The sequence below is a fragment of the Silene latifolia genome, chromosome Y (genome assembly GCF_048544455.1).
Source record: "Silene latifolia isolate original U9 population chromosome Y, ASM4854445v1, whole genome shotgun sequence".
Lineage (NCBI taxonomy): Eukaryota > Viridiplantae > Streptophyta > Magnoliopsida > Caryophyllales > Caryophyllaceae > Silene > Silene latifolia.
The window spans coordinates 259,926,987-259,999,075 of NC_133538.1; the positions used below are offsets into that span (position 1 = coordinate 259,926,987).

A 72,089-nucleotide genomic window follows, 5' to 3' on the forward strand; every position below is an offset into this window, starting at 1 on the left:
TCTTCTCTAATTTCTAGTATCAGGGTTTATGATTTATCTCTTTATTAATATGTTCAAATTATTTGTTTCATTTGTTATCATTAATTTCTCAATTGTCATCATGCACAGCTAATCTCCTTATGCTAGGACATAGGGGAGCCATGGTAATTAGGGAGGTTAAGATTAGGTGATTAGACTTGGCTAGAATTAGGTTTGTGTTGTTAATAACTGTAATTAATAGTAATTAGCTGCTTGAGTCGACGCATTTAGCTAGTTGATTTGATACACCTTGACCTAGATCAGAAGATTGGGAGGGGTAAGACTCGCATTGAACATTAGGGCATTCTAATGAGGGCGGAAGCTAAGTTAGTAATATTTTAGGGCAAAAAGCGGACCGGAAGGATCTTTTCAATACCCTGCTGACCGAGTTTATGCCGACCTTTGACCCTAGATTGGATCCCTAAAAAACCATGGTGAACCGACTGTCCTAGCTGTTTCTCTCTTTCTGGTAATTTCATTAGAACTTATTGCTCGTTTCGTTACTGTTCCTTTTCTTTATATTTCCGTAGTTTAGAATCAAACAATCAACCCCCAAGAAACGGTTACCTAGGCAGACTTAGTTTAGCATACAGAATTCCCATCTCCCTGTGGATACGATACCCGACTGCCTTTACTACATTTTATAGAGACCGGTTGGTATTATTTTTGATAGGGTTGGGACAGCCGTGTCAAATTTTGGCGCCGTTGCCGGGGAGACGATGTTATTTTATTGCTTTTATTAAGTTTTTCTCTAGTCTCAAGGAATTTATTCCTTGAGACATTGATCCGTCCTAGAAGAGGGCACTGAAATATCTGTTGTTCTTACAATTTCATTTGCTAAAATGCCTAACATCGCTAGTCACTCAAAACCTACTGTAGATTCCTTACCCAAGGGTTTCCTACTTCCTACTACAAATGTTGGTAGCTTTGGAATTCATCCATCTTACATTCAGTTGGTTAAGAAGAATCTTTTCAAGGGAGTAGTTGGTGAGGATCCGGGCAAGCATATGGAGTTTTTCACTGATTACTGCTCCGCCATTCCTTTAGTTGCTGGGGTGACACAAGACAGGGTCAAAGAAATTCTTTTTCCTTTTTCTTTGACTGATGACGCCCGGGAGTGGTTGAGAGATTTGGATAGGGAAGCTGCTGGTGTGATTGATTGGAATTCTCTAGCATTAGCCTTTTACAGAAGGTACTTTCCTCCACAGCGCACCAACGCATTAAGAGGCAAAATCACTAATTTCACTCAATTGGCCACTGAAGATTTGAGTGAAGCATGGACTAGGTTCAAGAAGCTAGTTCACTCTGTACCTCATCATGGTTTCCAACAATGGTTCCTTTGCAACCAATTTTACAATGGGTTATATGACGATCAAAGAGCCTAATACGTGCATTTCATATAGTCTTTTAGAGCCTTTATTGCACATATTTCTATGTAATTTACGTTGTGTTATGCTACAAATGTGTCCCGAATCGTATACTTTGGGTTGCTTTGTCTTATTGGCAGGATTGGAGCCGAAAGTAGCAGAATCATGCCTTTTTCAGTCCCCTTCGCATGCATTTATGGAGATGTAAGAATTATACCGGAATTACTATGCCTCGGGAAGCGTGAAGTGGTCTCGGAAGCTAACCAACGAAGAAAGGAAGCTGGTTCAGTGGCCAAGTACTCGATCGAAGCCCTTTCTGTTCGATCGAGTGAAATTTGGTGGTCAACAATGCTCGATCGAGTCCCTGGTGTACTCGATCGAAAGATGGTATTTCGAAGGTTCTCGATCGAGAGGTTTGGATGGAGGAAGTGTTCGATTGAGTAGTTCTATTGTACTCGATTGAGAGCTTTAGTTTTTAGACGTAAGATTTAGTATCTTAATTATGTTTTAGGTTAATAAAATATCTTCTCTATATAAAGAGAAGACGTCATTAGCTTTAGAGAGACTCCTTAATCTGATACTTTTGCTCCTAATTACTCAGTAGATAATTTTCCTCTCTTTTGGTTGTTGCTTTGTTCTTCCATTGCCGGGTCTCGAAACTTTGTAATCTCTCTTTACTCTTTGATTTAATTTAATTCTCTCTTTGCATCCCTTTAATTCTTGTTCTTAATTTCTGTCTTAACTAGCATTATTATTAGTTTATGTTATTTCTTATTAATCATCTACTCTATATCATGTCTTCCTTTAATTCATTAATCATTGTTATTGTGTTAATCATCGCCATGAGTAGCTAATTTCTATGTTGTTAGGATTAGGGGAGCCATGGTAATAAAACAATAATGTTGTAAACGGATTAGGAGGTTTACATGTGAGAACTGATTCATAACAATTTAATTATAATCATTTAGTTGAGTGCACGCTTCTAAACTAATTAATCCGGTTAATTTCAGACCTAGGTCGAGAGATTGGAATGAATAGACCTGTTATGAATAATAGACTACACTAATGAGGGCGAGAGCTAAGTTAGTAGTATTTTAGGGCAGATAGCGGACCGAGAGGACCTTTCCTTTACCCTTCTCACATTAGACCGACTGATCTCTTTATGACTGAATTGATTAATTATCATGGTGAACTGACATCCTAGCATTCTTCTCTTTATTTGATCATAACCTATTTCATTTTACTACTTTTATTGCTCTCTTTCTCTCTGCCTTAATCTCATTTAGTAGTTTAGACCACAAATTCAAACACCCCAATTGTTACCGTGATAGACTAGAATAACAAGTAGATTTAATAGCCTCCCTGTGGAGTACAATACTCTACTTACCTCTACTATATTAGTTGAGCCGGTTGGTTTATTTCTGATAGGGTTGCAATAGCCGTGTCAAATTTTGGCGCCGTTGCCAGAGAGGCAATTAGCCTATTTACTTGTCTATTTTCGTTTGTCTTAGTCTTAAGGGATTTCTAATTCCTTGAGACAGTTCTTATTATTTTTCTTTCTTAGTTGTGTATGCCCAGGTCCAACAGGCCAGAATTAGTACCAGCTGATCCTGAACCGAAGCGGACTTTTCGCCATAGACAGAGCTTGTTGAGAAAGAATCGTCAAAAGGAAGTCTTGAGTACTTTTGACCCTGATCTTGAACACTTTACATTTGCAGAAGATCAGTCTTTAGAGGAAGTGTGAACCCCCGCGATAAAGCGGAAAATATAAGTTATAAATTCAAGCGGAAATTAGGAAATTTTCAAAACTTTTAAAATTTAGAGCGCGGGTTCATTAAAACATAAAACACAAATAAAGAATGCGGAAATAAAGATTAAATTATACAAACGTGATAGTCAAGGAGAGGGAAAATATATCCCTTGAATGACAATACAATAAAAGGTGAGTCTAACCAATCCTAATAAACCAACTACTAGTCCAAGGTGCTCGCTAGCTCACACGTCTAAACCCCAGAAATGTATCTTCACAAACCTGTCATTCATGTAAACATGAAAGCCACAGTCAGTGGGGAGTAACTCAAGGTTCTCCCAGCCATAAAATGTCAAAACGAACATAACAAAGAACATGAACAAATAATCATATTAGATAAGTTATGAGTAAATCGACTTATAACTAAACATGGATCATACGTGTTTAAACCAACACGGATAAAAGAAATGATGGGATAAACAAGTAAGTAAGGCATAAGCAACAATAAAATAAATGGAGAAGAAAGACAAGGAAACAGCACGACTACTTTTTTAACGAGCACGTATTTCAAGGAAATACGACCAAAGCAACCATCCAAATAATGCAAGACATTTATAACTCTTAGACTATAATTTCCCCGGGTAGGACTACGATAATAATACGGTCCTAGTCTAAATCTGCAGATTCTCGGGTGTACATCCCGATTCGACGTGCGCGCCAAAGACAAAGACGCACCCAAGACTCGACTACTAAGAAGACCGAGTACCCCAATCGCGAAACAAAGACGAAAGTGGCGGAAAGACTAAGATAAGACTCACTTGCCGTAACAAAGACAAGTGGCCAAAAGCCGTACTTGCTTAACAAAGACAAGTAGGCCAATACCGTACTTGCCAGAACAACACAAGTAGGTCAAACCCATGCTTGCCAGAACAGCACAAGCATGGCAAAAATGTATGTCAAGCATATATGATGGTAATATGACATTTCTACAAGAATACGACTCATTTCAATTAATCATGTGGAATAAATTACTCGTATTTGAAATACGATAAATAAATGAGAAAAAATGAATTAAAGCTCATATAATAGGTAAATGAAGATTTTCATATAGTTATGACATGAATAAACAATAAGTTCAACTTTTATGATTCATGTGAGAAATATATAAATAAACGGCAATTAATGAATTTAAGATACATAAAACATGTGACGGAAATTCAAATTTATTAAACCCAAACAAAAATATTTCACGGACAAAAATTAACCCAACCGGGGCTACGGCCTAGCCATGACCAGCCCCACCCGGCCACGGCCTGGCCGCACACCCGACATGGCTCAGCTACGGCCTGGCCCCTGTACAGACCAGTGCACGACAGCAACAGTGCTGACCAAACAGAAGAAATACGATACACACCACTGAACAAACCTAGCAATTCTCCCTCTGTCCAGCCGCCTTAAGACGATTTTCTAGGTCAAACAAAGACGGATTTCACACGTACAAAAGACCCAATCCAAACATGTAAATATACTTGAGACATAAGCAATAAAGTTGGTTCAATTTAGCATAAAGAAGCCCGTCAAAACAGCCCGCGAAAACTGCCCGACAAAACCCATTTTCACCGTTAAAGAAGCTCATTTGTGACCGTCTTAAGACGAAATTTAAAGCATGAAAAGAATGGAATTTCTTGCATACAACCAACCCATTACATACATGGATATTCACATGAGACGGGGATTAAATAATTGGCTCAAATCATCCATGAAATCGACTCAAAAACAGTCTAAGAAAATCACCCATACACAACCTATATACATGGTTTCTAAACAATTTGTGAAGCCGTCTTAAGACAAAATTTTAAGCATGAATTGGACAGAATTTCATACAAACAATCGACCCAATTCACTCCTGTATATGTATACATGACATGAGCTATCAAATTGATTCGAACCAACAACAAAATCAACCTCAAAGTCGAGTCCAAAACTGTCCCGGTCAGCAGCCCCTTTTTTCTTGTTTCCACAACCATTTTTGAGACCGTTAAAACAGCCGAAATACAGCGTAACAGGCCACCAAAAACAGTCCCTAAAGCAGGCCAAAACCGAATACTAAAACAGGCCGTGACCGACTCAAAAACTGACCACACAACACGCCAAACCAGACCACAAAGCAGGCCCAAAACAAGCTGCAAACGACCACCCAAAATAGGCTGCAAACCCCACAAGGACAGGTTGCTAAAATAGACCATAACATCCCCAATGCAGGCTGTGAGCAGCCTCCATATGACCACTATTCGACTGCCCACAACCCTCATTCACACCACCCCAATGTCATCTGTTTCCCATTTGCCCTTTTGATGCAGAAAACTCAATTGGTAACGTCTCTTTCATTCTTCAACTTGTAACAAGTTTGGTTGAGTTCATTTCAACAATTCATTTTGGATGTTTGTTTGAGAAAAATGAAATGGAATGATATTGATAAATGTGTTTTCAAATGCAAAGAAAAGGTGTCAAAGATGTATAAAGGAAAAATGAATCAATCACAGATGGTTGAGGAAACATAAATGGGTGTTAGTAAAGAATAGAGAAATAAAAAGCAAACACTTTGCTTTACGACAAACTAATTCCCAAAACAGTACAAATGCAGGCCTGAAACAGACCATGAACACACGCAGAGAACAGCCGAATCTGAGACCAATTTAAGACGGATATACACGTGTGTAACACAACCTCAAATCAGTCCAATTCAAACACCAATATGAGAGGAAATTTACCATACAAATGAGAAAAATGTAAAGAACCAAACTTTCTCAAACAAGAGCATATAAAACGACACATTAGATGGAATTTCGACGTTTTTGTCGAGTAACCTATCACCGTTACCTTTTTGTCCTTCAAAACTCCGAGGAAAACGCCTAAAGAGTACAAGCCTCCCAACGGGTCTTCAGTTTCTTGAACTAGAGGAAAGAAAACGAGATAAAGGAGCTAAAAATCAGAACTTTCATGAGACGGGTCAAACTGAAATCAGAACAAAAACAAGACTTTCTTACCTTGAAAGGAGGAGGAAAGAAAGGGGAAGATAAATGTACAAAAATTATCGAATTTGGTTCGGAAATGGGCGGGAAATCTGGGTTTTAAGCTCGTGGGAATGGCGTAGTAAGCTCTGCTGGTGTATCCTATTGTTGCTCACTGCCAAACGAAAATAAAGAAGATAAAAAGGAGGAAGGCGAGTTGGGGTTGGTCAAAATGAAAGGTGTATTGTATATTTTAGTTGGGTACTAATTTGAGAAGTGAGTTGTCGACACGGGATAGGTCGAGGATACATTAGTCTAGTCTCACATGTGAATATGTGACGGTCTTGCTAGACGGAAATTTGTCTAAGACGAAACTTTATTATCATTAATATTATTATAATTATTGTTACTCTATCCGACTAAAATACGTATTTTTATATAAATTAAGCTTTAAAATATTACTTTTATAAAATCATGTTTAAAATGAAATTAATGAAATTAAATAATTCAAAAATATAAAATAATGTAATTGGACAGTTAAATAAATTACAAATGTCAAAATGAGAAATTCGCGGGTGTTACAGGAAGACACTTCTATTTCTGCAACAGTTATTGAATCAGTGAAGATGCCTAATATTGCAAGTCATTCTGAGCCAACAGCTGCTTCCATTCCCAAAGGTTTCAATCTTGTAACAGAAGATGGGAACACCTTTGACATTCGGCCCTCTTACATTAATCTGGTTGAGAGGAATCTATACAGGGGAGTAGCTGGCGAAGACCTGAGAAAGCATATGGAGGTCTTTATAGATTACTGTTCTACCATTCCCGCTACTAAGGGAGTGACTCAAGATAAGATCAAGGAAGTCCTTTTTCCTTTTTCTCTGATTGATGGAGCCCGAGAGTGGCTAACTGATTTAGATAGAGTTACAGCTAGAATTACCAATTGGGAGACCTTGACTCTCGCCTTTTACAAAAGATATTTTCCTCCACAAAGAACCAATGCATCAAGAGGAAAGATTATGAGTTTTAAACAAACTCCAGACAAAAATTTGTATGAAGCGTGGCGTCGGTTTAAGAAACTGGTCCGGTCCATCCCTCATCACGGGTTTAACCAGGGGTTTTTGTGCAACCAATTCTACAATGTGTTGTATGATGACCACCGCGCTATTTTGGATGCTACAGCCAACGGTCGGTTTCAAAAGAACATTGATGATGACAATGGCTGGGGAATTATTGAAGAGATGGCCACCCATTGTGCTGAATATGGGAATCCTAGAGGTGGTATTAGAACGGTTTCTACTATTGATAGTGCACTTGTGGCTCAGGTGGAAGCCATGAATGCCAGATTTGATAAGTTCGAGTTGCAGGCCGCAGAGAATCAAGAGACGGTTCATTTGTTGTCTAGACAAGAAACCGTCTCATGTGAGAGATGTGGTAGTAATGATGGCCATACTGTCGTGGATTGTTTAGCTAAGAAGGAGCAAGTGTATGCCTTTCAACAATATAGGCAAGGAGGCTCCTATTATAACAATCAAGGTGGAGTTCATCCCAATTTGAGATGGACTAGTCAAAATGTTTTGAATCCTACACCTTCACCGCAGCAACAAGCTTATGTGCCACCTCATAAAGCTCAACAAGGCTTTCAAAAGCCTCCATCTTTCCCACCGCCGCAACAAGGTGCCTTTTCTAGTGGTATAAGTGAGATAACTGAGTTGAAGTCAATGGTGCAATCATTGACCATCCAATTGCAGAAAAGTGACCAAGCGAAAGATGCCTCCATTAAGTCACTTGAATCTCAAATGGCTCAACTAGCTACCAATCAAGCTTCAAGACAACCGGGTCATTTACCGTCACAACCAGACAAGAAACATCATGAGACGGTAAATCTAATAAATCTGAGGAGTTGTCTATCTTATGAGGGACCCAAAATGCCAAGTACAGATGCTGAACTTTCTGACCCGGAAGCAAAATTTCTGAACATGAACAGTTATCTTCTGAGGAAACAGTGCTGATACCACGAAAGGTCCTCGATCGATTAATTTCTGGTGGTCGATCGAGGAATATTGCTGAAGAAGTTCTCGATCGAGAGGACAGAAGTGCTCGATCGAGCACTGTTGAAAAGGGAGATCTCGATCGAGTAATTCAAAGTGCTCGATCGAGCAATGTTGCTAAGAAAAGTACTCGATCGAGAGGTCCTATTACTCGATCGAGTAATTCTGATGATGAACGTGATAATTCTTTGGCAAAGAAGAATGAAGGACTAGCTATCCCGATTAAGATCCCATTTCCGAGGCGATTGCAGAGCAAGAAGATTAAACAACATTTCGGTGAATTTGCTGAAATTTTGAAGAGTCTTCATGTTAATGTATCTTTCACTGAGTTACTAACCCATGTACCCTCCTATATGAAATTCATGAAAGATATTTTAGCTCGTAGGAGACATATTAATGACCATGAGATGGTGGCTTTGACTGAAGCGGGCATTGTCCTAATTCAAAATAAGACCCCACCTAAATTGTCTGACCCGGGTAGTTTCTCTATACCATATTATATTGGGACCCATTTAATTGACAATGCATTATGCGATTTGGGAGCTAATGTGAGTGTCTTACCATTGTCTCTCACTAAGAGGCTCGGTTTGACCAAGTTTCATTGTACTAACATGACCGTACAGATGGCCGACCGTACTTTATCACGGCCCTTAGGTGTCTTAGAAGACATACCTGTTAAGATTGGAAAATTCTTTATTCCCGTTGACTTTGTAGTCTTGGACATTCCCGAAGATTCTTATACTCCTATCATTTTAGGACGACCATTTCTATTTACCGCTCGCGCAATAATAGATGTCGGGGGAAAGACTTTAACTTTTCAGGTAGGCGATGAGGAGTTGACTTTTTATCAGTCTAGCGTTCTCAGGGCTCCTATGCAAGTCCAGCCCTGCAATGCACTACCCTCTACAGACCCTAACACGGAACTCCAATGGATAATGTTGAATCATGTGCTGCGATATTAACACCTCCGCCCCAGATTGGGAGCAATATGGAGGACCATTCTATCATTTCTGTTGTTACAGGTCTAGGCGTATTGGACATTGGAGATCCCGGTGATAAAAGTACAATGGAATTTGATCTCACTGCCAAAGAATATGCCAAAGACAGAGGCCGGAACAAAGAAAAGAAGAAGGTGAAAGCGTATGTGGATGCGGATTATTCTTCTTCGATCAGTTCAATCTCATGGAAGTCAAAAAGTAAGTTCCGCGATGTTGAAGGGACCTCCTCCAGTCAGAAGCCCTCTTTTGGGTTGTTCAAGTGTTTTGGAAGATAAGCTGTAGTGCTATTCGGCTTGTATAAACAATTGTAATTTGAATTTGTTAGACATTTTAATTGCTTTTAGACAATAGCTTAGTTTAGTTAGTTTAATTAGCGTAAGACCGAATATAGACTGCTGCTGTGAATTTGGTATTTTTGCGGAAAGTATTTCTATGTTTTATGCAGGTTTGGGAAGATACTTGACCATTGGGAAGCGTGCCAAAGAAAAGCCCTCGATCGATCGAGCAAATTGCCCAGATAAAGCTCTCGATCGAGTGATTCTAACAACTCAATCGAATGGTCATTTTTCAGGGGTTCTTGATCGAGTTGTCATGTAATCGATGGAGCAAAAGTGAAGAGGAAAAGTCCTCGATCGAACAACCTAGAGTTCTCGATCGAGTGGAATTCAATGCACGAAGGGAAGATTTCGATCGAGCTCTTTCAAAGCTCTCGATCGAGCAACATGAGGAGGAAAGCTCTCGATTGAGTGGATTCAAATCACTCGATCGAGCACATTGCACTGATAATAACATGAGGGAGTTTCCTTTCCCTTATTCTATTCTCATTTGTTTAAAGTTGTTCTTCCCCAATTTTTTGCGATAAACCCCAATCTCAAACCCAAATCCCTCATTTCTTCCCATTATTTACCTAATTAATTACCCACATTCCTTCCTTATCATCAATTAAACCTATCCCACTTATTTGCCCCATCAAATTTCGTCTGGTTTGAAGGTTTTTTGCGGGTTTAGGGTTCAAAAAATCGGGATTTATTTCGATCAATTTGAGGTTTTTGTTGATTTTAATTGTGTCTATTATTGGGTAATCAAGTCAAGTAAGTTCCTTCCTCTTTTATTTCATGTTTTATTGCATTTTTATGCTTAAAATTCGAAATTAGGGTTTCAAAAATTTGAATTGGGGGAAAAATTCGAGTATGATTGATTGTATTTTAATTTAGGAACTTGTTTTTATTATTAGGATGGATAGTAGTGCTACTGGGTTTCATAGATCCTGAAAATCCTAAGAAAGTGTGCAAGCTTAAGCGTTCCATTTATGGACTTAAGCAAGCTTCTCGGAGTTGGAATCATCGTTTCGACCAGGTGATAAAAGAGTATGGTTTCACTCGATCGGTCGAGGAGCCATGCTTATATGTCAAGTCGAGTGGGAGCAAGATTGTCTTCTTGATATTGTATGTCGATGACATACTCTTGATTGGGAATGACATTCCTCTCTTATCTTCGGTAAAAGGATGGTTGAAGAACCATTTCCAGATGAAAGATCTGGGTGAGGTACAACGCATATTGGGAATCCGTATCTATTGAGATAGATCAAGACGGATGTTATCACTAAGTCAGGAGTCTTATTTAGATAATATTCTTGAAAGGTTCAGCATGACCAACTCCAAGAAGGGGAACCTTCCAATGACATCTAGGATGCATTTGAGCAAGTCTCAGTCACCCACGACACCTGAAGAGGTTGAACGCATGAATCGTGTTCCTTATGCATCAGCAATAGGATCAATCATGTATGCCATGATATGCACACGTCCGGACGTGGCATATGCATTGAGTATGACGAGTCGGTACCAAGGCAATCCAGGTGAAACACACTGGATGGTTGTTAAAAACATCCTTAAGTACATACGGAAGACTAAGGATTGGGTATTGACTTATGGAGGAGATACTAAGCTATGTGCAATCGGTTACGCAGATGCTAGCTTCCAAACAGATCGAGATGATTCGAAATCTCAGTCTGGATTCGTCTTTACTCTTAATGGTGCTGCGGTCAGCTGGAAGAGTTCCAAACAGGAAGTTGTAGCAGATTCTACTACTGAATCCGAGTACTATGCCGCTTCAGAAGCAGCAAAGGAAGCTATATGGATGCGTCAATTCTGACAAGAGCTAACCATAGTTCCTAGTTCGAATGACCCAATCACTATCTATTGTGACAATAGAGGTGCCATCTTCCAGGCCAAGGAGCCTAAGTCTAGCAACAAGTCTAGACAAGTACATCGGAAAGCTCACCTGATCCGTGATTACGTAGAGCAAGAGGAGATAGTGATTGACAAGATTGCTTCGGATGACAACATCGCGGGCCCTCTCACTAAACCATTGAAATATGATAAGCATGAAGGGCACGTTATTTCCATGAGAATTAAACGTGTTCCTGAGTTGTACTAGTTAATTATGGATTCGATACATTTTCTTTTCATATGCTATTTATAACTTCATCGTATTATATCATATTTTGTTTTTCATGTGGATTGCACGACAACATTGAACGCCACAAAGTGAACTGAATTACATTATATTTGTTTTGGTCCGTAATCGCCTACATGAGCTGATAACTCTGGCTATTATATTGTGAACTTGATTGATGGTGGGTTCAATGAGCCATAAGTCAAACGGTTGGCTGATCGATCACAGATGCGAGTTATAACGATACCTCGTAGGACAATTGTGACAACGTAATGGAGTCCTAAATGTTTAAAAACATTCGGTGCCAGGTCGTGGATTGGACGTCCATTGTGTTCCTAGAGTCGATTCTTTTGACTATCGACTGTCTCTTGAGATTAAGGCATTTTTTGGGTGACTTTGGTTTCTTTCTCATGGTCGACCATAACAGGAGGCTAAGCAGATTTTCACTCGGTCATTTCATACTGTGCTTATATCTGCAGGATTCGAGTTGAAGAAAATATCCAACCTTTATCAGGTTTAGTCATTTCTCAGGGCCACTCGAGGAGTTGTAACTGAAATGCATGGCCATGCGCGGATGATGATTCGTTTATCAGTTAAGTTACTCTCTAGTCGGGAAAACCACTCTTGATATTGATCACTTGTAAAATACGACCTTTGTGAATACGGATTTTGCAAATTGTTTCACATTGAGTGGGAGAAATTTTAGGATATGAGAATCGGTTATCGCACATACACTTGTGAGGACAAGTGGGAGTTTGTTGGAGCTTGTGTCCTCCACGGTTGGTGTGATAACATATATAAAATTCTTATAGGTTCACAAGGGTATACTTAGTATTTTATCAGTTGATTAACGTTTACTTAATAACGGTTGGCTTGCTAGAAGTTTGACGTTATTATCATACTGATGGCGGTGATCAACTGGTCCCTAAAAGTTACACCTAAAGGATGTGTTTGAGAGATGTGATTATATGAAAAATAATCACATTGGTGCCTAATATGACTAAACGGTTAGTCCATGTATTTGACTAACAGTTAGTCAATGTGATGATGAGACGATTATTTAATACAATTAAATAATATTAGCTGAGATGAATTAACTGTTAATTCGTAAATTGAATATAAACTGTTATATTTAATTAATGTATATAATGTTAGCTTAAACGAATTAAGATATTAATTCGTAATTAAACGTAAACGGTTATATTTAATAAGCAAATTATAAATATGCGATATTTATGGTTAATGTATATATTATACGAAATTGTCATAATAAATGTTGACAGACCGGTATTAATAAATGGACTACAAACTGTTGTGGATAGACTTATTAATACATGACAACATTAATGACAATTGATAAATAATACACATTTTATACATTTAGAGAACAACCAAAAATAAGAAGATTTTCTCCTTATTTTTGGTGGTTGGTGAAGCCGAAAAAAAGGAGAAAAAGAGGAAGAAAAATATCTTCGCCTTATTCACTCGATTTGGACGGTTTTTAAGAGAGAAAAAGGGAGATCATTTTTTTTATTCTTTTTTACCTAATTCTCTCATTACAAAACAAAAACCCTAAAAATAATTATCAATTTTTAGGGATCTCTTTCTAGCAAGAACAAGGGCATTTCTCAAAGCATTTTTGGTGCAACAATTAGGAGAATATCGATCTCGATATTGTTCTTAGGCCAAATTGCTAGGACCAAAGGTTGATTCTAATCTCTACTTTTATTTATGTAATTTCATTTATGACTCGTATATTCATAATTATAATTTCGTTATAATCCGAATTCTTGATGAAGTATACCGATATTTCCTACAGACCCAGTTCTAGTAACGGGTTTGTTGGGTGATGGGTTCTTGGGACTTAGTTTAGGTGCCATGTGTCACGTCCGGGACTTTGAGCCGGAACGTGGTGTGCACCCTTGTCTATCACACGACAAGAATATAAGCGAGAGCGTCAAGCGCTAGTGAAAGATCACTAGTGCATTCGTAATCGGTCTTGGTTGGCATGTGTCGGGAATCCTAGTCACGATTATCAAGTCCGACACACGAAAGCAATAAAAGTAAGTAATACGATTATTGAAAGCAAGAACACAAGCAATATCAAGCTTTTTGATGAGAAGCGGTTTAATTGACTAGCACCTCTCATAGAGGCAAATTTGATAGTTTGATCCTGGTAGCAGGATACATTGATTGTGTAGAATAGCGATATGTTTTCTAAATGCCTAAAAACATATCTTAAAGTGAAAACGAGGCTCCAAGATTCGACACGCATGAAGTAGTCTTGGAGTAATAAGGGGTTGTTTGGTTGATCAAGGAACTTCATTTTCCTAGGAAAATACAATTCATGGGAATTAAGTTCCCTCATCCAATTCGGGTGAATTTCTAGAAAAGTGTTTGGTTACATATGTAGGAATTAAATTCCACAAGAACTTCCAATGACCAAGGAGAGAGTAGGTAAGCAACTTCCCACATCATGTAGGCATTGGAAGTTCCTGGGAAGTGCTAATTCCTATATTTTCCAAAATTTATGGCAAGCAGCAAACAACCCACGTTTTTCAAAATCATGGGATTTTCCAATGCCTATGTTTTCTAAGTGGCAACCAAATGACCCCTAAATGAAACTAAAAATAGAAAAGAAAATACATGAGTACAAATGAGAAATCTAAGGGTTCGAAGTGGAAACACCGCGCGCAATTTTTAGGGATTGTGCGCTACAACTGCGGCTCATTACACTCTCCCCCACCTAATTTGTTGCCATCCTCGGCAATGCTTGAAACTCTACATGGCTGGTTCAGTCGGCTGATGTCGCTGGAAGTTGATTGGAACGGATGTTGGCACGCTTGCTCTTGTTACGGGTGGGATCTTCAGGATCTGGATGGTAATGCTTCAGACAGCTTACATGAAAGACAGGGTGACACTTCATCCAGGCAAGGCGGTCAAGCTTGTATGCTACTTCCCGAATCCGCTTGATCACTTGGATGGGGCCTTCATACTTTCGCACTAGTCGCTTGTCCCGTCCTCGGAGAAATCTCATCTGCCTTTTGTTCAGCTTCACCATCACCATGTCGCCTACTTTGAACTCCCTTGGTCTCCGATTCTGATCTGCCCGCTTCTTCATGCGGCGAGATGCTTTCTCCAAGTAAGCTCAAGCAATCTCGACATTCACGTTCCATTCTTTAACATACTCGCGAGCTTTCTTTGTCCGGCCTTTATAGGTATCTGCAACTGTGGAAGGCAATAACGGCTGTTGACCTGTAACAAACTCAAACGGGCTCTTGTTGGAAGAAGAGCTCGTCTGAACATTAAAACAGAACTGGGCAACATCAAGGAGTCTCATCCACTCCATTTGAGTTGCCCCCACAAAGTGTCTTTAGTACTCTTCCAACATGCTATTAAATCATTCAGTCTGGCTATCCATTTTGGGATGGTAACTTGAGGACATCCACAGCTTGGAACCCAGGAGATTGAACAACTCTCCCCAAAATAGTCACGTGAAGCGAGAATCGCGGTCACTGACTATACTTTGAGGCAATCCCCAGTATTTTAGAACATGCCTGAAGAACATTGTGGCAGTTTCTTCAGCGCTACACGCCTTAGGAAGGGGAATGAAAGTTGCATATTTCGAGAATCGATCCACAATGACAAGGATCACACTTAACGCCCCTACCTTCGGTAACCTAGAGATAAAGTCCATTGAGATACTCTCCCATGGCCGTGTTGGCACGGGCAACGGATTTAGCGGATGTCTTTGTATACTCCATCACATCATCCTTCATCTGCGGCCAATAGTAACTTCTCTTCAATATACATAAAGTTCTCTGCCATCCCGGGTGACCCGCCCACAAGGTATCATGGCAATCCTGTAGAAAAATTTTCCTCAATCCAGCCGCCTTTGGAACAAAGATACAATGTCCCTTCGTGAATAGAAGCCTATCTTCCACCCAAAACTTGCGAGTCTTCCCTTCTAAGGCCAAATGTTTCAGAGTCCTCGCCATTGGATCTTGGTCGAGGTGTTCCTTCGCCTTAGCTCGAATATCTATGACCACAGTAGTAGTGGACAAGTGAGCGATCGTGTGCAGTGCGGTCAAGTTGCACCTACGGCTTATGGCATTAGAGATCCTATTCGCTGCTCCTGGTCAATAAGTGAACTCCACATCAAACTCGGCCAAAAACTCTTGCCATCTAGCTTGTCAGCTGTTGAGCTTGGGTTGAGTTAGGAAGTGGTATGCCGCGGTGTTATCCGTCTTGACGAAAAACTTCGATCCCAAGAGATAGTGTCTCCATCCCCGCAGGCAATGAATAATAGAAAGAAGTTCTTTCTCTTGGGCAGCATACCGATTCTCGGCCCCATTTAACTTTCTACTCTCAAAGGCCACTGGCTGACCCTCTTGGAGAAGTACTCCCCCAAGGGCATAATCAGACGCATCCGTCTAGTAAGGGTTTGGTGATATCCGGCAGCGCCAAGATGGGCTCTTGCATCACCGCTTCCTTGAGCCTCTCAAAGGCCCTTCTTCTGTCGATAGACCACTCCCACTTGATATCCTTTTTCAGCAAATCTTTTAGTGGGGCGTCAATTTTTGAGTACTCCCGGATGAATCTCCGATGGTAGTTTGCTAGCCCCAAGAAAGAGCAAAGCTCCGACACGTTTCTTGGGGTACCCCAGTCCTTGATTGCAGTAATCTTCTTCGGATCCATTCTAAGTCTCCCTTTCCCCACGTTGTGACCGAGAAAATTGACTTTAGGTTGGGCAAACTCACACTTCTCCTTTTTGACAAATAAATGATAGTCTCGCAGTTTCGCAAACATAAGTTTCAAGTGTTCGACGTGTTCAGCCAAAGAGCGACTATACACAATGATATCATCCAGGTACACCACCACGAATTTGTCCAAGTACTCATGGAATACATGGTTCATCAACGTGCAAAACGTGGCAGGTGCGTTCGTCAACCCGAAGGGCATGACCAACCATTCGAAAGACACATACCTCGTCACGCAAGCTGTCTTTAGGTCATCTCCTTCGGCAATTCGAACTTGATGATAAACCTATCTCAGATCTAACTTGGTGAAGTACACAGCGCCCTGTAACTGATCGAACAGGTCCGCTACCAGAGAAATAGGGTAGCGATTTCTCACTGTCAACTTGTTTATGTAGGGTAATATCCGTATAAAACCCCTTAAAATTAAGGACTATAACGTAATTTATCATGTGATTAATGGTCATAAACGAAAAACAAGAGAAACGATAAAAAAATAAGAATCAACCTCGGGTCCTGTGCAAAACGGCCTAAGAACAGAAATCAACGCAGATTTCCTCCTAATCGTTGCACCCAAGATCGTCTGAGACTATGCCCCTTGTGCTAGAAATTGCTCTCTGATTGCCTTGCAATATTGAGAGAGCTTTTGTGAGGTTTTTGATGTGAGATCTAGAATTTCAGAGAAAAAGACTCCAAAACCCTAATTTTTCTTCAAATGAGAAGGATTAGGTCAAAAGGAGAGAAGGACTCTCCTTTTGTTCTATTCGGTCGACCGAATGCTAAGGGAGGGAGTGGGCTTTCCACTTTCTCCTTATTTAACTCGTGGTCCGACTCGTTTTGCTAAATGTATATGACGGGTTTTAATCATAAATCATTATCCGTTATCGGATATTAAAATATCGACTAATAACATGAATCAGTCGACATGTTAATACTTGTCCGACAATGACAATATTGTATAATTAATCAATTCAATATACATTAATTAAATATAACCGTTTATATTCAATTTACGAATTAACCGCTTAATTCACCTTAGCCAGTATTATTTAATCCGTATTAAATAAATATCTCAACATCGCGTTTGACTAATTATTAGTCAATAACTCCGACTAACCGTTTAGTCATATTACGCATCAACATGACTGTATTTTCATACCGTCACATCTCTCAAACGTATCCTATTGGTGTGACTTTTAGGGACCAGTTGATCACCGCCATCTGTATGACAATAACGTCAAACTTATCTAGCAAGCCAACCGTTATTGATAAACGTGGACCAACTGATAATATTACAAAAGTATACCCTTTGATCCTTTTAGAGATTTATATGTCATTGCACTAACTGTGGAGGACACCAGCCCCAACAAGCTCCCACTTGTCCGTACAAGTGTACGTGCAATAACGTTATCCGCACTGACTGGAGAACACCGGCTCCAACAAACTCCCACTTGTCCGTACAAGCGTATGCGCGATAACCGATTCTCATATCCATTTAAAATTTCTCCCACTCAATGTAAAACAATTTGCAGATCCGTATCCGCAAGGTCGTATTTTACAATCGATCTGTATCAAGAGTGGTTTCCCCGACTAGAGAGTAACTTAATTGATAAAACGAATCCGTATTCGAGCATGGCCATGCATTTCAGTTACAGCTCCTCGAGTGGCCCTGCGAAATATCGAATACCTGATAAAGGCTGAATATTTCCTTCAACTCGACTCCTGCCGATCTAAGCACAGTATGAAATGACCCAGAAAAAATCTACTTGGCCCCCTGTTACGGATGACCGTGAGAAAGAAAGCAAAGTCACCCAAAATATGCCTTAATCTCAAGAGATAGTCGATAGTCAAAAAAATCGATTCTTAGGATCACCATGGAGGTCCTATCCACGACCTGGCACCGAATATTATAAAACATTTAGGACTCCACGTCGTTGTCACAATTGTGTCCTACGATATATCCGTATAACTCGCCTCTGTGATTGGTCAGTCAACCGTTTGACTTATGGCTCGTTGAACCCACCATCAACCAACGTCACAAAATAATTGCCAGAGTTATCAGCTCACTTAGGCAATTAAGGACCAAAAATATAATCTTTGTTCAGTTCACTTTGTGGTGTTCAAGATTGTCGTACAACTCCACATGAAAAACAAAATATATAAATATCAAAACGATGATGTCGTATAGAGTACACGAGAAAATGAATCTAATCCATAAAAGAGTACTACAACTCAGGAACACGTTTAATTCCCATGGAAATAACATGCCCTTCATGCTTATCTTGTCGTAATGGTTTAGTGAGAGGATCAGCTATATTATCATCTGTAGCAATCTTTTCTATCACTACCTCCTTTTGCTCCACGTAATCTCGGATTAGATGAGCTTTCCGTTGTACATGTCTAGACTTGTTGCTAGACTTAGGCTCCTTAGCCTGGAAGATGGCACCTCTATTGTCGCAATAGATGGTGATCGGGTCATTCGAACTAGGCAATACAGATAGTCCTTGTAAGAATTGACGCATCCATATCGCTTCCTTTGCAGCTTTAGACGCGGCATAGTACTCGGACTCAGTCGTAGAATCTACTGTAACACTTTTTTTGGAACTCTTCCGGTGATCGTTATTAGCCATTAAGAGTAAAAACGAATCCAGACTGAGATTTCGAGTCATCTCGATCCGTTTGGAAGCTAGCATCTGCGTAGCCGGTTGCGCATAGCTTTTGATCGCCTCCATAAGTCAATGCCCAATCTTTAGTCCTCCGTAGGTACTTAAGAATGTTCTTGACAGCCATCCAATGTGATTCACCTGGATGCTGTTGGAATCGACTTGTCATACTCAATGCATATGCCACGTCCGGACGTGTGCATATCATGGCATACATGATTGATCCTATAGCCGAAGCATAAGGAATCCGGGTCATGCGCTCTTTCTCTTCCGGTGTCTCTGGTGCCTGAGACTTGCTCAAATGCACCCCTGGAGCCATAGGAAGAAACCCCTTTTTGGAGTTAGTCATGCTGAATCTCTCTAGAATCTTGTCTATATAAGACTCCTGACTGAGAGATAACCTCCGACATGATCTATCTCGATAGATACGGTTGCCCAAAATTCTTTGTGCCTCACCCAAATCTTTCATCTGGAAATGGTTCTTCACCCATACTTTTTCGGAAGTTAAGAGAGGTATGTCATTCCCAATCAGGAGTATATCATCAACATACAATATTAGGAAGACAATCTTGCTCCCACTCGACTTGATATATAGACATGGTTCCTCGACCGATCGAGTAAATCCATTTTCTTTTATCACTTGGTCGAAACGATGATTCCAACTCCGAGAAGCTTGCTTAAGTCCATAAATGGAACGCTTAAGCTTGCACACTTTCTTAGGATGTTCAGGATCGATGAAACCTTCGGGTTGTACCATGTACAACTCTTCCTCCAAATAACCGTTTAAGAAGGCGGTTTTCACATCCATCTGCCAAATTTCATAGTCATGAAAAGCGGCAATCGCTAAGATAATCCGAATGGAACGCATCATGACTATGGGTGCAAAAATTTTATCGTAGTGTAAACCTGGCACTTGGGTGAAACCTTTAGCAACTAGTCGTGCTTTATAGATATCTTGTTGACCTTCCACATAATGCTTTATCTTGTAAAGCCATTTGCATTGAAGGGGACGAACCTTAGCAGGCAAGTCAACAAGATCCCATACGTTGTTCTCATACATGGAGTCCATCTCGGATTGCATGGCCTTAAGCCATAGCTTTGAGTCGGAACTAGTCATGGCACCTTTATAGGTTGCGGGTTCACTACTCGTTAAGAGCAGAATGTCATCTATGTCATGTTCCTCGACCATACCAATGTATCTGTCCGGAGGAATAGAGACTCTACCCGACCTCCTAGGTTCCTCAAGAATACTAACCGCAGCCGGGATTGAAGGAATTGGTTCCTCCAATGGTTGCTCGGCATTTGGTTCTGGAATCTCCGACAGTTCGAAGGTTCTATTACTACTCGCGTTCTCGAGAAACTCCTTCTCTAAGAATGTCGCACTAGCCGCAACAAATACACGTTGTTCGGTTGGCGAATAGAAGTAATGACCAAATGTTCCTTTAGGATAACCTATAAAGTACGTCTTGACCGATCGTGGGCCGAGCTTATCCTCGTGTCTCCACTTGACATATGCCTCGCAGCCCCAAACCCATATAAAGGACAAGTTAGGGACCGTTCCCTTCCATAGTTCATATGGAGTCTTGTCAACAGCTTTAGACGGACTTGATTTAAGTACTAGAGCAGGTGACGAGTAAGAGCATAACCCCACAATGAACAGGCAATACGGTGTGACTCATCATGGATCGAACCATATCAAGTAGTGTTCGATTTCTCCGTTCGGACACACCATTCAACCGAGGTGTTCCAGGTGGAGTTAAGCGTAAGACAATCCCACAAAGTCCTTAAGGTGTTGATCAAACTCGTGTGAAAGATACTCGCCACCACGATCTGATCGTAGTGTTTTAATCTTTCTACCCATTGGTTCTGCCCGATTCTCGGTATTCTTTGAATTTCTCAAAGGACTCACTTTTATGCTCCATTAAGTAGACATAGCCATATCTACTTAAATCGTCCGTGAAAGTGATGAAATACCTATAGCCTTCTCGTGCGGTGATTGACATAGGTCCACACACATCCGTATGTATGAGTCCTAATAGGTCAGCAGTGCGCATTCCAACACCTTTGAAGGAAATTCGAGTCATCTTACCAATGAGACATGATTCACACGTGCCAAATGATTCAAAATCAAAGGCCGAGATAGCTCCATTCTGTATGAGCTGTTTAACGCGTTTCTCATTAATGTGTCCCATATACAGCGATTGCCATAGATAAGTTTGATCTTTGTCACCAACCTTTAACTTCTTATTCATTACGTGTAATATTTCGGTGGTCTGATCTAAAACATAAATTCCATTCATGGAGACTGCCTTGCCATAAATCATATCGTGTAATGAGAAAATGCAGCTATTATTCTCTATTACAAATGAAAAACCAAGTTTGTCAAGTGCAGAAACTGAAATAATGTTTTTAGATAAACTGGGTACATAATAGCAGTTATATAAAAATAACTCAAATCCGCTAGGAAGCTGGATCACATATGTTCCCCTCGAGACGGCAGCCACTCGTGCTCCATTCCCGACACGCAGGTCCACCTCACCCTTTACGAGGGGTTCGATGTTTCGGAGGCCCTACACATGATTGCACAGATGAGAACCACAACCAGTATCTAGTACCCAAGTTCCGTAACTTGCGTGGTTAATCTCAATCATATGAATAAAAGAAGAAGAAGTAGACATACCAACAGGAGTAACGCGACCTGCTTTTATGTCCTCACGGTATACAGGATATGTACGCCTCCAATGCCCAGTCTTGTGGCAGTGATGGCATTCCATGTTACCGTCCTTGCTCTTTGTCGCGCCTAGTGAGGTGCTCGATTCACCAGGCCCACTCTTACCTGATCCCGACTTCTTAAACTCCGGCTTACCTACTGCTAGGTCTGCCTGAGCTTTGCACTTACCCTTGCCCTTGTTTGACGCAACGAGAACATCCTGTTTCAGGCTCCCACTAAACTTCATGTCCTTCTCGGTATGTACGAGAAGGGAGTGTAGTGCATGAGGACTTTTCTTCAAATCATTCATATAGTAATTGGCTCTAAAGAGCGCAAAACCATCGTGGAGTGAATGAAGCATGCGGTCGATCACGATGTTCTCGCTGATCTTACAATCAAGTGCCTCCAGTTTCTCGACATTCTCAATCATGCTGAGAATGTGTGGGCTAACCGGTTGGCCCTTCTGGAGTTTCGCCTCAAAGAAGCGACATGTATGCTCATAGGTCACGATTCTCGGTGCTTTCGAGAATTCCTTAGTGAGCGTGGTGAAAATCTTGTTTGCACCTTGGGCTATGAAGCGTTTCTGCAAATTGGATTCCATTGCAAAAATGAGTACGTTCTTTATCGCACCCGCTTCCATGACGAAATCGCTATACGTGGCGATCTCGTTAGCTCAGCCGTGGGGCCGGGTTTGGCGGGATGGGCTCTATCGGATATTTGAGCTTCCCGTCAAGCAATGGCAGCATTCCGTAATGCCGCCTCCCGATCTGCGAAGTTTGATCCATCATTCTTGATCGAGTAGATCGATTCATCCGATTCATGAAGATCCGAAGCCAGGACTCACGGTCCAATGTGGCACTTGGCATTGGGTCGTCAGTACGGCCAGCCATTTTTTTATTAGCAGTTTAAATGATCGTGTTCTACACTGAAAAAGAAAGAAAAACAAAATGAAATAAGCAACTCATCGAGGTGATATAAGTCTATTTAAAATTCATTTTAACGTGTAGACTCATTGCACTTGTATAATCGATCTACCTCAAGAATTATACAAATGATCCCAAGACTCAATTTCCGTAAATTGATAAGCCAACTGTTTGGCTAGTTCTACCGTTAGAACTCTTGGTCGATAGATTTTCGTAAATCCTATCTTTAGTCCACCATAATCACAGGATCGTACGAGTGACCATAGTGTTGAGATAAAATAGGTCAATCAGTTCCAACTTACCCGACGTAGAAGGGGTCATATTATGCCTACCGACGAAGAAGGGATTCATTGGAGTTTGACCTATAAAGACTATTCTCAATTTTTTGTTATACGAGGAAGATCCCATCAACTTAGTTTTAATTCATTTAAAGTGAACGAAAATCTAGCATTACGTGAATGAATTAACTTAGGTGATGGCTTATTAAGTCCGTGTGACATCTGTATGTCATAGAAAACTAACGCGCAACCTCTATATGAGTCAGTTTTCATGCAAATATTAGGTGGTTTGGTTTTAGGCGGAATATGATGCAAACTATCGTTACGATGAAAAACATAAAAAAAACAAAACGTAAATAAAAGTCTTAGTGTGGCCTATCCTAGCAAGATAAACATAATACAACTTTGGAATCCACCGTTGGACCCGAGAAGCTTGTCTTGATGTTCCACCTTGATCCATGCAATGGGAGTGAGCATCTGATCTCCATCTTTGGTCTTCTCAAAATTACAATTTAAAATTTACAAAATATAAACCTATTTACATTCTAAATTAAAACTGTAATTACAAGGAAAAATCCAAAACGGAGATGCGAGATCTCAAAATACAAACAAGACCGTGTTCCATCATTACGGTAACACGATCTACTAAGGCCACACTAAGTTACAACCGTTTGTAAAATTAAATACGTAATAAAAACATTCATGGCATTCAAAAGTAACGATAAATAAAAGTTGCATCAACTAAAACAAAAATTATTCGTGACATAATTCCGTAATTATGTTAAATTTATCCAAACCACCTTTTAACGCTTAAAATTATATGACAAAACCGCTTTTATCAACTTAATTTTAATCCATTACAATCCGTTAATTTAAACCGCTTTAAAATAACTAAATGGTACGTGTGTGAACCGTTTCACAATCAAGCGAGTGTACATAATCCGTATAATGTACATTTTATGGCCAAAAAGGAAAAATTAAAACTCGGAAAAATAATTTTTCTGCGCTGCCAAAACACTTTTCACCCGATCGAACAGTTAGGGTTTTTTTTTTTTTTTTTTTTTAAAAAAAAACGATCAAGTACTGCGAGTACTCAATCGGGTAAAAAAAACCCTCGTGAAATCGATTTGACAAAACAAAACCAATTGCAATTTTTGACCTAATTCGTATAAAATTAAATCTACAATTGACAAAACCTTAACATATTGCTATAAAGACCGTTTATGATAACAATATGCAAAAAACAAATCGAAAACAAAACCAATCGATCGAGACACTACAGTCCTCGATCGACTGATCAAACGTGACCCACATGTCACGGTTTTCAAGGCAAAAAAATATCGATTCAAATCGTTTTATGAAAATCACGATGAAAAATTTACGTGGCCTCGCTCTGATACCACTTGTAGGGTAATATCCGTATAAAACCCCTTAAAATTAAGGACTATAACGTAATTTATCATGTGATTAATGGTCATAAACGAAAAACAAGAGAAACGATAAAAAAATAAGAATCAACCTCGGGTCCTGTGCAAAACGGCCTAAGAACAGAAATCAACGCAGATTTCCTCCTAATCGTTGCACCCAAGATCGTCTGAGACTATGCCCCTTGTGCTAGAAATTGTTCTCTAATTGCCTTGCAATATTGAGAGAGCTTTTGTGAGGTTTTTGATGTGAGATCTAGAATTTCAGAGAAAAAGACTCCAAAACCCTAATTTTTCTTCAAATGAGAAGGATTAGGTCAAAAGGAGAGAAGGACTCTTCTTTTGTTCTATTCGGTCGACCGAATGCTAAGGGAGGGAGTGGGCTTTCCACTTTCTCCTTATTTAACTCGTGGTCCGACTCCTTTTGCTAAATGTATATGACGGGTTTTAATCATAAATCGTTATCCGTTATCGGATATTAAAATATCGACTAATAACATGAATCAGTCGACATGTTAATACTTGTCCGACAATGACAATATTGTATAATTAATCAATTCAATATACATTAATTAAATATAACCGTTTATATTCAATTTACGAATTAACCGCTTAATTCACCTTAGCCAGTATTATTTAATCCGTATTAAATAAATATCTCAATATCGCGTTTGACTAATTATTAGTCAATAACTCCGACTAACCGTTTAGTCATATTAGGCATCAACATGACTGTATTTTCATACCGTCACATCTCTCAAACGTATCCTATGGGTGTGACTTTTACGGACCAGTTGATCACCGCCATCTGTATGACAATAACGTCAAACTTATCTAGCAAGCCAACCGTTATTGATAAACGTGGACCAACTGATAATATTACAAAAGTATACCCTATGATCCTTTTAGAGATTTATATGTCATTGCACTAACTGGGGAGGACACCAGCCCCAACAAGCTCCCACTTGTCCGTACAAGTGTATGTGCCATAACGTTATCCGCACTGACTGGAGGACACCGGATCCAACAGTTTAAGGCCCGATAGTCGATACACAATCTCAAAGTATCGTCCTGTTTCTTCTGAAAGAGCATGGGGGCTCCATAAAGAGCTTTAGAAGGTCGAATCGACCCCGAGCGAATCAGGTCATCTAGCTGCTTTCGAAGTTCAGCTAATTCTGGAGGCGCCATGCGGTATGGTCCTCGAGCAGGAGGTCTTGTCTCTTGAAGTAACTCAATTTGATAGTCTACCGAGCGTCGTGGCGGAAGACTCATAGGTAAACAATCTGGCATCAGGTCTTTGTTGTCATCCAACACCCGTATTATCGAGGGTTCCTCTGATTCAGCAAAAGTGTCCTCTTTCATGGACACGGTACACAAATAAGTCGGCTCGCCCTTTTGAAGTCCTCTATTCAATTGCATCGCCGAAAGGAGGGGTCCCTTCATCTTACGATCTCCTCCCGTCTTCGCCAAGCAAGATTTTGACCCGACCATCATAAGGGAACCATTATGGGGTGCCAAGAAGGTTGGTGTTCGCTTTGGAAAACCCATTCCGAGGACGATCTTGAAGTCATCCATCGGGACACTGGTGAAGTCGAGCTTCTGCTCCATTCACCCATCTTGATCACTAAGTCTTTGGCCATGCCCTGAATTGGCTTAGCGCTGGAGTTGACAGCTTTCATCTTTCCTCCTTCTCAGTTTATCTCCATCCCGAGCCGCTTCGCCTCATTAGGGGTAACAAAATTGTGGGAGGCTCACGTGTCTATCATGGCACAAGTGCAAATTCCATTAATTTTTACTTCTACGTACATGAGCTCAGTGGATTTGGCCTCAGAGAGGTTGATGCCTTTCCCCATCGAACACATCATGTGCACCGCGCCCATCCGTGCCACTTCCCCCTGTTCGTTGAACTCGCCATCATCCCCCAGGCCGACTTCTTGGTCCGTCCTTTTGAAGTTTGGTTCAACAGACATCTTCGACAAATTCTTCTTGAGGGCGTTGAATTCCCTCTGGTGCGGACACTCGGACATTCAGTGTGGTCCTTTGCATAAGAAACAGGCAAATGGTATTCTAACGGTAGACGCTTCCGACGTGCTCCCCTTTGAGGAAGTTGGAGTGGGATTAGCTTGCCCCCACCTTCTATAATCTCCCCCTAGGCGAAATCGGCTGTTTCCCGTAGAAGGAGCTTTGTTTTGCGACGTGTTTCCTCCAAATCTGGGGTTACTCCCACTCGCTGCAGGGAATACCTTCTTCTGCGCAGCTTTGCGCTCAGTATAATAATCGACTAGTCTCTCGACTGCGGTCATTGAAGCGGAGAGGGAGTCGGATCTTTGTCGCATGATCTCTCGTTGAGCCCACTCTTTCAAACTATCAACAAACTGGAACACACGATCCTTCTCGGTTATATCAGTTATCTCCAGCATACACGTCGAGTAGGCTTTTACGTACTCCCGGATAGAACCCGTATGCTTCAAGCTCTTGAGTTTTCTTCGAGCTAGGAATTCAGTATTCTCCGGATAGAATTTTTCCTTGAAGAGTCTTTTGAAGTCGTCCCATGACTCCAACACTATGCTCCCTGCCTCGATCTCGGCGTATTTGGAGCGCCACCATTGTTTGGCATCATCTATTAGATACATGCTCGTGGTAGTGACTTTAAGTGTCTCGTCGAGCGTACTCGCTTAGAAGAATTGCTCCATGTCGAAGAGGAAGTTATCGACTTATTTCGAGTCTCTCGCCCCACTATACTTGTGAGGTGCAGGCGGCTTCACCTTGGGAATCCCACCGAAATTCCCATCTGCGGCCATATTCATCAATGTATTACACATGTTCTCGAGCTGTCCGAGTCTCTCGTGGACATAGCCCATCTCTTCCGCGAACTCCCGCGGGATCGATGCCTCTATAGCATCAAAGCGGGACTCATGCCCCTTTATCGTCTCGATTACGGCTCCAAGGCAGTCTTCTTTCCTCTTTACCGTCTCATCTACGATGTGGTGAGTGCCCCCGAGACTCACCACGAGTCCTTCCAGATACGGAAGTTTCTCCTCAAGTAATTTCTCTAAGGCCGACACTCGGGCTCTAGTTTCTCCTTTGTTCCCACTCGGTTTTGCGGCCTTTTCTGTCACCGTATGCAGCAGATCGTCGTGAAGACCGAGCTCTGATACCAAATGTCACGGTCTGGGACTTTGAGCCAGAACGTGGCGCGCACCCTTGTCTATCACACGACAAGAATGCAAGCGAGAGTGTCAAGCCCTAGTGAAGGATCACTAGTCGTAATCGGTCTCGGTTGGTTTGTGTCGGGAATCCTAGTCACGACTATCAAGTCCGGCACACGAAAGCAATAAAAGTAAGTAATACGATTATTGAAAGCAAGAACACAAGTAATATCAAGCTTTTGGATGAGAAGCGGTTTAATTGACTAGCATCTCTCATAGAGGCAAATTTGATAGTTTGGTCCTGGTAGCAGGATACATTGATTGTGTAGAATAGCGATATGTTTTCTAAACGCCTTAAAACATATCTTAAACTAAAAACGAGACTCCAAGATTCGACACGTAGGAGTAGTCTTAGAGTACTAAATGAAACTAAAAACAGAAATGAAAATACATGAGTACAAATAAGAAATCTAAGGGTTCGAAGAGGAAGGACCGCGCGCACAATTTTTAGGAATTGTGCACTACAACTGCGGCTCATTACACCATGATGTGATGGGGCGATTGAGTAAGGAGAGAGAGAGAGAGACGGGGGGTGTAATTATTTGATTTACGGTAGATGGGGAGATGAGAGAAACGACCGGTGGAGTATATGGAGGGTAAGATTTTGGGAGAATCTAGGGTAAATAATTGGAGAATAAATATGGTAAAGAGATTGGGTTTGGGTTAAGGTAAAATATCATATTTTCTTAAATAAATCTTTTAGATTTAGTTTTGATATGGATGGAGATTTGGATTAAACATAAAAGAAATATTGTAGATAAGTATATGGAATATTCTTGTAAAAATAATAAATACTAAACAAAAATATACTTAGCAACAGAAAATATAGATACAGGCATACAATCTCGTCTAAACTAGTCAATCATAACAATAAGAAATATTTTTGATGGTTTAGGTGCGCTACCGATTAAACCAATATCTAATCGTAATGTCTCAAAACGTTCTCTAGTTAATGGCTTTGTCAAAATAAGTAATAACGCGAATATTTGTCCTGTAAATATTATATTTAATGAACTTTAATCTTTTCCGAATTGTTTTTGGAAACAAATTTTAATATTTAATGTTTAAGGAAAAGGAATGAAATATTTTTATTTGCAAATTTTAGTATGGCTGCGCATTACTACTTGTTGAACCTTACTCCGCTTTTTTTTTTGACTAGTTGTCTCTCCGCGCGCGTTGCGCGCGGAGATCCAAGACGTGTTTCTATTTGTTATTGCAGCGAATCTGTTTATGTCTCAGTTTAGGCGAGAATTACCGAATGTATGTAGATGTAGTTGCGTTTTGTTCTAGTGTAGAAACCTTTTTTTTTACGTGTAATGTTCAATGTAGTTGCCTTAATTTGACGTTTTAGTTTCTTAATCTAATGCACTGTCTTCAAATATTTAATGATAGAATTGTCATTTGTGCTCTCTATCAAATTATTCGGTGCACCAAGAAACAATTGATGATAATCGCTACATCTTTATTTAGTAAAAACATTACTTCGTATTAGATTATGACTATAGTCGGTCATATTCTCTTAAATAGTAGTACACATTCAACCTTGCCCAGAGTTGTGGTAGTTCCATTGCTGAATAATACAAAATATGAACATGCATCAATTTCACGAATGGTGAACATCCAACTCTTTTGATGTCCAGACAATCCAAACCTGGGAACACTCTTTAAAAAAATTTATTAATAACCACTTTGACTCAGCCGCCTCCTACCTCAGAAAGCTACTTCTAAGGGGGCTTGTTGAGTGCAAAATATAATAACTCGCATATTCAACCTAAATTGAACTTGTTTTTCACAAGAAGTCAAAACTATGACTAATGCAATATCTAGCAGACACTCCCAAAACAAACACATAAGTCAACCCGAAAAGTTGTAGCATTTGATGATATGTAAAAATCTGAATATCTTATAGTATAATCGAAGAACTTCCGAATGTGGGATTCCAGGCTTCCAGTAAGCTCATCAAAATCTGAATGCCTTATATTAATAGCTTGTTAGTTTTACAATATCAAAGTAGATTAACTAATATACAGAACACATACTTTGAAATGCTCTGATGCTGAATGCACTCCCTCATCAAATTGCCGTAATGTAAGGCCAATCTATGAGTATCATACTTCGAAATCTGGAATGGATTCAACAGGCTTCAGATATTTTAATTACACGAAAATTATTGAAAACGTCACGCCAACACACATAACAACATTAGATGAGAATGAAGATAGTTGTACACTTTGTATGCCAAGGAGCTACTCTTCAAATTAGTTGTCATCTTGAATGACGGGTATATCACACATGTGAGCGAAACTAATTTGGAACGAAACAAATGCTCTCGATACCTTCCTCACATCTCCCACCCCTCCCTTTCCCTGATATGGGCTCATCACTAAACCTAATGCAAACCACACTTGACAAAATCAACGAAGATTAGCATTATCTTTAAAGTTGATGCACCTTGATAAATAACTGAGAGAGGTGTCGAAGATCAGCAAACACGGCTTCTATCCCTGCATTGAAAAGTATGAATAAATTTTAGAAATAAGAGATAATTAAAGGGAACAAATATATCAATTTTAATAAAATGGAAGGAATGTACCCAAACAAACAGTTTATTACTTGTATGATATGATTTAAGAAAGACACAGATTCCAATATTGTCCAACGGGATGAAATATATCCACAAACAGCTAATTACTTGAATGAATACGACCTTTCAGTTAGGGTCACTGTTTTCTCTAACATAGTTCTTTAGAAAAAAAAATATCATTCTACTACTAATTTTGCCTTAATCCATAAACCGTCAGTCCGACTGTCACTCCCCTACTCTAACAACCTTTCAAATACGGATTACAAAAATGTCATTTTATCGTTCTGAATTTTTTTTCAAACAGAATATAGCACTCGTTATGGTAGGTGTTAGGTCTTTATTTCACCTATCAAGATCATTTAAACTCAGTTATCCTACCCATCACTCAACTTTAGAACATTGTTAAACCAAAAACATTACTCCTAATCTATCCCTCAATTACCCATATATATTGAACATATTAGAGTTGCTCTTAAGTCTTAATTACCAATTAGCAATCAATTCACACAAACTCAAGAACAAGACCGTCTGAACTCTGAACAACCAATGAAAATGTACGAATGCTATGCCCAAAATTGTTTGATTCTTGAATCCTAAAGACTTATCCAGCATATAAAAAGAGAGTTTCAGGTTAGATAAACTATGTTGTACTTTCTTTTATGACAAAAACAAGACTACATGACATATGTGGAAAAAAAAGGGAATTACCAACTCTTTTTTACATTTACTTCTATCAATATTTTTTATTTTGGATTTCATGATCAAGTCACCTCTCTTCTATTCAGTCTGCTTCCTATTACCGCTCCCTTCTTGTCTTCACTCCCTCAATCCCTTTGTGTCTTCCCCGCCCCCGCCCCTGACCATCTATCCCTCCTTCCTCTCAATACGGGGAAAAAAAAGCATAAACGCCCCCCCTCCGTTCTTGTCACCCTCCGCCCCTCTGCCTCCACACCAAAGTTATTGACTGTTAATACGCTGTCTTCATTAAGATAATTAATGCCTTTTAATTACTCTATACCCTCCCTCCCCCTCCCCCGAGTGCAATTTTCCACGACATGCCTTCTATTCTACATTGAAATTTAATGTTTATCAGTTAGTTCGCTTCCTCATTGTTTTATTTCATTTTCAAGAACGAATACTAAGAGAAGTACAAAATATAATATCAAATTGATGTTATTTCTCCTAAAGACAGTAAACTATTGATAATACACCCCTCCTGCCTTTCCTTCTAATTACACCTCAACACTAAAAAACAACCTCCTCTTCTACCTTCCAATCCCTCCTCCGGCCATCTCTTACAGCCTGAATAATAATAAATCTGGACAACCCATCCCTCCCTCCGTCTATCCCCCTTCCCCTGTCTGCTCTAAATCTGAACAAAACCAAACTAACATTGCCGCTCCCTGCCTTCCTATCCCTCAATCTCAACAAAACAGAATATAGACCATCTCTCCGTCACTGCATTCCTTATCCCTTCCTCTTTCCGCCAACCTCCCTCCTACTTTCTCTATCCTCTAACTCCGCCCAATTATCCATCACTTTCCTTTTTCTCACTCTTAACAAAACCAAGCACATACGCTCTCACTCTCACTGTTTGCCCATCTCCTTCTATCGCCACCCCTCCCTAAATATGAACATAATCAAGCAAAGACTGTAATACTCCGTATTTATAAGTCTTGGGGTACTCTATCGAGTAGGCCTTACTTTGTCGAGTAAGGGTAAGTTGCGTTTTAGAAAAGTTTCTGACCTGTAGGGTACTCTATCAAGTAGCCTTAGGTACTCGATAGAGTAAGGGGGTACTCTATCAAGTAGCCTTAGGTACTCGATAGAGTAAGGGGGTACTCTATCAAGTAGCCTTAGGCACTCGATCGAGTAAGGGGGTACTCGATCGAGTACCTTGGGTACTCGATCGAGTGTCCGGTTTTACGGGGAGTTTTCTCGGGTTTTGTTAATTATGCGATTAAGGTATTTAAACATAATCGTCATTGTTTTAAATCACTTTTGCAAAACCTAAAACCCTGTTTAAGAGAGAAAGCAACCAGTTCATCTTCCTAATCGCATTCTTAGCAATTCCCGGAGTTCAGACGGTCAGTTCTTGTCGTTATTCGTATCGTTGAGTTCCTTGCGTCGAGGGTAAGCTTTTAATATAATTTTTATAGTGTTTTGTTAAGTTTGGTTAAACCCTAATTTAGAGATTGGGGGTTTTGTGTGTAGTATGTGATGTGTAGTCTCTATGTGTTATATGATAGGAGGAGGGTTCGTAGAAGAGGCTTTTTGATACAGCTGTAGATACCGTCTGCTTGTTGTGCTTTCCAGGTAGGATTTCCTACTCAGTATTAGTCCCATAATGGGATATTGGTGATGTGCTGTATTTGGTTGTTTGATATAATGATTGTCTTTGTGTTTGTGGTTGTGATTCTTTGTTGATGGTTCTCGAGATGCGTTCTCGGTGAGTGGGGTCACTTGGGAGTGACTTCACACCCTAGTTTCGCCCTTCGTGGAACCCGCCACGGAAGGGGATGTGCACATTAATGGGACGGGGTTATCGCTCGGTATGATGAGCGGGGCTTAGGTGGGAACGGCTGCGGTCCCCCTGGCAGTGGCTGGTCCAGGTGGACGTCGAGTATTGAGATGATGGGGATTGGTTGGTGGTGTGTGTGTGTGTGTGTGATTCAAATTGTCTGTTTGTCTTATTATTGATATATATATATATAAGTTGTGTGATTAGTCGACCCCGTTTAAATTTTTTAAAAATCGTGGTGATCCATTCGGGGTGGTGAGCGGTTGCTTAAGCGGTATATCTTGGATACGCGTGGGATCTAGTGGGGATGGAGTCATCACATATCGAGTCTTTAGTCTTCCATTGTGTTTATTAGAACAGTTCCTTTCAGTTGGTTTATAGTTTGAGGACAGTTGTATTTTGCTTACAGTTGGTTTCGTAATGTAATCACTTAAACTTATTTAATAAAGTATGTTTCTTCATTGTCTTATGATTATCATGCCTCGGGTAACCGAGATGGTGACATCCTCATACCTGAGTGGTCCTGGTAAGGCACTTGGAGTATGGGGGTGTTACAAATGGTATCAGAGCGACGATCCTAAAACCTGTAACCAATGAATCTAATGAATCTAGGGAGTCAATTAAAATGAACCCGGGGTAAAGGTTGTAGGAGCTAATGCAAAGACTTGGGAGACGTCCTAAAGTCGCGAACTCGCCCTACAATTTTGAACCGGTCACCATGGGATATGTGTCGGGATCGTTATGTGCTTATTGTGTGCTGTGTGTATTTATGTAGTAGTATGTTGTATGAATTGATGGATGAAAGATGATAATGACGTGAATTGTATGTTGGTTGATTGTAAAGCATGAAAGTATAATTATTGATACATGTAATTTGACATGTTATAATTACGCAAGGAAAAGTGTTTTGTCTATATATATATATATATATATATATATATATATATATATATAAAGCGATGTGTAAGTTCGGAGTAAAAGTACAGAAGGTTAGGAGTATGAATTGAACATGTGCTGGGTGAATATGTTGAACGTATATGGTGGATAAATATGTGGTATGATGGATGAATTAGTGGAAAAGATGAATCATCGTGGTGGTAACATTTGAATAGGGGACTTGATGTCATGTATTTGTGATTTTGTTTACGAAAAGTGATAGAATAAAAACATGTGGGTAAGTCATAATTGGCAAGTTAGATAAGCTAAGTGCATGATGAATGTTGTTGTTTGGCTTTTGAAAATAGTAACATATGATTATGAATACTGGTTTTATGAGTTTTGGGTTGTTTTCGTTTAACTTGGTTGTTGTTTAAGTTGTTTGGAAGTAAAAATCAAATAATTATGTCGTCTGATTACAGCAAAGTTGTCTTTAAACTGTTATAACTTGAGATGCGTAAATGATTTTAATGTGATTCCAATTGGAGGTGATAGCTTGTTCTTTTACGATTCTAACGATAGGTCACACACCCAAAACGACCAAGAAATGAGTGAGTTATGACTGTTTTACGAAAACTGGACAGTGCTGAGAATTGGGGTACTCGATCGAGTATCCTTGGTACTCGATCAAGTAAGGGGGCACTCGATCGAGTAACTAAGCTACTCGATCGAGTAGCCCTGGTAATTTGTTTTACGTGCTTTTGATCTTCACCTACTCGATCGAGTAAGTCCCTTACTCGATCGAGTGGCCTGTACTCGATCTAGTGACCCTATTTTGGGTCATATGTTTATCTTTTGACTTCGTTGCATATTATGTTTAATTCAAAGATGTTATTTTGCTTCTTTATGCATTGTTTTACATGTATGTTGGTCTTGACGCGTAAGTTACCCAATTTTGTGGTGTAAAGAGTGGCACCTATGATGAGTATGAGTTCGGTGGGGAGGACATGATTTATATGTGTTGGGATTAGTAAGACTTAATTGAGGCATAGAGCATGTTGTGTGAGACGAGATGAGTGACATGATTGTATGTTGAGTAATGAAAATGTAAGTGAATATGGGCAAGGCATGATGTAAGTTTAAGGAACGTGAGAATGAAAAGATTGAAAGAAAGGATGTGGATAGTAGCAACCTGAGATGTATAATAAATTATGGAGGGAGATGGCTAGAAATAGTGTTGAGTAAGAACATATGTAATGAAAGGTCGTTTGGAAATAGTGGTATATAGCGAACTTAATGGGACATGTCGCGACGTGGATTTGCAGGTAGTGACTGAGTTTGGAAATTTGTGTTATCGGGAGACGAAACTACTGTGTGATTTCCTTGGGTAATTAAAGGTATTAAATGAATTATGATTTCTAGAGATGTAAAAAAAGGAGATGCAATTGTTTGAACATTAAACGTTGATTCTATGGATAGATTAGTGGCAAGTGTGAGTGATAGCATAATAAGAGAAGATCCATGGTAAGAAAGAGTGGGATGATGTCGGTAGAAAATAATGGAATTTGAGTTTTGGAGCAACGAAAGGGTAACTGGATTTCTAAAGAGTTAGCTAGAAGGAATAAGGAGTTGAACTATTAATTGGTATTATTGAGTGTAAAGAGAAAAGAAGGATAAAAGTAAAGTCGAGGAAAATATTCACCGGAGTTATGTGATATAAAGGTAAGGAATCATCGAAATGTGTGATATTATCATGAGGATGTTAGTTAATGGTTATATGGGAGCTTCAGGACAACATGTTTAATAATGAGTTTCGAGAAATTAAGGAAAGTAAGAAGTTAGTAGAATATCTGCATGATATGAGATTTTGGTGGAGAAATGGATGATGATTCAATTAAGGAAAATATTGGGAAGAATGTTGAGGTAATTTTGTTCATGGATTCGATGTTCGTTGTTTGGGATGTTAACCAAAGATAGAAAAGAAATCATGATGTTTAGAGATGAGTGAAGAGGTTTGATGTCCGGACAGTGGTAGTGTTATGGTCTTTGACTAGTGGTTAAGGTTAAGGGTATATTAGAAAAGTGGCAATTCTAAAGAGGCTGATTTTGTAAAGACTGAATTGATAAAAGTATGGTTGTCAGGAAGTATAAGACATAGTCTTAGGAGGTGGTTTCTCATAATGAGTGTTAGCTGTATGGTTATGTATGGCAGAAGGTGCTGGTGATGCGAATGGAAGAATGTGATGAGGGGCATGCGAGTTAAGCTCGGACAACAGGTAACCTTTGTTGAGTGGTAACTTACGTGGTCAGGATTGACTAGTTGGTTGTGATTACGGGTCTATGATATGTGTAAATGTTTGTGTGAGGTTCTGACCTCACAAGAAGTGGTATGGTGTGATAATTATAAAGTTGTTTTATGAATGTTCTGTAATATATATGTTGGACACGGTAGTTTAATTGAATGATATCCAAAAAGGTAATAATTTGATTAATTTGACATGGCTAGTTATAATTTTATGTGTATTAATAACACATGTGTATTCCGTGAAATGGTAGAGATGATGTTCATGAGATGCTTATCTGTTTAATTCATATAATATGATGCGTTGTGATTGAGTAAAGTGGATTTGAGTAAGTTTTCTTGTCCAGAAAGGTTATTTCCAGTCAAGTATTTATGGAATTGTATGTAGCTGTGATGTCTATCGATGTGGTTGTGGTGCCTCCGGTGGTGATCCGGGCACGGTATTTAGTATTGTGATGCGGGTATTTTCGCATTGTGGTGTGGCTGTTGGTGGCGGTGTTGTGATGCCGTCACCGGTTGTGGTGGAGTAGGCGGGATGATTATGATACGAGTTTTCGAAAGTGCATACCAGTTATACATAGATTGTTGTTTTGTTTGCTGTTGTTCTTTGTGAGTTTTGGTTGAACATGTAGACAGTTGTCTTGCTTATTGATGTTTTCTTTACCAGGTTAAGTTAAGAATGAGGTAGAGTATGATATGAAATAGAGTTGAATATGTTTTCGTTGTTGTCATGGTATAGTGATGTTCTATTGATGGGACACGGTTGTGAGAGGTTGTTACAGTAATTTTGATCTTGTTCTAGATAAGGCTTTAGTAGACATGGTAATGGAAAATGATTCGTGGAACATGTGTTGTAATGATCTGAAAGCGGCAGGTAGTTCATAATCTTTTGTTGGGACAGTGAGTGTAGGGTGTTGGGGGAATTAGTGTCATATTAAGTTATGTATGAGTTTTGCGGTAATGAAGGAAAGAACTTGAGGATCTAGTGTGAGTATAAGTAACGAGTGTGGATCGGGAGTTATGCTTCTGGAAGATAAGTGCTTTACATAGCGAGGTATGTTGGTTTGCAGTGATAATGGAGAGTTAGTATGGTGATTTTGCTACGAGCCTTATGGTATAGGTTAGGGGTGTGCAGATTGATTTGAAGTATGAGAACTGTTGAAGTAAGAGAGCCTTGAGAAATAGGAGTGATTATGGAAATGAGGTTATAGGCAGTTATCTTTGACATATGGTGGTGATGAGGATAATGAGATAATATAGCTAAGGGTTTAGTATTAGTGAGTTACGAGGACGTAACATTTGTCTTAAGAGGAGTAGGATGCAATAAAAGAGAGTTTCATGGTGGTGCATGCGGTAATATAATTGGAAGTAGAGTGTTAGCGTAGCGTAAAGGAGGGATTTGTTTTGTGGACAATACTTATAAAAGGCCATGGCCGTGCTTGTAGTAGGGTGATGCTTCAGAGTGTGGGAATATTTTATATAGTGTTGTGAGTTGAAGGATGATGTTATGAGTCCGAGTAAACTTCGAGGACGAAGTTCCTTTTAAGGGTGGTAGAATGTAACATTCCGTTTGATGTCTAGGAGTGTCTTGATTTTGGATTTGATAGTGGATGATATTATGGAGCTAGCAGTGTTAGTGGATGGTGGTTGGTTATGTATGAAGTTGGTGTCGTGAGAGATATATATGTGGTGGATACGATATCGTGAGTCATGTTAAGGAAGTAAACATAGTTGGTGGAGTGGGTGTTAAGAGTTCATGTTTTATGTTTGGTCGAGTTGTTGAGTTCTCAGTTATGTTGTTGTGTCTGGGTCGAGTTAGTATGGATGTTTTTAGAGTATGGGTTGAACTTCGGGGACGAAGTTCTTTTTAAGGAGGGAAGACTGTAATACTCCGTATTTATAAGTCTTGGGGTACTCTATCGAGTAGGCCTTACTCTGTCGAGTAAGGGTAAGTTGCGTTTTAGAAAAGTTTCGACAGAGGGTACTCTATCAAGTAGCCTTAGGTACTCGATAGAGTAAGGGGTACTCTATCAAGTAGCCTTAGGTACTCGATAGAGTAAGGGGGTACTCTATCAAGTAGCCTTAGGTACTCGATAGAGTAAGGGGGTACTCTATCAAGTAGCCTTAGGTACTCGATAGAGTAAGGGGGTACTCTATCAAGTAGCCTTAGGCACTCGATCGAGTAAGGGGGTACTCGATCGAGTACCTTGGGTACTCGATCGAGTGTCCGGTTTTACGGGGAGTTTTCTCGGGTTTTGTTAATTATGCGATTAAGGTATTTAAACATAATCGTCATTGTTTTAAATCACTTTTGCAAAACCTAAAACCCTGTTTAAGAGAGAAAGCAACAAGTTCATCTTCCTAATCGCATTCTTAGCAATTCCGGAGTTCGACGGTCGGTTCTTGTCGTTATTCGTATCGTTGAGTTCCTTGCGTCGAGGGTAAGCTTTTAATATAATTTTTATAGTGTTTTGTTAAGTTTGGTTAAACCCTAATTTAGAGATTGGGGGTTTTGTGTGTAGTATGTGATGTGTAGTCTCTATGTGTTATATGATAGGAGGAGGGTTCGTAGAAGAAGCTTTTTGATACAAATGTGAGATACCGTCGCTTGTTGTGCTTTCCAGGTAGGATTTCCTACTCGCATTAGTCCCATAATGGGATATTGGTGATGTTTTGTATTTGGTTGTTTGATATAATGATTGTCTTGTGTTTGTGGTTGTGATTCTTGTTGATGGTTCTCGAGATGCGTTCTCGGTGAGTGGGGTCACTTCATGGGAGTGACTTCACGCCTAGTTTCGCCCTTCGTGGAACCCGCCACGGAAGGGGATGTGCACATTAATGGGACAGGGTTATCGCTCGGTATGATGAGCGGGGCTTAGGTGGGAACGGCTGCGGTCCCCCATCAGCGGCAGTGGTCGGTCCAAAGGGATCAAGATTGAGATGATGGGGATTGGTTGGTGGTGTGTGTGTGTGTGACAGTTCAGCTGTCTGTTTGTCTTATTATTGATATATATATATAAGTTGTGTGATTAGTACTGACCCCGTTTAAATGTTTTAAAAACTGTGGTGATCCATTCGGGGATGGTGAGCAGTTTTAAGCGGTATATCTTGGATACGCGTGGGATCTAGCTGGGGATGGAGTCATCACATATCAGAGTCTTTAGTCTTCCGCTGTGTTTATTAGAACAGTTCCTTTCAGTTGGTTTATAGTTTGAGGACAGTTGTATTTTGCTTACAGTTTGGTTTTGTAATGTAATCACTTAAACTTATTTAATAAAGTATGTTTCTTCATTGTCTTATGATTATCATGCCTCGGGTAACCGAGATGGTGACATCCTCATACCTGAGTGGTCCTGGTAAGGCACTTGGAGTATGGGGGTGTTACAAAGACATCCTCTCCCTCCCTCCAATTCCTTTTTTCATCCCTTCATCCCTCTAAATCTGAACAAAACCAAGTAAGGAGACACGATCTTTCCCTTTCTCTATCCATCTCCTTCCCTCGCCCATCAATCGAACAAAGCTAAGCATACCCTACTCTGCTTCCGTCCCTCCCTCTCTAACTCAGCAAAATAAAAATAAATTAGAGACTATGTATCTGTAACACAATACTCTCTTTCTCACCCTTCATCTCCCCAACCCCTCTCATCTATCCACTCCCCCTCTCAATCGTAACTAAACAAGCACGTACATACGCTCTCCCTTTCTTCCTCACATGGACTCGTAATTAATTAAGGGCACTCATTCTAGGGCCATAGTATTGAGAGGATCCCAGAGTTAACCACAAGTTCTGCAATTTTCAGACTCACAAATTCTTAGCCAAAACGAACACAATAAATATAACAACCATCAAATAACGTTACACTTATCATTTTAGCTACTTAAGGTTACCAAGGGACGAACCAAGACATCAGCTAAATCCCACATATAAACCAACCAAATGAATGCAATGGCCAAAACCTGTAATCGAAACTAATTAAGCTCACCTAGCTTAGGGTTGTACTAATAGAGGTCAACCCAGGGTTTGACTCAAATATTTCCGCCATTTTCAGACCTTCAAATACACAGATTAATTAAATGACATCCTTCTTTATATATTGAATGCAATCGATAAAATGTATAATTTTAATTAGTAAAATTGACCTAGTTAAGGGTTGCACTAACCGCGTTAAGCCTAGGGTTTGGCACAAATCCCGCCATTTTCAGACCTACAAATACACTGATAAACTATATAATGTTCTTTTGGCAAGTATTTCGTGTATAATAGTAAGTAATTTACCTAGCCTATATACAATACCAGTAGAAGCATGCTCGTCCCCATTCACGTGCCATTCGCCATTTGCCAGGCCTATCAACCCCCAAAAAAAAACAACACAGCCAATAAACACATAACTGACTTACATTTTCTGTGAGGTTGTTTACATGGATTACCACAATTAACTTACCCGGCCTACAAATGATCCATTTAGAAGCCTCGTTCGACGCCATAATTAATTCCATAATTAACTGAGTTCACGTATAAACAATTTCAAGAAGCGTCTCTCATCACGCCATCTGTGTACCTAAAAATTAAACCAACAAATTTAATCATATTGTAAACGAACTTGTCCAAACTAAAAAATCATCAAAAATATCGTACTCGTCGCAAGTTGTCAAGACTCAGTAGGTAACCAACATCTTACCTCAACTACTCAACATATTTCCAGCTCATAAATTGAGACTCACCGAGTACTCAGTTGGCATAACTCGGGCTACGGAACATAAACTAAGAAAGGAAAATACATGTTTGACGAAGCGAATCGAATACTCAAAACCAATATTTTGTGACAGATGATATCAATGTTCATATCTTCATAGTCAATCCTAGCCGAGACAGAAAGATTGATCAAAACACCATAATTACAAGCTTCTATTGCCGAGTACTCAGTTGGCATAACTCAGGTTATAGTCTCACGAGGTTGTTCTACTTCTAAGTGAACACAAAGAGAAGCAATACCAAAATCTTCATAGCAATAAGGTGGATGGGATATCTAACCTAACTTCAACTTCCACTTCAAAAACCATCCATATTCAACTGATCTAAAACATACCTAATTACAAGCTATTAACCTAAAATATGATTTTGATAGGTACACAAGTTGAACTACCCAAATGATTTTTTAAATAGGTTTGAGGAGGTTAACAGTGTTTCTAAGTTAATATGAACTTAAAATATAAACTGAGCTATAAACTGCGTACTATCTGAAACTTATGAACTACTTAATACTGAATTAAAGTACCCTATATCGAAGCCCAATTATGTTTAGGCATGAGGCATTACACTGTTCCCGGATAAAAGGACGACGCTGACTCTAAACTGAGTAATCATTGGTCTTGATCCAACTTAGTAAACATAGAGCTAAATATGCGTAGGGGATAACGCCATTTGAGCGCTGATGCAGGCGCCTTCTACAGCAACTATGAAACTCAATTCTGATCAACATAACAGAAAATCACCTTTTAAGAAATCCATAAAACGCAAATTCGTGACGCTATAAGTTACCAAGACCTATAATTCACGAATCCAATTTAATCAAAGCTTAATATCCAAATTTGCTTAGATGCACATCAGCAATATAAGATTCATCCACCCAAAAGCGCAATGGAATGAGCACAAATCAATCGGAAAATGAAGAACCAAGATTAGAAACAAAACCTTGACAAATGACTTCATTACAACTAACTGAAACTCTAAATCAGACATGAAAATAATACCAATAATCTATTGAAATAAAAGGTGTTTAACCGAGTCAAATCGGTAGAACCCTATTCCAAGACTCGCTGGTGATGCCATTCGGTAATTCATAATTTATTGCTTTATTTCACTGGAAAAATACCTGAGAATATAGAGGCAAGACATTCTAGGATGGCCACATAGATGAAGGTTCTAGATTGTCAGTTCCTCCATTCTGAACTGCTCTTCTTCGCCATCTGAAACCCCGTTCTTCTGCGAACAATTGAAAATCATCATCTGAACTGCTCTTCTTCACCATCTCAATCATTTGTCTTGATTAAAGTACCCTGGACAAAAAAACATAAAAGGCAAATAAATGATTCCCGTAAATCTACAGGTAATTAAGCTCTCGGACTGTTACCTCACTCAGATTCTCTGAAGGGCATATATGGCTATATTTCTCACCGACCCCGTGACCATTCTTAAACCAGGAACCAAGACATGTCCTGAACAAACATTGAATTATTGAACCTCGTTTAGCCGATGATCCAAGTACATTTTTGCTGAAGAAATAGAGCAAGTTGTGGATTTACCAGCAAAAGTTGAAGCTACAAACTGAACATTGCATTTGTTTAGACCAGTTTTTTGCCTCCAGTGATTGGTTACATTTTGGACAGTTTCTTATATATGCTATTTGCCTAAGAGAAAACAAATCGCGATTTTGTTAAGATCTCAAAAATATGAGGCTAACTTTAAACTAATGATGCAAGAGAATGAGGCAAATACCATTTTCGAGATTGTTTAAGAGGTTCTCTTCTCCAAATTTCAACCAGTGCACAACAGATAGGGTGATGGGGCTCCTTTAAACACTACAAAAGGAAAGCAATCATTCCTTCATATAACTGAGATCATTAAGCGTCGAAAGAAGGAAAAAAAGGCCATACACCATTCAATCTAGCTAATAGTAACAGAAATTGCGTAAGTTCTTGATGAGATTAATGTATATCGTTAATATTTCTCTATATTTTCACGATTTAATATTAATGGGATCGTTACAAGTTCAATCAAAAGTCAAAACAATATTTCGATGAAGGACGTAGACTTTTCGATTAAAGAATCTCACCTTGTAACAAAATCTATAATGACATTTGCACGTAAACTGGTAGATACTGTCACCAGATTCGAGAAGAACAACATGATTGCAGCCCGGTATCGGGCACCTTTTTCCCTGTATAGATTTTCTATGAGTAAAACCAAAAGAAACAATCTTTCTTTGCTGCATGATATAATTAACATTCAATTGGAGGATTTTATACCTTCTTCGCAAGGTAAGACCTCAGGACTATACTGTTGTGAAGTTTCTGGTCTTCTTCTAAAACCAACAAAATTATGATATCCTGATTAACCGCAGCATAACAGGTTTCTGCAGGGCGTCTTAATATTGGCCGATTATCTCTGAGTGATTTCCGATAAATTCTGCACAATCGTGATGTCTTATTGAGAATTTATGACAAACGATCATTCTCTTAAAACATGGTCTCATGTAAGTATATAACCCATTAATGTAATATAACTTTTATCAGCATTTGTGACAAAGAACTGCAGTGGACGAATGAGATGGGCGATTGTGATGCACGGGGAAATCTGAATAAAATGAAGATACAAACTATGACAAAAATTGAATCATAAATGAGGTTAAGTAAGGGGTACCTGAGACGAAACAAAAGACAATTATTAATATAACAACATTCTTTGCTCATGATTTGTGAATGGAGAAAGCAGCCTCACAGTGACAGTAATCAGCAAATGCCAGCAAAAACTCTAACCTGTATTTCGACGATTCATCGCGATAAACTGAAACCGAGGTTGAATTTTTCTGACAACAAGCAATCCGATAACGAAACTTAGAGTTACACTCAATAATTTAACAAAGACTAATTCTTCCCACACAAAACAACGACAATTTCAACAATGCACGAATTTAATACACAAAAAATCGAAATTTATGCAAATAAATCAACATTAACATAGCAAAATCAATAAAATCAAACCTTGTGACAACAAACAACGACCCTTCAACATCCTTGCGACTCTGCAACACTAAATCCCCAAAAGTTAATACAATTAATACACGAAATCAACGATTAATACAAAAATCAAGTGAATATAACAATTATATAATAAATTAAAAAACCCATTGACTAAGTTCGATGTTGAATTCATAGAAAGTAACATGAGCAGCAGTGATGATAATCTCTTCAACATTTGGATCAATTCGTTGAAGAACAGTTAAATTTAATAGCTTCGTACTGTTTTGATTTTGATCTAGATTTGACATTAATTTTCAGTTTGAGCCATAATTTAATTTGATTATGAAGGTCGATGATGCTATCAAATTGAATTGGATGAAGATCAATACAAACTATAACAAAAATTGAATCATAAAGGAGGATAAGTAAGGGGTACCTGAGACTAACAAATGACTATTAATAAAGCAACATTCTTTGTTCATGATTTGTGAATGGAATTCAATTTAACAATTAGCAATTAACAATTAAAACCCATAAACAAATTTTAAAATTATTCAAAAGACTTCAACTTTATTGCCTGATTAACATAGAAAAGTGGAAAAATGTGATAATAATATGAAAATAAAATTGATGAATTAAATAAACCGAAGAGAGGTATACTTGATAATTGGAGGAAGAAAAAAAAGAAGCAAAAGGGTAAAGAGCCTAAATCAGTCACCCAAAATAAGGGGCATTCAAACAAACAGCCCTAAAATTGAATAAACCACCTCCCAAAACCCCAAAATCAGGCCTATAACTTTCCAAACATTCAAACAAAGAACCCTAAAACTGAACAAAACCACCTTAAATTGAAAGAAACCAAGTTAATCATACCTGAGAAACCAAAAAATTGATTGATCCGAAGGCTTCATTAATTAGGTACAAGACGAACAAAATACCAAATTAATTTGTGGAACAAACTAAAAGCACCTTGAGTTTGTATGGAAAGTATGTATAAATAACTGATTGAATGGAGTAAATGGGAAAGCTTGGAAAGGAAAAGTAAGAAAAAATTCAGAGGGGAGAAATGGAGAATGAATGAGTGAAAAAAAAATGAAGAGGAGATTAAAGGCAAAGAGGAATAACGTGTGGTTGAGAAATGGTGAGAGTACAAAGCTGCTGTACATCACGCGAAAGGCACAAGAAACACTGCTCTACTGTTCATAAGCAACTAATTTTCACAACTTCAGACATTTATAAGGGTTTTAGAAGGAGAACCTTACTCCGCTTTGGTTTATCTATACCCTTTATTCTGTCATCTTATACCCATATCTCATAAATATCCTTAATTGTACCGTATTTGACTTCCACTAGGAATACAAATTTGGCTAAATCCCTCATCTTGTCAATTCCCTAACTAGTGCTTCTTGTTATTAAAACCCTATTAAATATCATTCGACTCTTCTATTTGTCCCCTCTTTCATCGCCGCCATAAAAGCTGGTCATGTCCCCTTTCTTTAATGGCCACCGTGTCCGATTCTTACCGTATTTATAAAAATTGCACAGTTTTCAGATTGATTTTTCCGAGATACAAAGGTAACACGATTCTACTGATCCTATTATTATATTATTATTGTTCGAGGGTGCTTGCTTATGGGCTATTTGCTTGTATTCATCGACTTTGATGTACAAGGTGATAATTTGTGACAATTATTTATAATAATTATTATTTTTAATTTTATCGATAGTTATGATATTTTGTTTTCTATATTACACCTATATTATTGTAAGATGGATTTAACGTATTTGATTGCTAAAGAGGCATAGCGTGTACTTTGGCAAGAAAATTGGCATTGAGAGGAATTCTATTACTTTGTGGTTGCTTAGGAGGAGTGAATGCTAAAAGTTATTCTCGGCATATGTTTAATTAGATAAGTCGGTGGGATAATTTGGTGCAAGTGGTGGATCATGAATGGTAAGGCGAGTCTCATGGTAAGGTTATTGGTAATTGTTATTTTTTTTTTTTTTGAGGTAAACACCCGTAGGGCTTAATTCAATAACGAAATATCAAAGAGTACAACATTGTTGACGATCGGTGGCAAGTCACCATCCCAAACCATTCTACCGACACAACTAGGATTAAAATGAGCTAACGCATGAGCCACACAATTGTTTGTTTGACAGGTATGTGACCATCGTAAAGAATCAAAAGAACTGCTACAAGCTAAAATATCATCAAGAATAGCCGAAAGAATACTCCGTCCATGCCGCATCTTTTCAAGATCTTCAATAATCTGCAAGCAATCGCTCTCCACTACCACATCGCGATGTCCTCTCCGCGCAGCTTCCTGAACCCTGTCAAGGCTTGTTTCAGCCTCCGCAATGGCTGGTTCCCAGGTGAGAGCCCGGTTGATAGCCACCCCCCATAGTGCCGTCCCTGTCTCATCCCGGCAGATTGCTCCCGTACCCACTCCAATCACATCCAACACTCCCGCATCCACATTAACCTTCACCACTCCCCTTGATGGAGCTTTCCATCCCTCCGCCCTCTCCTCATCTCCCACGCGTCCACCAGCCTTGTTCCTTTTCCCACCCACATCCGTCCATCCACTCTCCTCAGCGAGAACGTCCTGCACCCTACGGACCACCTTTGCCGGGTCAATCTCCACCTCATCGAAAATCACCCTATTCCTATGCTCCCATAATGTCCAACATCCCACCATAAACTTCCCATAATCCGCCTCATTGAGCTCCCTCCACCGGTACTCCACCCACTCCCTCACCCCTCGACCCCTAACTTCCTCTTCCTCACACGGCAGCCCAATCCCGTCCCAAACCCAATTAGCCACCCAACAATTACAGAATAAATGCAGACTCGACTCGTTATTGGAATGACAAAACAAACAAGAAGAAGACTCACCTCCCACTCGAGACGCGATATTTGCCTTTGTTGCTAGTGCTTCATTACACAGCTGCCAGAAGAAAAGCTTCACACGGGGCCAAACCGGGACCTTCCAGAGCTTGTTCCATAACCACTTCTCCCTTTCCCAATTGGACATATCCGCCATATCCACTGTATCCCCTGCTAGCATTTTATAAGCGGTTCGAACCGAGTAAAGGCCATCCTTCTCATGCACCCAATACCACAGGTCATCAGCATCAGTTGTGCTAAGGTGAATATTGGTAATTCGTTCGGTCTCGAAAGGCAAAAGGAGCTGATCAATCTTCTCCGTCCACCACCCCCCACCATTCGGATTCAGCAACTCCGCCACCTCCATCATCTCACATCTAGCTGGGCATGGCGAAATAACGCGGCCTGACTGTGTGCTCGGGATCCACGCATTCCCCAAAACTAAAGTGCCACGACCATTCCCAATTCTTCTCCTCATTCCCTGCTCTAGTACCGACCTCGCACCAACAATGCTACGCCAAGTATAGCTAGGATTGTTTCCAACCATAGCACTCATAAATTCTCCTTGAGGATAATACTTGGCTTTCATAAGCCGAGACCAAAGAGAAGTCGGGTTTACCACGAGACGCCATGATTGCTTACCCAGCAAAGCTAGATTAAAAAAACGAAAGTCTCTGAACCCCATTCCTCCAACACACTTTGGCCGAGTTAATTTTCTCCACGAGACCCATGACAAACCCCTCTTCCCTTCCTCATGCCCCCACCAAAAACGAGACACTATCTTTCTAAGCTAATCACAGAAGTTGGCCGGAATTTGAAACACACTCATCACATAGGTAGGGAGTGAATTGGCAACCGCCTTTATGAGAACCTCCTTACCAGCCCTAGACAATAATTTCCCACGCCAACCTTGGAGTCTTTTATTGAGCTTATCCCGAATGATGTCCGTTAAGACCTTCTTCGATCTTCCAACCACTGTAGGTAAGCCTAAATATCTGTCATGCTCAGCCACCTCTCGAACCCCAAGACAACCAGCTACTATCTCCCTCTGAGCACTCGGAATTCCTCTACTAACCGAGACCGTAGTTTTGTCCAGGTTCACCAACTTGCACGAGGCAAGCTCGTACCTTTGCAATATCGACTTAACAGTCTCGGCTTCACCAACCGTCGCCCGCGCAAAGAAAATGCTATCATCCGCGAACAAAAGATAGGAGATAACTGGAGCCCCATTCGCTACCCGAATACCATGCAGCGCCCTAGCTTCAACTGCCCTCCTCATGAGATTTGATAAAGCCTCCGCACAAAGGATAAATAAATACGGGGAGAGCGGGTCACCCTGCCTTAGACCTCTAGATGGACTGAACTCTTCAGACGGTGTACCATTTATCATGACTGCAAACTTGACCGTTGTAACACAGTCCATAACTCGAGCCACCCAAGAGCGATCAAACCCCATAACAAGAAGAACCCTCCTCAAGAAAGCCCATTCTATTCTGTCATACACCTTAGCCATATCGAGTTTAATAGCCATGTATCCCTCCTTACTTCTAGCATTCTTCATATAGTGAAAAACTTCAAAGGCAATCAAAATATTATCAGTAATTAATCTCGCTAGCGTAAAAGCACTCTGATTTTCCGAAACGATCTCATTCAAAAACAGTTTCAGGCGGTTAGCAAGGACCTTCGACACCAGTTTGTAAGCCATGTTGCATAAGCTAATCGGTCTAAAGTCCCTTATCTTCTCCGGAGCTTTCTTTTTGGGAATTAAGACAATATTAGTTTTATTTAAAGGCTCAGCCGACTCATTCCCGTTAAGAATATGAAGCACCGTACTTACCACATCCGGTCCTATGATATGCCAATAAGACTGAAAAAATAATCCATTCATCCCGTCAGGACCCGGTGCTTTCAGCGGATCCATCTGATTAAGAGGCTCGACTATTTCCTCCTCACGATAATCAGTCCGTAATAATGCATTCATACGGTCCGTTACGCGCCCTTCTAGTCCTTGTAACACCTCTTCAAAATCAAACGGTCTGGCTGAAGTAAAAAACTCCGTAAAATAATTGTTTTCTACCCTTGAAATCGCCTCTTCGCCAGTCCTTTCCACCCTGCTGTCATCAATTAATTTGCCGATAAAATTTTTCTGCTTTCTCTCACCCGCTCTTGTATGAAAGAAAGTTGTGTTACGATCCCCATCTCGCAGCCACAGTGCACGCGATCTTTGCCTCCAATATTGCTCTTCCTGCCTAGAAAGTTCAGCTATCTCCGCCACAATTTTCCTTCTACGCTTCACTTCCTCCTCGGTTCTCCCTCCTTGATTGAGCCGTGCCAAATTTTTTCGTTTATTCTCAAGAGCCCAATTAATCTTTCCAATGCTTATCTTCTTCTAAGCCCCAAGCTCCCAAGCACATTCTCTAATCGACTCCACCAGTCGTCCCTGCCCCTGCCCCTTCTCTACTCCTCTTATAATTGCTTCCTCACAACCTTCCTCCCCCACCCATATTTCCTCAAAACGGAAGCTCCTTTTTCTCCCACCCCCTATTTCCCGCTTGTTAAGGACGAGCTTAATTGGCGCGTGGTCAGACCACTCCCTCTCGAGATGAAGTAATTTTGCATATGGGAATAGGTCTAACCAGGAACTCGTGCACATAGCTCGGTCAATCATACTCTGCCTATTAGCCACCCCGCTCTGCCCATTATCGAACGTAAATTTATATCCCTCCCAAGCAATATCTCGTAGACCACAATCGTTGACTGCCTCATGGAAGTTATTCATTTGCCATTTAGCCCGACACCCACCCTTCATCTTGTTGGCAAACAAAACTTCATTAAAGTCTCCTATGCACACCCAAGGTAAGTCCGATTGCCTACTCAGTATCCGGAGGAGCTGCCAAGATAAATGACGATCAGCCACATCAGGCCAACCGTAGAAGCCCGTAACTCTCCATACCTTATTATCATCCGTGATCGTAAAATCCATGTAGTGAACTGATGCAGACATGAAAGAACAATTAATTTCTTTCTTCCATAAGAACGCAAGACCCCCCGATATCCCCACACTATCCACTTGTAACCCATTGTAACCCTCCAAGCTATCCTTCACCCTCCTCATTTCACGACCACACAATTTCATCTCGCATAAAAAGAGTATGGCCGGGGCTTCCCTACGCACCAAAGTACGCAGGGCTCGAACTGTGACGGGGTTGCCCAAGCCCCGACAATTAATGCTTAAGAGATTCATTTTGCCGGGTGGGGTTGAGCTCCCTCAACCTCCGCCTCAGGTATTAAGACGCCCCCGTCTAGTTGAAGTTTCAGCCTCTTTCTCATATCAGTCTGTCCCTCGCCTTCCCCCTCTTGCTCCCTCTTGCCCAGATCCCCCAGCTTCACGAGTTTCTCCGTTGGCACTATTGAGAGGTCCATGGGCAGCCTTGTCCAGCACCTAGTCTTCAACACCCCCTCTCTATCTCTTCTACTTTCAGCCCCGCTGCCCGTGATTGAAATGGCCACACCCCTTCCTACATTCCCATCCACCTCCATCCCGTGTTGCACCTCCCCACCCCCCTCTGCCTCGCATACTGCCACAACACTGCCATCCCCGACGGCCTCAGTCCCATCGAACTCGTCCAACCTCTCACCAGCAACAACAGCTTCCCCAATAGAATGCTCTACTCCCTCTCTTTTTGTGCCCTTCCCCCTGTAGACCATGAACAAGATTCCCCTCCTCCTGCTCCCTTGTTGTCGACACCCCTCTCCCCCCTCCTTCCTTCTTCGCTCTAAAATTGATGGCAATATTTTGGAGTTTGTCAATCATCTTCGCAATGTCAGCCTCCGCATCCTCTTCCTTCTTCATCCTATCAAACTCCGCATTCAAATCCCTCTTTGCCCTCCCCGGACTCTTACTCGTAGTTTTAACAATTTTCCATGGCGAAGCCCTCAACCATTCACCAAAACAGAGATCATCGTCATCATAAGGACCATGCTCACAGTCCTTCTCGCCATGCCCCATCGTCCCACACCCATAACAAAAGATGGGAAGCCGCTCATACTTGACATCGAAGTGTATAATCCGCCCCTCCTTCATTCTTATGGGAACAACAGCTTTCAAAGGGCGGCGGACATCAATCAGAATACGTATCCTAATCGCCCTATCGATCTCAGAGTTTGGTGCCATGTCGACAGATACAAAATCCCCCAAGTTTGCGCCAATTCTTTTCACATTCGCTATGCTAGAACGTCCCGAGATTGGGAGATCGTAGACTCTAGCCCAGATGGGAAGGTGAAATAATGGAACATCCGTGAGTTTACCTGAATCATTCGGCTCATTGAAGCACCATACATATTTTTCGAAGTGCCATGGTTGCCCTTCTAAAACCTTAGCCTTGTCTCGTTCAGATCCGAATTTGAAAACAAAGGTTTTCTCTTTAGCGTCTACCACATTCCCTAGCATGGGCTTCGAAGGGTTCCAAAGCTTAATCATGGTATCGATCGCAGCACGAACGTTTATCGCCTTTAAGGTCCAAATCTTTCCAATTAACACGAACTGATGCCTTCCTTCCACCACTTCTGCATCTTCCTCCCATTCAACCGCCGTATCACCCCCTTCCTCTTCCACCGTAACAATCTCTTTCCCTTCCCGTCTTCGGCCCCGTTTGTTGCCATCCATCCGACCCTGCATAAGAAAACAAACACGCAAACAAAGAAACAAAATCGAATCCCAGACTCACGATCGAAATCGTGAGAGAGAGCCTCGACCAGAAGGATAATCTAAGAGGAAATAGACGATGCCCTAGGAATTTTTCGCAAAACCCTAGAATTTGAATCTTCTATAGTTTTGATCATGTTATTAAACAGAATGTAATTTATTTATTTATTTTTTTTTTTTTTTTTTTATTTTGGTTTGATAATAACGATTGAAAGTCCAATGTTCATGGTTTGCGGTCTCAAGTTGGTGCGTTATATGAATTTAGTAGTAAGGCTTTGATCGGTTGGTATTATTATCGAGTTGTCTCCCTTCAATCTTGATAAGTGGGTGAGTAGGTTGAAGTTTGTACTCTAAGTGTCGAGTAGTTTTTAACAGAACATTCAATAGTTTGACAACGAAATTGAGATGGATATTGGTTACGGGTAATGATATATGGGGCCTAAGTGTCGAGTTATGTTTACGGTTCAGTGTGACTATAGTTACTTAGTTATACTATTTGAGTTTGATATCGACATTAGATGGAAATATTGTGTTGCTGTTTTACCGCCAGGTCACTCACCCCTTGTTCTGGTCTTAGGGTTGACGATGAGAATAAAATATCTGGTTGCTTTAGAGTATATATTACAGTTGGAGTATTATATTATGAGTTGGAGTAATGGAGTATTACATTATGAGACAGAGTAATGAGTGTGACTAGGGATGGCAAAAGAATCCAAATCTTGCCAAGACTCTGGGATCCAGATCCTACGGACCGGATATGGATTTCAATACTTGAGATCCAGTGGATAAGGATATGGATATGGACGTATGGTCAAGATCCACATCCTACCCTTAGATCCATTTTTATTTCATTTTCTTAAACAATACTAGTTGTTGCACCGCGCCCCCAATTTGGCTAAATGTTTATGGGAAATTTGAAGGTCACATGAAAATATAGTACGTCTTTAAGCATCATATATTTTAAAACAGTAGCCCAAAGACAACGATTGTCGTGACATAGTAACCCAGTGATGGAAACACCGATAAATAACACGCTTACTTCAAACTAAGCAAACAATAATATAGAAAGCATATTACAACAGAAGTACTGTAAGCAAGTTTTCAAAGACATTAATCTGACAGCCTGCACATACAACTCCAATATAGCCCAATGACAACCCGCACACTTGGCAAATTCGGGAGTTATAAACTAATGCCTTGACGACGACCCAGCCACAAGTAGCTTACTTTCCCGGGTGCCTCTATAATCTGCAATGATTTTCTCACTAAAAGCCTGGGAAGAGTTCTCGAAGTACCTCCACGACACTATCGTACGGATTATTTTCATCCACATTAGCAAGGCCTTCTACACCTAGAAGTTTCTCTTGGACCTGCACATAGTACACTCGGCCAATTTTGTGTTTGAAACTATTTTCATTTTGGAGGCGATGACTGTTTCATGCAAAATATACGACGGAAATCAAGGAAAGAGATAAGTCAGCTCATGCAAAGGGTATTCTAAGTGAACCTTGTTAGCCCTTTTCAAAACCTCTCAACTCTTATTTCCTTTATATTTCAGTACCACATAAAGACAAATAATGTAGAAACTAACTGCAATTGCAAAGCTTTGGACCTCTCACGAACCATGTACGTCTTATTCTTGAAAGATGATCCGTAAAAACAGGGTACAATATTTTGTTCAACGAATCATCAAGTGAACAATCCCTCTCAGTAAAACCAAGCCCCTTCTCCATTTTCATCTCTTTCCGTCTCCCCCTCCCTAGTATGGGTATGTTTAGCTAATTACGAGAATCAATGTAGAAGAAAGACGAGATACCAATTTTATTAAAAGAAAAGAAATATAACCCCGCAAAAAAACAGGCTATCATTAACAACCACAGCAAAAACAGAGGCTCCTAGCATACTACATCTTAAGAATTCTACTTACCCCACAACACGCTTCATAGTTCATATTGACGTCTCTAACTCTAGTTGTTTACAATCTACCACTGACCACCTAGACCACAAATTTGGGTCTAATCTACAAAGCTCTAAATCCATCAAAACCCTTATGCCATCAATTCTTAGTAAGAGAACATTTCATGCCCCTTGTGTGAGTGTATTGCTGTACTCAGTAAAAGCAGTCTTTTGGCTTTTTCATCTTCTTATCATGGATCATTTTTATCATTGAGAGGACAACATAGAGGGAAATTATAGATTTAAAAACCCGAGTTTACAAATTAATAGGCAGGTCTTACATATAAGACCGTCTCATATAAGACATTGTAATTACATTTTACAAACCAACAATCATACAGAACCCTTTAATTTTGCCGACGCAACAGTAGTAACTCCCTTCCCTGACCCTACAACATATTAACATTGACACACAAAGAGCACCACTGAGAATTATATTATAAAGCATATACATAATATAAGTTCACGCAAGTCGGAAAAACTAAACAAAATTATAATAGTTTTAAAATTATGTCGGCACATACATAACCAAATTCAGTGCGCCAAGTGAAGTAATTGGTGTCAGTTACACAGTAATATTCATCTGTAAAGTAAAAAACTAATGGAGACATCCAGTGGGATAAAAAATAAAGAATCCACGCTGCTACTGATAAATGGCAAGTGCCTACATACGCAACCATTACAACTAAGAATGTCGACATGTTTCCATGTCTCAAACTTCCGGACTTGGGTTTTACAACCAGACAATTATATATTGTGATAGGTTTAAGCAGATTGTTGAGCACACACAACAGCAATTTTTTGCATTCATAAATAGAGAATTGAGCAAAAGAAAATTATGTTAAGCACAACATGCAGTAGTAGAGATGGTCCACTTCTAGCTAACCATCTTTGTGGTGTTATAAGAAAAACCGTCATTTTGGATTTCTTATCCTATTTTGTGGAAAACATTCTTATCCCACCATAAGTAGTTAACTACCACCTAAAGCTTTTGTTTTATGATATGACATAAGAGTGCTATCTATAACCCATCTAGATGAGGAATGACATACTTAACCATTTACATAACAAGCTCTGGTCAAACAAAATATTTTCAGTGATTGAGCAATGAGCATTATGTGTCTAAAAAAATAACTGACACTGTTAATATATAGTTCAAATATCTAGTTCACTGAGCATGACAAACTCCTGGGTCATCTTCTATTGGAAGTTGAAACAAGCATAAACCTTTATAACAAAATGGGCAGCTACAAAGCAAAACAATAAGAAGCGCTTTCAAAACTAACCTCAAGGAGTGTCTTCCGATGTATAGAACTAAGTACTCCCTCCTTTGCATTAATTTTTTTCCTTTTTGTATGATTTGTGAGGTCTATAATCAAATGTAAGCAAATGTTTGCAGGAAATGAGTGAGAGAAAATATAACATGGCTAACCAACAACAAACTACTATATCCGCTATATAAAATAGCTACAATACACATCGAAATCTCAAACACGCCATTTTTTTTTGGGTTATTTCATAACAATAATCCATCCTATTGGTGGTCTGCAATAATCACTCCATCCTATCAATAATCTCAATTAAATCCAACCTAAACACCATACCTTCTAATAACGCACCAGCTGATATTTTGTGAAGTTTATGTGTATCAAATAAACCAAGTTCTTGATTCATCAGTTGAAAATATTACACATAAACTTCACATATACCAGTTAGGTTGTCCAAAAACTATCAAATATTCCAACATAAACTTCAAAAAAATATCAGCTGGTTCGTTATTAGAAGGTATGTTGCTTAGGTTGGATTTAATTGGGATTATTAGTAGGATAGAGTGATTATTGCAGACCACTAATAGGATGGATTATTGTTATGAAATAACCCTTTTTTTTTTTACTGTATTCAGGTTTCTGTGCAAGATAAAATGCCTCGACAGCAAAATCATTGTACAAGATGTTCCGTTAAATTTAGAACCTACTGAAATATCCAGCCACCTCACAATGATCAACGATAAATTGTTCAGCCAAATAAAATGTGAGACGTGAGTGTCATATCCCATGTTAAATGGAAATATTCAGATTAACAACATATCAGCAAACCCTTTTAGATCAGAAAAATGAACTTAATACCATGGTAAAGTAAGCAATTGCAGCGTCAAGTTCTCTTTGAAAAGCAGATGTTGTGCCTCTTCCGATTAGCTCCTTTGGGTAGTTTGCATCCTCCTTCAGTACCCGTCACCAAAACCATTAATATCAGCCAAGATTTTTGTCATAATATACAAAAACATTACCGCAGTCCGCAATTTCTAAAAAGTTCCTGCAAATAGAGGGAGGGGGGGTTGGATCTACACAAATTATGCGCGGACATACAATACAATTTCAAAATGTCAGATTTATTGAAACCACGTATTTGCAAAGTATCGCGTGCATAAAATTACACATATTATATACTTGGATTATATAAATATGAGAAGTTGTAATCATTTTCCCATCGATATTAAAGGTACTCTACGAATTATTTTTCCAATTTCGATATGTTGTATAGTGGAGAATAAGCATGAGCATCCTAGATTAAAGTTATACTACATTAAAACTTTTTTTTTGAAATCAGGCAGTTGAGTTTGACACATTCACACTTCCGTTTGGTTGTTAGTCAAGTACCAAATACTTTAGTGGCCGACACAAACAACAGTTCATTTTAGACTTCAAAAATTAAAAGTTTACACGAAATAACTGTGTCCAACACTTGCAGCCAAGTCAAGCTAACATAGGCGATATAACTTTACACGAAATATACCTATTACAATACATAATTAGCATTATTGATTACCTGTAACAATATCATAGACTGTATCATAACCAATTATATCAGCTGAATAAGAGTACCCAATTACCTTTCACGTTCAGCTCGATTCTAATAATTCTATGTGGTTCTTTGAAAGTTTAGGGTTACATACATGTAACTCTTTGCTTTCATTCCGATTCTAGTAACTCTGTGGTTCTTTAAAAGCTTGTAATGTAAAAAGTTCATAAAAAAACTTACAAAAATCTGTGAAACAATAACACCCATTTCTCTATAATCTCATTACAAAAAGCACAAATAAACCTTAAAAAGTAATACTTTTTATACTTTTAAAACACAGAAAAATATTAATGAGAAAAAGTACTTAAGTCTTAAGGACATCTTATATTCATTCTGATGGGCAAATTCGTTGCGAAATACATCTGAAGAGAAGGCAAAAAAATCTAAAAATGAAACTAAGGCTGTTAAAAGGTAAGGTGATTTAAAAAGATTTGAATAGAAGTTTTGAAAGTGACATTATTAAGTTAGTTTGCCCAACATTACTCAATTATTTCAAAGGTAAGGTAGTCAGTTTGCCCTGCAAAGGGCATTATAAGAAACAAACTAACCGATCTAATTTCTAATCACCATGATCCATGTCGGTGGTTAGTCAGACTGATCAAGCGAGCACATAAAAGTGAAGGATGATCGGTGTTATAAGCTGTAAAACTCATGACACATTCAAAGAAATAGCAAACGAGGAGCACAATAAGGTGAAAGATGTCAAGCATTCCATCCATATAGAGATTACTCAAGAGGCAAATGGCTTAACAAATTATTTATTCACCTTAAAGTCGATGGTTTGAATAAATAATCTAAGGATCACTCATAAACGGAAATAGAAAGCATACCCGGCTTCCAAATTCAACATAGGTCTGACATTCCCTCCATTACTTAAAAACTTATATTGTACCTGCAACAACCAAAAGAAAAAGTAGTGTGATTATGAACATCAAAATTAAAGATCGATTAGTTTGTTGTTAAGTCCCTCCGTTTATCATTGATATAGGCAGTCAAGTCCCTCTGTATCATTGATATAGGTAGGGAACTCCATGTTTTAACTGATAACCCTTTCCAGAGACTGCTAAACACATATTTTAGTCAGATAGGAGATACTTTGATCGTCAAAATAAAACCCTACTCAGTTTTATTCCCTGGGCAGGCTAAAAGATAATAGATATGAGGCACTCATAATAGGATAGATAGTGCTTGGCTAAAGATTATTGTAATTGTTAGCTGTGGTACCATCTAAATTGTGTAGAAGACTTGCCACTGCTATATTTTCGCAGCTGAGTCTGCATGTATAACTCACTGAGTAAACATGTAAAAACTAAAGCAATATTAGCTATCAAAATACATCTTTAGAGCCACCATTCACCAAAGGCTGAGTGGAAGTAAGTGAGAAAAATAAGTGAAGAGAATTCAACCTAAAAAACATCAAAATTCATTAGGCAATGAAACAATTGTCTACCTTTCAAATGAATGAAGCACATAGCTAGGCTCAACTTCCAAGACCAGCGAACATTCCCTCAGACCCTGCATTTGGAACGTCTGAAGTTATGGAATAACGGAGTATGGAAGACAAAGAGACAGACAACAACTTCATAAATTACTTGTAATACCTTCGAAATGAACATAGTGTAATGTAAAGCACCATGCATAAATTGAGTCCCTGCACAAGGGAAGTAAGGTATTCCCCTGAAGCTTGTACCCAATTCTGATACCACTACATACATCAAAGAAACACAACTAACCTGAAATAATAAAAAAAGTAATCTCGTGAGGGAGCATGGTTTTGTTCCTCGGTGTATTCACCGCCATCGAAAGGATCAGGCCGAACAATATGTAACAATAAATTGCATAAAGAACTGGGTGAATGATATCACAGTCTTTAATGTAACCTGGAATGGTAAATCAACGATTACTGAAAGCCCTCAGATGACAGTGAATTTCAATGTCAATAAAGAAAACTCAACTTCAAACCCATACTAAAACACCACAAAAGAAAGAATCAGCATGATAAAGACATACACAAACTTAAATAAAGGTTGAGCGAAAAGATCTACTCTGAATTCACAACCTGCACAAATCTTTGCTGCTAATCTACTATCTTTTTAATTTCCAATGATTTCACCTACAATAATCCCTGAATTTTATCGATAATTGCCCGAACTAAAATCACCAAGCCCAACTAATAATTAAAGAACCTAAACATCCAAATTATTCCCCATTGCGTTCACTGTAGCCTGTCCCTGAAAGATCATAGATCTATATTAGACTCTCTAATAAAAATTAAATTATCTCATAATTTATCATTTTGATGATCTATGTAACATGCATGCAAATATAAAAGCATAAAAATGAAAGTTTAAGGAAAACCAATTTCCTTACATTGATTTTATGGTAATTTGGGCACAATCAAGATCTCCTACCTTGATTGTTCTTGGGCTTATAATAAAAGGATGATCCTCCTAACAAATCTTCAAAGAGAAGATCTCCTTCCAGATGCACCCAAAACTTAACCCAAAACTAACAAGTATTTAACTAGAAACTTGTTAAAATTATACCATTGATATTATTTGTAATATTACTAACACTTCTTAGTAATAAAATTTGATTACTAACTTCTTAGTAAAGATGTGTAATAAGTTTAGAGAGATAGACTAAATATTTGTTCACATGCAAAAGTGAAGTGAGTTAGTGTAAAAAAATGAACAATCTTAGTCTATATGGAGGGAAGGGGGGTCGGGTAGGTGAGAGGTAGAGTGTGGGAGTGATTTTTTTCTTATTTTAGTCAATCTTACATCACATGCAAAATTATTATAAGATAACTTATGGAAGTATATAAAGTAAGGTGAAATGATTATGTTCCTAGTCATCCATAACTCTATATTACACGGTCCACTTGCCCATTTACGGGTCCATGTTGGTTCTTATATTTGTCGCACAAATACGTGTAATTTTATTTTAAACATCGTTTCATGTTTAAATACTTTCATAATTAATTCGTCCAAATCACTCCGTAAATATACGTGTACCACTACACATTAGTTACGTATTAATATTAATCACATTAATCAATTAGTACAATTTTAGTGAATTAACAATTAATTAACTAAAACCCGTCTCCCAAAATTTATTATTCAATTATCACATAATTAAATAATAACTGCCGTGCCTCGAGTTCGCAACTCGAAATCTCTCTAAAAATAATCGACTAACCTCTTAGTCTATAAATCAAGGGACTAAATAAATTGTATCTCATACAATTAATTAGTTGTCAATTGGGGTTCGTTCCTTTAGGTGTGACCGAAAGGGGTCAGTTGATCACCGGCGTCTCACGACAATAACGTCAAACTCTAGTCAGCCAGCCGTTATCGATTTACGTTAATCAACCGACGAGGATCAAATAATTAAATATCTGATGATATTCCTGTAATGAGATTTATTATGTAAACGCACTATTGTGGTGGACACTAACTCCAACAATCTCGCACTTGTCCGACACAAGGTGTGCGCTACCAATTCTCTTGTCCGTTTTAATCTCCCACTCAATGCAAGGTGTCTTTCAGGTCGCACTTGCACATGAACATATCGCGAGTGGTTTTCTCGATCGGGAGTGTGACTACCTGACCGGAAAAATCTATCACATATTACTTCCGAGCGTGGCCACGCATTTGTAGTCATTAACTCCTCGAGTGGCCTTGAGATATAGTTACCCAACGTGGGTGGACAATTCCTACATGCCCTATCTATCCTATTGCACAATACAGATCATCATGACCTAGTAAATGCCCTTTTGGCCTCCTTTCACGGCACGACCTAGGACAAAAACCAAAGTCACTCGGAAACTGCACTTGCTCAGATAATAGTCTCCAGTCAAAAGAATCGACTCATTATAACATCTTAGAGATCCCCGCCACGACCAGGCATCTATAATAGAACTTAGGAACTCTCTAAATGGTCACTGTCCGGCAAAGTGTCACACACTATGCCTATGTAATCGACAAGTCATCACGTATGACCTTATGGTGTTGAACAACCATCAATCGACTTACAATCTAGTCACTTCGAGACATCACCTCATTAAGTGACTAGAGACAAAATACAATGTTCATCTTATTCACTTGAATAGTGTTCAACATTGTCTCCACAACTTATTCAGATAAACAAGGTATTTAAAAATTAGTCACACTAAATAAAAGATTCATAAAAGAATGAATGCGATAACAATGAATGTAATTATCCTATATATAATAAGAGATACATTATCCAATTATTATATATCCATAATCTAAAGAAAATCTGGTACTCGTCGCAATCCCATTGCGACGACATGACCATCATGCTTAGCCTTTGATAAACGCTTGGTTAAAGGATCAAAAATATTATCATCTGTCCCAACCTTACAAATGTCAATTTCCTTCCTTTCCACATAATCTCTAATTATATGGTATTTCCTTTCAATGTGTCTAGATTTGTTACTAGACTTCGGCTCTTTGGCTTGAAAAATAGCTCCACTGTTATCACAATATAGAGGTATAGGATCTTTGGAGGAATGGACTACTCCTAGCCCCTCCCTGAATTGCCTAATCCAAACAGCTTCCTTCGCAGCCTCAGATGCTGCAAGGTACTCAGCCTCTGTTGTAGAATCCGCGGTAACGCTTTGCTTGAAGCTCTTCCAACAAACAGCTCCTCCATTTAGCATAAACACATAGCCGGATTGGGATTTCATGTCATCTCGATCGGTTTGGAAAGTTGCGTCCGTGTAACCTCTTACATGCAACTCAGTTTCTGCTCCAAACACTAAGAACGAATCCTTAGTCCTTCTCAAGTACTTAAGGATGTTCTTTATGGCTATCTAGTGACTCTCACCAGGCTTGGCTTGATAACGACTTGTCATGCTCAAGGCATACGCAACGCCGGGACGAGTGCAAATCATAGCATACATGATAGACCCAACAGCGGAAGAATAAGGGACGGTTTTTATGTGTTCAATTTCCTTTAGGGTGGAGGGAGACTGTGACTTGCTCAAAGTAATCCCTTGGCCCATAGGTAGAAATCCTCTCTTGGAGTCTTTCATATTGAACCGGTCAAGAACTTTGTCAATATAAGCCTCTTGACTCAATGCTAGTATCCTCTTGGACCTATCCCTATAGATCCGGATACCCAAGATTCGTTGTGCCTCTCCCAAGTCCTTCATTTGGAAGTGTTTCCCTAGCCACTCCTTAACGGAAGTGAGCAATGGAATATCATTCCCAATGAGCAATATGTCATCCACATATAGGACAAGGAATGCAACCTTACTCCCACTAAACTTCATGTATAAACACGGTTCTTCCACACTTCTAGTGAAACCGTATTGTTTAATAACATGATCAAAGCGATGATTCCAACTCCTAGATGCTTGCTTAAGACCATAAATGGACTTCTTGAGCTTACACACCTTCTTAGGGTTAGATGTATCCACAAAACCTTCAGGTTGTATCATGTAAACCTCTTCTTCTAGAATCCTATTCAAGAAGGCGGTTTTGACATCCATTTGCCAAATCTCATAATCATGAAATGCGGCAACCGCTAAGATTATGCTAATGGATCTAAGCATAGCAACTGGAGCGAAGGTTTCGTCATAGTGTAAACCATGAACTTGGATGAAACATTTTGCCACCAATCTAGCTTTGTAAACATCCACATGTTTATCCACGCCGAGCTTAATTTTATATATCCATTTACACTGAAGGGGTCGCACTCCCTCAGGTAAATCCACCAAGTCCCATACTTGGTTCTCTTACATGGAATCCATTTCGGACCGCATGGCTTCTAGCCAAAGCGAGGAGTCGGGACTAGACATGGCCAATTTGTAGGTAGTGGGTTCATCACTTTCCAAAAGTAACAAGACACTATCCTCTTCGATGTTACCAAGGTAGCGATCAGGTGGATTAGAAATCCTATCTGACTTTCTAGGAACAATTACCGTTTCAGAGGAAGAGGGAATGCTATCCTCCACGTTCTCCTCTACCTCATTCTCGGTTTGTGGCTCTCGAACTTCTTCAAGTTCAAATTTTCTCCCACTCTGTCTCCTAGAAATAAACTCCTTTTCTAGGAAGACAGCATCACGAGCCACAAACACTTTGTTCTCGTGTTTATTGTAGAAGTAATAGCCACTTGTTTCCCTTGGATATCCTACAAAAAGACATTTGTCAGACCTGGGTGCAAGCTTATTGTCAGACTTGATCTTAACGTACGCTTCGCAACCTGAAATACGCATGAATGACAAATGTGGGACTTTCCCTATCCATATATCATATGGAGTCTTATCGGCCGCTTTAGTCGGGCTTCGATTTAGTGAAAATACTGCAGACAAGAGGGCAAAACCCCAAAATGAACTAGGAAGCTCATTTAGACTTATCATAGACCGAACCATATCTAGTAAAGTTCGGTTTCTCCTTTCGGCCACAACATTTAATTGCGGTGTGCCAGAAGGAGTCCATTGTGATACTATACCACAATCTTTTAGGTGTGAATCAAATTCATAATTTAGATATTCACCACCACGATCGGATCGTAGGGTCTTAATCTTTTTATCCAATTGGTTCTCTACTTCATTTTGGAACTCTTTAAACTTGTGAAAGGCTTCACTCTTGTTCTTCATTAAGTAGACATACCCATATCTACTTAAGTCATCAGTAAAAGTAATGAAGTATTGAAAACCTCCTCTAGCGGTGATGGTTAATGGTCCACACACATCCGTATGTATGAGAGCCAAAACCTCATTAGCTCATGTCCCGTTTCCCGCAAAAGGTTCACGAGTCATCTTGCCTAGAAGGCAAGACTCGCATGTACCATAAGATTCAAAACCAAATGGTTTGAGCACTTTTGATGAAGTAAGTCTCTTAATGCGTCTTTCGTTTATGTGCCCTAAACGACAATGCCAAAGGTAGGATTCGTTTGGATCACTCATTTTGAGCTTTTTAGTTTCCACATGATAAACGTCATTAACATCATTTAAAACATAAATGCCTCCAATTGAAATGGCCTTGCCATAAACCACATCATTAAAAGAAAAAGTACAACACTTGTCCTTAATCATAAAACAAAAGCCTTCCGCGTCTAACGCGGAAATGGAGATGATGTTCTTGGTTAAAGTTGGTACAAAATAACACTTATTTAAATACAACTCTAGACCACTAGCTAAAGTGAGCACATAGGCCCCCACGAAAACGGCGGCTACTCTAGCTCCATTGCCCATGCAGAGATCCACATCACCTTTTGCTAGTGATTACAAAGGTGAGAGCCACATCCGGTATCAAGTACCCAAGTGGAAGTACAAGCATAATTAACGTCTATCACATAGAGAGAGGAAATCATATCAATAGGCGTCACACACCCTTCCTTGAGATCCTCCAAGTATTTGGGGCAACTCCTCCTATAATGCCCCTTCCCATTACAATGGAAACATTCGGCCTCGGGGAGTTTGACACTTTTTGCCTTGGGATTGCCATTCTCAACGGCCTTCCCCTTTCCCTTGTCATGTTTCTTTGACGATTTCTTGAATTGGGATTTTTCCTTCCCTTTTCCTTTCTTAACTCCAAGGGACATGTTCTTTAACTTCATGGTTAAAATAACTCCTTTTTCACTCCTACTAGCTTCCATATCACTCTCCGCTTGGGTGAGGAGTGCATGAATTTCATGATAACTCTTATCCATGTCATTCATGTTATAGTTTACCCTAAAGTGGGCAAACTTGGTGGGAAGTGAGTGGAGTATACGATCCACCACAAGAGTCTTAGGAATCTTACACCCTAGACGCTCTAGGATGTCAACATATTCGACCATTTTGAGTACATGGGGACCAACCTTTTGGCGTCTCTCAAGCTTAGCTTCAAAGAAGCGTGCCGCCGCATCATATTGATTGATTTTAGGTGTTTGTGAAAACATAATGATCTTACGAGTGAATATCTCGTACGCATTTAAAGAAATGCATGATAGCTTGAGCTTTGGGGATATCGACCATATCAACACATTCTTGATATCATTCGACATCCTCACATGGTCATCATAGGCGGTCCGCACCGCCGATGAAGCCCTTGGACCAGGCTCGATAGGAGGAGCATCGGTCAAGTAAGTGAGCACATTGTCAGACAACGCGACATTTTTGATGTTGGATTCCCATTCAAGAAAGTTACTACCGTCATCTTTTAAGATACATTTGTCCATTACGGACCTTAGCCATGAATCTTTGCCTAGTGAAGTAGTCGATGGAGTTGATGAAGTTGCCATTGCGAATTAAAATTCTACAACAAAAAGGAAAAATTAACATCCATTGTTTTAAAAATTTACTTGTGAAAACATGTTTAACAAGTTTTAGCATTTATATAATGATCTCCCACTAAATTATATAAATGATTCCAAGACCCAAATATTAAACAAAAATGAGCATCGCTTGGGCGAAACATCCCATAATTGTGTAAATTCGGTAAGTCACGTTGACTAATTCTACCTCTAGAACTCTTGGTCGACGAATTTCCTTAAATCCATCTACTAGCCCCGGAACACAAGACCGTAATATATCCCGTTGAGTCCAACCAATTTTGGCGTGTGATAACCGCTTACCATCCTACTTACTCAAGGTAAAACGAGAACACCCCGCTTGGGCGAGCGTGGCTCTAATGAACAAGAGATTCATAGGTGTTACTAATTGGTAAGGCTAATCTCAATTTTAGTTATGTGAGAGATCTTGTCAATTTAGTCATAAATTCCTTATGAGTGAACTAAGTCGGTGAATGTAAATGATGTGAATTGACATCCGCGAAAATAAAATGCATGTGAATGGCGATTTTGGCATGCTTGAAAATAAAACAAGCAAACAAGTAAGCATATGAATAAATCCTAGTATGGTTGATAGGTTTATCGCGTACCTATGCAAAGATAATTTCCCTAGACACAAATTAATGTAGTAATAGGGGTCGAACACAAGGAAACGGGAATTACGTTGTGAATTGCTATGGGTAGATTTTTATCAAGGTCGATTACGATTTGGGTTTGGTTTGTTTGGTTTGATGATTAATGAAAATTGCAATGTAAATAATATGATAAAAGATAGTCTAAAGGGTTCGGGTCACTCATGTAAAGGTAAACATATGAACATGATAAACTTGATACTAATAATCTTGTAAATTACTTAGGCTTAAAGATACCCACCTTACGGTATTAATATCAACTATAGACCGGGTCCTAGAAAAACTCTCGTCCATGACTAGGTCGTCCTACCACACATGCTTAGTCTAATTCAATTCCGTGCCTCTCGACTTTAGAACGAATAAACAAGTTTTAATCTACGACTACGGCCGATAATCAAAGATTAAGCGTAACAAAGCAAACATGTGATGGAAGCAATTGATCAATATTATTATGAACTTTATTTAATCATATTATATGTTTGATTTTGCATGGCTCCCCTAACCTTTAGACTAGAGAATTTAGCTACTCATACTAAGATGTAAAATTTAAACTAAATTGTAAGGAATGTTGAACATGGTTATATGAATTATACAAATTAGGTGATATAACATACGAAAAGAACAAAGCTAAGTAAATATGAAATACTTGACTATAATAACTATGTGATAACTAAAGCAATGATGTAAATTGTAAACTTGTAATAAGAAATACCTTATAAAGGAGGACTTGTATGGAAGAACAAACCACTAATAACCAAAAGATTGAATAACAAATGCTTGAGAATCTGTTGAAATACAAAATGTTGAAAGATTAACTAAGGAATGCTTAAACAACTTAAACTTGAAATGAAAACTAATGAGAGAAAACTTATAATGCTTGAGGCTTATTGTAGTAAACTTGGACGTAAAATGGGATATCCAAAACCTAGGAATACCTCTCCTATTTATAGGAGAGGAAGAGAAAACGTAAGAGTTGAATGAGCATGCAGCCCCGATCGGGGTCGTGTGTTCCTCGATTAATTGCTTTAAATCCTCTCTTAATTCCTTGAAGAATCCTAAGTGGGTGATTAAATGTGCGATTAATCACCCGGTTAATGCTTGCATTTGGCATCTTAAGATCTTTTGGAATCCCATGCTTTCCTCTTGACTTTGGACTTGTATTTTGGGCTTGACTTGGATGTTTGATCTCATTTGTATTTTGCTAACAAATTCTCATGCGAAAATCCATGAAACTTGAGGCACAAAGTCCATGCAATATCCAATCCTTAGTCTATTTGGTCTTCTTTCCTCTTAGCTTGCAATTTCTAGTACTTTGTAGTTATTTTAGCTCCAAAAAGCTTATTCCCTACAAAATATGTCAAAGTATCCAAAATAACTAGAAATGCAAATATTAGCTATAAAACACTTAAGATAAGTGCTAAAGACATGTAAAATCAAGCTAATATAAGGGGGTTAAAATGTATAAAACATGCACTTATCAAACTCCCCCAAGCTAAATCCTTGCTTGTCCTCAAGAAAGAGACCAAATCTCATCTATTGTAATATCCAAACAAGCTAAGCATAATGATTTAAAAACCCGAAACAACATGGGCAAGGAATAAAGGAAGACATGGATGAGATTTACACGACGGCGTAGCATAGAAAACTTTGAATGAGCCTTTAAGCTCTTGCATGATCTTTTGACTTATGGACTCTCACGGGACACTCAAACTCTTTTATATGTGAAAGGACAATTTTGTGAATGAACACTCAACTATCCTCAACTTATAACAATGTGCCCGCAATCTAATATGGTAAACATGTCAAAACTAGCAAGCAAAGACAATCAAATGTAAGCATGATAAAGAAGCCAAATGGGTAGGAAGAAGGCAAATAAACATGGGTAAGAAGGGGGAACAAAAGAGTTATGGTAATGTGGAGCTAAGTCAAGCTAGCAACTACCAAAATGCAAGGATGCTCAATCCCAATTCTAACCCAATTTTGCAATTCAAACGATAAGAAATTTCTCCAAAATATAATGAATAAAGCTTGAGAATTTCTCATATCTTTTCTTCTTCTTCTCTCCTTTCTTTTTCACCTTTTCAATGCATACTTCTTTTTTTCATGCTTTTTCTAATTCATTCATTTTTCTTTCTTCATTTTTCTCATTTTCTTTCATTTTTCCAATTTTTTCAATTCTTCATTTCTTTTTTTTTTCTTTTTTTTGAGCATTAAGACCAAGCTCACATGATTTCAAACAACCAAACATATCCCAATGAGCACCCAAACACTATCCAATAAAGCTACTAGCTTAACAAGGGTAGGCAATTTCAATGATGTAGCTAAGGATAAATCTTGTGAAGGGGTAAAAAAGGCTAAAATATCATGTGAATGACTCCAAAATGCTAAAACAAATGAAGGCATGCTTACCAAGAAATGACATGAAGACCATACTTGTGCGTTTTGATGTAACACACATTATAAGGAGACACCTACACTCACCTAAGTGAGACCAAATAAAGATGAAATGGCCTTAAAGGAGGTTCTACCTTATCAATTTTGTAGCTTGCCAAAAGTCAAGATCAAGCCTATTTGGTTCATTATCCATCTCCCACCTACTATGTCAAGACATCCCCATGTAGCTAATATCCCATCATTAAAGAATAAATCATTAGCAACAAGCTATTAATAGGATAAGCAAAGAGGAAAGTAGGTAACAAGCAAGCACAAAGCAAAAAATTCCTCTCAAAAATTTTCAAATTTTCTACACTACATGCAAACTACACTATATGCAAATGCAATCCCCCCTCCCCAAGCTAAACATCACATTGTCCTCAATGTGCCAACTATCCAATTCACCCAATCAAACCATAAAAATGGCTCAAAGCACAAAGCAAAGACTAGAGGTTATGTTTAATGGGTTGCAAGATCTAAACTAATATGCAAAGCAATTAAAAACTTACTCAACTTGCTAGCCCTCCCCCCCCCCCCCCCCAAGCTAGCATGAATTCGGGGGATTTATTCATCAATCAACTAAGAAAAGGGCCAAAAATTGAACCCCTTCCTCCCTTTCTTCTTCTTATTTCCACTACCACTTGATTCTCCTTGTTGGCCACTTCCACTTGAGTCATCCCCTTGAAGAGGAGTGACATACTCACCAATATCTTGGCCACTACCAAGACCATCACCATAACTACTAATCCCACCATATTCACCATATCCTCCATAGCCGCCATAGCCTCCTTACAATGCCTCAACCCCATAATCCAAACCACAAAAGTCCGGGCCGGGTTCATAGTGAGCAAATGTACCTGCATCATCGTGAGGAGGGGAAGGGGGAATAGGAGATGGAGGAGGAAATCCACCCGGAGGATAGGTATAGAATGAAGGGTGTGGCCCCTCGGGTTGGATAACTCCTTTCCTAGCAAAATGATCATAAATAGGATGTAATGCAAGTCGTTGGTCATCACGAATTTGATTAACACCTAAGTTCATTTCCCGCATCATGTTCATCATTTCTATGCTAGATGGTGAATCAATGCTAGAGGTGGAATGACGTGCTTGGGAGGATTGACCTCCCACACGTCTCTCAACGGTGGTAGTTGACTCACCTCTAAGGGCTAAATGGTAGGACGGTCTAACAAAGGGGCCACTTCCATGACGAGGCTTAGTGTGAATCAAAGACTTTAATTCTTTCTTTTCCTCGGGTAGACGAATGGAGTCTTGCCTACCTATCTTCCAAATCATGTTGGGATGAACATCTTTAAACCAATTACAAGAAAGAAAATATTCATAATCAAGACCAACTCCCTTAGACCTAGACTCAAGCAATGGTCTCAAACCGGTAGTCTCTTGGTTAAACCTACACAAATGGTGAGCAATTTTAGTGACCAAACCACCTAAGACAATGCAACTATTCTTGGTGTTAGTTTGTTTGGTCAAGTGGACCGCAAAGTGGTAAGGGATATTGATTCCCCACTTCTCATCACCATTAACATTCAAGAAAGCACCCAAGATTTCTAACTCAATCTTCCTCACCGATTGAGGTTCATTTCTACCAAAAAAGGTCCATCCCATAAACCTTTGCCAAATCCTTATGTCGGGATAATGAATAAATTGATGTGGTGTATGATCAAAACCCGGAAAAGTCAAGTGAGAAATGGCATCCCAGGTTAAAACGGGGTTATAATCATCGGGTGATTCGGTCGGTAAGTCTTTCTGAGGCAAATCAAAGATAGCGGCGAAATCAGCTAAGTCCAACTTATGATCTTCATTAAATAAGCGAAATGTAACAAAAAGAATGAAACCGGGTTTCCTAGACCTATGAAACTCGAAAGAGCTCAAGAACACAAGGGTGAGTTCGGGGAAGGTCTTATAATTCATGGTATAACAAGATTTCATGCCAAGATTTTTAAACAAAGCTTTAACATTTTTCTCTATTCCAATATTGTTTAAAGATGCTTGGTTAATGAATTTCGTTGGTTCCATACCTTTGCCTCTCAGCATAACCCAATTATTGTATTGAGCTAATGAATTTAAGATCACATTTGGATATTCCGGGTCATGCCATTGTGGGACTTCCTCCATTTGGACATCCGCCGCTGCATTGGAAGGCTCCGCCTCACCTCTCCTTCTCTTAGAAGCACCTTGTGAAGGAGCTTTTCTTGGTGCCATATTTCTGAAATTTTAAGACAAAATTCATCTTAAGGCAAACCAAAATTCATCCTAATAGGCATAATAGTATGAATTAGTGAACTAATTCACACTAAAAACATGTAATAATCATTCTACAACCAATTCCTAGTACCATAAAGCACAAAATCGAATTCCCCCAAATTGATTTAGGGTTTGTATAATCTAATTAATTGATTGCAATAGATGAATTTAAAGAGAAAAGAGAAGAGATCTTACCAAGTTGATGTTAATGGATGAATAAAGCTTGCAAATCAATGAAGAACTTGAAGTTTCCTTATGATTTTAGATAGAAAAATGAAGAAAAAGATGGAGAATGGGAAGAAGGAGTACCGTCGGGTTTGATGAGTTATGATAGAATCTTTCTTTTTTTTACATACCCGCAAATAGAAAAAAGGAGCTATAGGACCACGACCCCGATCGGGGCCACCAACCCCGATCGGGGTTGACTGCTTTTCCGCGTTGACTTGTTCCCATGCGAAATTGAATTGTTTTCTTAGTTTTTTCGAAAACCACGTCCCCGAACGGGGTTTTTGCATGGGGTTGCGTGTCAAGTGCACTCCAAATTCTCCTTTCTTCATTTTCACCTAGAAATCACAAAAGAAAAATCGTTAAGTTGAGTATTTTATTACTAATCTACGAAAAACAATTAAATTGCATAAAATTAAAAATGAAAATAAACAAAAGCAATAAAAAGCTTGGGTGGCCTCCCAAGAAGCGCTGGTTTAACATCCCGCACGACAAAAAAGCTTGAGTCGGTTTAAGCTTTCTTTGGTAGAGGTTGAACAATCATTTCCTCTATCACACCAATTATCACATTCTCATGGTAGAGCTTCAAACGATGACCGTTTGCCTTGAATTTTTGCCCTTGGTGGTCATCACTTCAACGGAACCGAACTTGTTGACATTTGTGACGGTATATGGACCGGTCCACCGTGATCGTAACATTCCCGGAAATAGCTTGTATCGGGAATTGAATAGCAAGACCTTATCACCAATTTGAAATTCCTTGTTCAAGATCTTCTTATCATGCCATCTCTTTGTTTTCTCCTTGTAGAGACGGGAGCTCTCATAAGCTTGCAAGCGGAACTCATCGAGTTCATTGAGTTGCAACAACCGCTTCTCTCCACTCAATTTTGGGTCCATGTTAAGCTCCTTAATTGCCCAAAAAGCCTTTTGTTCCATCTCAACGGGGAGATGGCACGCCTTTCCATAGACTAACCTATACAGTGAGGTACCAATAGGTGTCTTAAACGCGGTACGGTAGGCCCATAAGGTATCATCGAGCTTCATACTCTAATCCTTTCGTGATTTGGCAACAACTTTCTCAAGTATTGACTTGATCTCACGGTTGGAAACCTCTACTTGGCCACTAGTTTGTGATAAGCCAAGCCTCTTCTATGATAGACTCCATATTTTTCCAACAAAGCATGAAGTTGTTTCTCACCGAAGTGAGTACCACGATCACTAATGATTGCTCTTGGAACACCGAACCTCGGGAATATGATCTTCTTGAACAATTTAATCACGTTGCGAGCATCATTGGTAGGAGTAGCAATTGCCTCTACCCATTTAGAGACATAATCAACGGGAACCAAAATATATCGATTCCCTTTTGAGGAAGGAAACGGTCCTTGATAATCTATGCCCCAAACATCGAACACCTATACTTCCAAGATTCCACTGAGAGGCATCTCGTGTCTTCTTGATATGGAACCCGTCCTTTGGCAAGCATCACAAGCCATCACGAAATTTTTGGTATCTTGGAAAAGAGTTGGCCAATAGAAGCCAGATTGCAACACCTTTGCAACGGTCTTGGATGGTCCATGATGACCACCATAAGGAGAAGAATGGCATCCTTCTAGCACCCCCTTCACATCCCATCGTGGGATACACCTCCGGAATAGCCCATCGGAGCAATGTTTGAACAAATGTGGATCATCCCATAGGAAGAACTTGGCATCATGTAAGAACTTCTTCCTTTGTTGATATGAAAGGTTAGGTGGCAATTCTCTTCCAACTAAGTAGTTGGCTATGTCGTCATACCAAGGAGTATTGGCTTCCAACATCATTAAAACATCGTCGGTGAAGGAATCATCAATAGGTAACTCAATACCTCCATCTTTGAACTTCAAACGGGATAAGTGATCGGCAACAACATTTTAGGCCCCCTTCTTGTCTTTAATCTCAAGATCAAATTCTTGCAAAAGCAAGATCCATCTTATCAACCTTGGCTTAGCTTCTTGTTTGGCTCGGAGATTCTTCAACGCGGCACGATCGGTATGAACAATGACTTTGGAACCAATCAAGTAAGAGCGGAATTTGTCTAAGGCATAGACAATGGCAAGTAGCTCTTTCTCCGTCGTGGCATAATTGATTGAGCCGCATCCAAGGTTTTGCTAGCGTAGTAGATAGCATGGAGAACCTTGTCCT

General features: G+C 39.4%; 1 protein-coding gene and 1 long non-coding RNA gene across 13 annotated transcripts; both read right to left on the reverse strand.

Annotated features, from left to right (window-relative positions):
• Nucleotides 1-29,049: 29,049 nt before the first annotated feature.
• On the reverse strand, nt 29,050-44,715 carry LOC141633708 (putative E3 ubiquitin-protein ligase ARI8). 11 transcript variants are annotated; one of them, XR_012538490.1, is made up of 15 exons: nt 44,073-44,286; nt 43,658-43,698; nt 43,433-43,482; nt 42,923-43,082; nt 42,730-42,834; nt 42,393-42,475; nt 42,200-42,304; nt 42,028-42,112; nt 41,770-41,953; nt 40,339-40,455; nt 40,173-40,241; nt 40,058-40,101; nt 39,880-39,947; nt 30,065-30,117; nt 29,632-29,735 (listed from the first exon to the last, which is right to left on the reverse strand). XR_012538490.1 is itself a non-coding variant. In XM_074446133.1 (14 exons), the coding sequence occupies exons 10-14, from the start codon at nt 40,391-40,393 to the stop codon at nt 29,123-29,125; spliced, it is 402 nt and encodes a 133-aa protein (XP_074302234.1). In that variant the 5' UTR covers nt 40,394-40,455; nt 41,770-41,953; nt 42,028-42,112; nt 42,200-42,304; nt 42,393-42,475; nt 42,730-42,834; nt 42,923-43,082; nt 43,433-43,482; nt 43,658-43,698; nt 44,073-44,286; the 3' UTR covers nt 29,050-29,122. The 11 variants fall into 11 exon arrangements, 8 of the variants coding, with proteins under 8 accessions (XP_074302234.1, XP_074302233.1, XP_074302235.1 ...); XM_074446133.1 differs by lacking the exons at nt 39,880-39,947; nt 40,058-40,101 and adding an exon at nt 29,050-29,264 and having other exon boundaries at nt 29,653-29,735; XM_074446132.1 differs by lacking the exons at nt 39,880-39,947; nt 40,058-40,101 and adding an exon at nt 29,050-29,275 and having other exon boundaries at nt 29,653-29,735.
• A 7,451-nt stretch (nt 44,716-52,166) lies between these two features.
• Nucleotides 52,167-58,068, reverse strand: LOC141627028 (uncharacterized). 2 transcript variants are annotated; one of them, XR_012536591.1, is made up of 6 exons: nt 57,648-58,068; nt 57,497-57,561; nt 56,877-56,938; nt 55,314-55,406; nt 54,474-54,556; nt 52,170-52,601 (listed from the first exon to the last, which is right to left on the reverse strand). It is a non-coding gene; the product is annotated as an uncharacterized LOC141627028 (long non-coding RNA). The 2 variants fall into 2 exon arrangements; XR_012536590.1 differs by having other exon boundaries at nt 52,167-52,601; nt 56,877-57,561.
• Between the last annotated feature and the right edge of the window lie 14,021 nt (nt 58,069-72,089).

Bases quoted from the DNA above. Each gene is read 5' to 3' on its own strand.
- LOC141633708 (XM_074446131.1), bottom strand. From the start codon at position 43,366: ATGAGCAAAGAATGTTGTTATATTAATAATTGTCTTTTGTTTCGTCTC. The intron at 42,305-42,392 runs GTATTTGCCTCA...GTTTTCTCTTAG, and splicing joins CTTAAACAATCTCGAAAATG to GCAAATAGCATATATAAGAA. The intron at 42,113-42,199 runs GTAAATCCACAA...ATGTTTGTTCAG, and splicing joins TGTAGCTTCAACTTTTGCTG to GACATGTCTTGGTTCCTGGT.